The following is a 72,089-nucleotide window of genomic DNA, read 5'->3' as shown; positions in this document are numbered from 1 at the left end:
CCTCCTGGCTCTCTCTGTCTCCCTCCCTCCTACTCCCCTGTTCCTGCTGTGCTGGGTGTCCCTCCTCTCCCTGCTTCCCCTCCTGGCTCTCTCTGTCTCCCTCCCTCCTACTCCCCTGTTCCTGCTGTGCTGGGTGTCCCTCCTCTCCCTGCTCCCCCTCCTGGCTCTCTCTGTCTCCCTCCCTCCTCCTCCCCTGTTCCTGCTGTGCTGGGTGTCCCTCCTCTCCCTGCTCCCCCTCCTGGCTCTCTCTCTGTCTCCCTCCCTCCTCCTCCCCTGTTCCTGCTGTGCTGGGTGTCCCTCCTCTCCCTGCTCCCCCTCCTGGCTCTCTCTCTGTCTCCCTCCCTCCTCCTCCCCTGTTCCTGCTGTGCTGGGTGTCCCTCCTCTCTCTAAGCCCTCTCCTGGCTCTCTCTGTCTCCCCCTGTCCCTTCTGTCCCTATTCCTGGTCCCTATGTCCCCCTCTGGGTACTCACCTCGGCTGCACTCCTCTGCGGGGTGTGAGCTCCTCTCCACGGCTCTTCACACAGGATCTGGCTGCAGTTCCTGGAACCGTCCAGCAGATGGCGCCTGGTGCTGCTGCAAGGCTGAGCAGTGCTGAAAATGAAATTAACTCTGTCCTGTCTGGATCATCTTCATTTTCCTTTGCCGCGGGAGGTTCCTCGGGCATCGGCTGGTGAGTTCACTAATGTTTCTTCTTTTCAGTCCGGGGGTTCCTCGCTGGGGGTTTCTGTCAGGGCTTGGGGTTTTTTCTTGATCGGCCAAAAAATCAATAAATAAATAAATTAAAAAGAATAAATAAATTATAAAAAATATATATATATAAATAAATAAATGAAAGAAATGTAAAAAAAAAATCAATAAATAAATAAAGGGAGCAGGGTGCGTAAGCAGGTAGGGTCCCCCCCCCCCCCTGTGGTCCCAGGCGCTGCAGCCACAGGGGTTTTTGATTGTTTCTAGGGTCACGGGGTTACCCTCTCCCGGAGTGGGTAGGCATGCTGGCACACCTGCTACGGCGTCGGGTGCCACAGCACCTGCTGTTGCTGGGGGGTCCCTAGCATTATGTGACCCCCCAGGTGTTGCTGCCATTTCGTGTGAGTCCGCCTATGTATTGGTCAGGGCCCTTGGGCTTGCACCTTCAACAGGAGACTCGTGAAAAACTTTGGAGGGGAGACTTTGTTGAGATTTTTCCCTCCTTCCCATGGAGGAGGCTCCTCCTTTCATGGAAAAGGACGGGTAGGAATAAAAAAAAAAAAAAAAAAAAAAGACAAGGAGACATACCAGTACCGAAAGATCCCTAAAACTTGCGCGATTTGGATTTGCGCGTTTGCAATCCTGGCCAGTGTAATTGGGGAAAGGGCTCCGCAGAAGTGCTCCGCATTATTTTGCTACCTAGATACCATTTGGACCGCTTGTCGTACCTATGGCGGTCTGGGGTGGTGGAAATATAACTAGCAGTTCCGTCAACGGTTGGCGGTGCGCACCTCAATTTCGTGGGAACAGATTGACATTGGCCTCTTGCTCTCCACTGTGACCTGCCCGGCCACACAGCAGGGTGGGTTCTCGTCCTTTCTCAGGGGGGTGATGGGGAGGGTCCTCCTCCTCACCGGCCGCGAATCAGAGGCCGGGCTGTTGTTGAAATTCCACGACAGTCACTGCAAATGGGGGGCATCTTACCGTTTCCAGCACGAATGTTCCACTTGTGGGGGAGCCCATCCCGCCTCCCACTGCTTCAAGCGGGGTAAAGTTGGCGAGATAGGGGATTTGGGGTCAGAGGGCGATGGCGCTAGGGGTCATGAGCGCGATACGCCCTTGGCTCACCAGTTTATAGGAATCGTCGGGCGGCTGGCATCCTACTGGATGGGTTGAGCATGGGTTTTGGACACATACCGTCTGATTCGCCATTTATCGTACCCCCGGGTCGGGGGGGGGGGGGTTTGGTAATTGACGACATCTCTTGGGAACTCTGCCGGGTATCTTATGCATCCTTTGACGTGGCAGTTGACATGTTCAGGACCCTGGCTGATGTGGATTCGGCCTTCCGTCTACTGTCTGTGCACCCGGAATGTCACCATCTTCTGGGCTGTGTTTTGTAGGCATGTATTACATGGATATGTGCCTCCCTGTGGGTAGTTCCATATTCTGTTGTTACTTTGCATGCTTCAGCATGTTCTTGGACTGGGTGGTGAGGGAGGAGACTGGGATAGACTCCTTGCTACACTACCTCGCTGATTTCATTTGTGTGGGTCCCGCCAATTCGACAGCCTGTGCGCTGCTGCGACGGGTTCTGGGTGAGGTGTTCCATTAGTTTGGGATCCCGTTGGCACACAGCGAGACGGTGGGCCCGGTCACTTGTCTCAGCTTTCTGGGCATTGAGATTGACCCTTTGGCGGGGGACTGCCGCTTGCCTTTGAATGTGATTCAAGGCTGGCGACGCGAGGGGGCCTTGGCCATTGGGCGGCACGAGATTCAGCTGCACTGCCTGCAGTCGCACCTGGGTGAGCTGAATTTTGCCTGTCGGATCATGCCCGTGGGGCGGGTCTTTAACCGGCGTCTGGCTGCTGCGACAGCTGGGTTCTCCGGGCCTCACCATTTCATTCGACTCAGTCGGCCGCTGCGGGAGATTTTGTCGGTTTGGGACTCCTTCTTAGCTGCATATAATGGCCGGTCCTCCTGGCAAAGGCCCGAGGTTTTCCAACCTCCACCTATTTATGGACGCGGCTGGCGCGGTGGGGGTTTGGGGCCATTCTGGGCTCACAAAGAATGTGGCCTTTTTGGAGCGTTTCCCCATTTTGGTGGTGGGGAGGTCTGGCGGTCACATTTTAAGGATCTAAGGGTAGTGTTTCAATGTGACAATTTAGGGGTTGTTCAAGCCATTACTCGGCTCACAGCCTCCTTCCCTCCAGTGGTTCACTTGCTTAAGGGGCAATCGCCTCACAGGCGGATCTGGAGGGGACGCCTTGCCGGTGGACTCATGGTCGCTCAGTCTGGCAGAGTGACAGGATGGGTCCGTGGATCAGTTTCCACGGCCACCTGGACGTTATGCTCCTGGGGGCCGTGCCTGTTGGGGTATTGGTGATTCCTAGTAGGCCATGCGGTGGTGGGGTATTGTTTGCCACCATTCGGCGCCCTGCGGGTCATATCACTATAAGTATTTGACAATCCAGGTTGGATGTTTTTCGGGAAGGGTATGGCGGTTCGGCTGTTGCACTTTTCCTTTGTAGAGAACTGTGAGCTGCGCCCAGTATGCACGGGCCCTCTTTTGGGTTATGCGGATGGGATTTTTTCTTTCCCCTTCCCAATTTTTGGGGCCTTTCGCTCAAATCTGATGGTTCTGGGGATTGTCGGCAAGGAATCTTGTGGCATTCCTTTCGGTTTAGCGCTGCCTTGGAGGCTTTTAGGATGGGTATGTCACACTCGTGGCGCAAAGAACCGGGAGGGGGTATGGTGAGATGTCTCGGTGAAGTAATGCTGGTTTTGTGGAATTTGTTCAATCCTTGGGGGGGTTCGGGTTAAATTCTCAGCGGCGGTGGCTCATCCATTCATTCCTTTGAGGTAGATAATTAAGTACCGCTTCCTTGGGTATGAGTAACAATTCCCAGGGTGCACTTGGGAAACAGATAATATCTGGATGTCCTTTTCCTGGTGAAATGTGTTCGGCTCCTCCCGGAGCAGGTTCAGCTGTCCCACCTGTCCCTAATGTTCGGGTTATCCACCTGGCGGGAATTGAGCTTGGGACGATACCAAGGTGGTGTTTGGCGTCTGCCCCTAAAAGGTTATTGGTGCGTGTTTTAGTTGTTTCGTGATGCGTGGTGTTGGGTTCACTGTATGACCCTGTGTGTAAAGTTATATATGTTAAGTTATGGTTATTTATGTTTAACGTTTTGGTTTCAGAAAAGAAGAGAGATTATGGTTATAGAGATTATTATAATAAGTTCTGGATGTGTTATGCAGGACTTGTCGTATGTTATAACAACAGCAGTAAAAAAAAAAATTATAATAAATAATAATAATATGGAAAAAAAATAAATAAATAAAAAAAAAATAAAAAAAATAAGGTAATTTCCCGTATCTTTTGGCAGCGGGCCCATTATCAGTGCATGGTACGCTGCCGTATGAAGCAAAATTGGAGGGCCTTTCGAGGTGTTGAAGGTAAGGGGATTTTGGTTTGCCACAGGGTGTTTTCGCGCATGTGGCAGCTACTGTGTTTCTGGGTGGTGAAGGTCGGGCTAGACCTTTTTTTTTTTTCGTCATGTCATGCAGGAAGTGGTGGAACAGGCCTGGTTGGTTTTGGTGGGGCTCCCCGCTGATTTTAGGTTTAAAACAGCGGGGTTTGTGGCGGGGAGCGTGTCCTTGCCAACAGGGTTGGGGACCAGATGGAATGTCAGGAGATGGACATGGTGGGTCTCAACCTCCCCTGCTCTGTAAGGTAAACTTTTAAGTTACCGAATAGGACGTGCCCACCGAGCAAAAAGCCGGCTGGTGGTAGAGCATTTAAGATGATGGGAATTTTTGGTTTGGACGAGGGGGGAGGCGAGACACCAGTGGGTAAAGTTTTGGTGCATAGGCACCTGGTTAAGTTCGTTGGCAAGGACGGTTATTTAAGTTGGAGGCTGTAGGGCAATAAGTGTAATTTATATGTTAATTATGGTATGTATATGTATATATTTATATGTTTATTTATATTTGAATTAAAGAAAAAGAATAAAGTTCGGATGAATCCTACAGTTGTAAGTTTAATAAATGCTGTGGCCTGTTTCATCCAATATTCGTTGTTTGTCATTATTGGGGGGAGAATTGGGTTAGTCTCCTTACGCTTAGTCGCACCACATTCCCCGCTACGTACATACATGTGTCAGAGCGTTAAAATGCTCCAAACTGTGGAGCTTACAGGAGGAATACTCTGCACCCAGCAGAGGTGCATGTTAGAGCCTCCCCGGTCCCATCTCATTGTGCTAATCTCCACACTAGCCATGTATAGATAAAGCGAGGCTTGTACTGACCCTGTATAGGTCAGCATGGGAGATCTTTTTATCTCCTCTGTCAGCCTTGGCCTATGGGATGGCAAGCAAAAATAAATAAATAAGGAAAGAACATTTCAAAGCAGTTAAATCAGATAAACCAGAGGCAAGATATATAAGATATAAGAAAGCCAATAATAAATGCAAAACGGCGATTAGATTAGCTAAACTATAACATGTGAAAGTGATAGCCAACGAGAGCAAAAGCAACCTACAAAAATGTAAGTATATAAATTCTTTTTTTTTTTGCATTGAATACTTTTTTATTGGATTTTCAAACGACGTTCACAATGTATGCATATATGTGCACATAACAATGAAAAATTAATCCACAAACATGGGTTTACTTGGGGAGGTTTAGAAAACATGTTTCATAAGTAAAAAGCACTTCCACATGCCATGACTAGAGTCCACATGTTCCAGCACTAGAAAATGATAAAAACTTGAAAACAAAAACTAAACAAAGAACACAGCAATACACACAAATTGTAATACACATACATGTAAAGTGTACATATGCCAGAGTTTACCTTTGGAGTATATCGTGTTATTGAACCAACAAGAAAGACATTATTTAGTAGGGAATCTAACTGGAGTTGATAATTCCCCGAAGGAGATATTTACTATATGCCACTTTGCCCATGAGATATGGACGAAAACATAATTGGTGTCTGCCATTCTGTGGAACATTTCTTCGTACATATTTGAATTACTCAGCCTCTCTAATACCATAGAAATTGATGGTATTCTTCTACTGCCCAGCTACACTACATTTCAGCAGCCATCAATACATGAATGGTGTCCATTAAAACCCTGTAGCACACTGCCATTGGTTTAAGAACCCTCCCCTTCCCCAAACACAACGTACCAAAGTCGCTAGGTTTCCTATAAACAATGTGTTCTGTGCTGTGTTTGGACAGTATGTGTTTGACTCTCAGATACGTAAATATTTATTTATTTGGTATGTTGTAGTGAACACAAGTCTGCACATGTTGTCAAGCAGTCGAGCAATTCTTGTAATCCCGGCATTTACCCATGAGAGTAATGAAAGATCTGTTGTGTAGTAGTGTAAAGAGTGTTTAGTTGTAGATAGTGGGTCGATGTTAGTGGGTTGGACGTAATGGGGTATCCATATTAGTTTTATTATTGAATGGGTTCCACTTATAGAATTTTCTAGTTTATAATTACACATATTATGAGGAGTGACAATTTGAGCAAGAACTGCTGCAACATAATACTTGATTGTTCCCATGGCATAACAGAGAAAGATCTGGTGCATATGTAGAATTTTTTTCTCATCTATATCCCTGTGATCAGTACACTGTGCTCCGTGTGAGGATGGTAGGGGGCAGGAAGTGACATCACACCCCTGCTCTCCTCTCCTCTCCCACGGATCACGGGTGGATAGTGAAAACTGGAGCCTGGCACAGCAGTTCCCTCCCATCCCCCAGGTGCTGCTTGAGGAAAAAAAACCTGAAACTGGTGCATGTAAGCAGGCTGGGGAGAAAAGGAGAGAGAAACATGTGTGATTAAAGGATTAGACACAGGGTGCTGTGTTTTTGTAGAGATTTCAAATTCACCACTTACTCATACACTCTGACACAGGTCTCAAATACACCTCTCATTCACACACACAGACACAGGTCTCAAATACACCTCTCATTCACACACACAGACACAGGTCTCAAATACACCTCTCATTCACACACACAGACACAGGTCTCAAATACACCTCTCATTCACACACACAGACACAGGTCTCAAATACACCTCTCATTCACACACACAGACACAGGTCTCAAATACACCTCTCATTCATCATTCACACACACAGACACAGGTCTCAAATACACCTCTCATTCACACACACAGACACAGGTCTCAAATACACCTCTCATTCACACACACAGACACCGGTCTCAAATACACCTCTCATTCACACACACACAGACACAGGTCTCAAATACACCTCTCATTCACACACACACAGACACCGTTTTCAAATACACTTCTCATTTACACATACACACTGACACAGGTTTCAAATACAGTGCCTTGCACAAGTATTCACACCCCCCTCCACCCCCTCCCCCTTCCTTGGCACTTTTCGTGTTTTGTTCCCTCACAGCCTGGAATTAACATGGATTGTTTGAGGATTTGCATCATTTAATTTACATGCCCACAACTTTGAATATTTTTTTTTTTTAATTTTATTGTGAAGCAAACAACAATTAGGACAAAATAACAGAAAAAGTCAATGTGCATAACTATTCACCCCCCTAAAGTCAATACTTTGTAGAGCCCCCCTTTGCGGCAATCATAGCTCCAAGTTGCTTTGGATAAGTCTCTATGAGCTTGACACAACTTACCACTGGTATTTTTGCCCATTCCTCCTTGCAAAACTGCTCCAGCTCCTTCAAGTTGGATCGTTTTCACTTGTGAACAGGAATCTTCTTTTTTTTCTATTGGATTGAGGTCTGGGCTTTGACTAGACCATTCAAAACATATTTACATGTTTCACCTTAAAGGACTCAAATGCTGCTTAAGCAGTGTACATAGGCGTGCGCAACCTATTGTATAAGGGTGTGCACCCTAAAGCAGAAACACACACGCCCCCGTATATATACACACACACATACTGCTGTTTGTGTGTGTGAGGATGCTGTGTGTAGGTGCTGTGTGTGTGTGAAGGCGCTGTGTGTGTGGGCACACTGTGTGTGTGAAGGCGCTGTGTGTGTCTAAGGGTGCTGTGTGTGTAAGGGTGCTGTGTGTGTGCTCTGTATGTGTAAGGGTGATGTGTGTGTGTGTGCCACAGGGGGCTAGAGTTCACTCTCGCAGGATCTGAGCGTTGCCGCGGGAGATGAACCCGGCGGTGCTGCTGGCAAGAGCTCCCGGGTCCTCTCCTGCCTCCCTCACTGTCTGTGAGCTGATGAGGGAGATCTTTGATCTCCCTTACCGGCCCACGGAGGGAGGCACATAGCGCGTGCCGCGGGGATTAGGGTGTGCCTAGGCTAAGGGTGCTGTGTGTGTGTAAGGGTGCTGTGTGTGTGCTCTGTATGTGTAAGGGTGATGTATGTGTGTGTGTGCTGTTTGTGTGTAATGTGTGGGGTGGGGGCATCGTTTAGTTGATATCCCCCCTCCCTTCTTACCTTATGTAGGGAGGGGGATCCTTGTTGCTGCTGCCATCCCTAGTGGTCCAGTGGAGAGTGAACTCTAGCCCCACAGGGGGCTAGAGTTCACTCTCGCGGGATCTGAGCGTTGCCGCGGGAGAGGAACCCGGCGGTGCTGCTGGCAAGAGCTCCCGGGTCCTCTCCTGCCTCCCTCACTGTCTGTGAGCTGATGAGGGAGATCTTTGATCTCCCTTACCGGCCCACGGAGGGAGGCACATAGCGCGTGCCGCGGGGATTAGGGTGTGCCTAGGCACACCCGGCACACAGCGTGCGCACGCCTATTTCAGTGCGTATTTTGGAGTCATTGTCATGCTGGAAGGTGCCTCAGTCAAATCTCGCACAGAGTGGTGCAGGTTTTGCTCAAGAATATCTCTGTATTTAGCACCAGCTGCTGAAAAACATCCCCACAGCATGATGCTGCCACCACCATGCCACCACCATGTTTCACTGTGGGGATGGTGTTCTTTGGGTGATGTGTTGGGTTGCCTTTTCTGTGATGGCCGAAAAGTTACATTTTAGTCTCATCAGACCAGAGCGCCTTCCTCCATACATTTTGGGAGTTTCCCACATGCCTTTTCGCAAACTCAAAACGTGCCAATTTGTTTTTTGCTGAAAGTAATGGCTTTCTTCTGGCCACTCTGCCATAAAGCCCAGATCTGTGGAGCATACGGCTTATTATCGTCTTTTGTACAGATACTCCAGTCTCTGCTGTGGAACTCTGCAGCTCCTCCAGGGTTACCTTAGGTCTCTGTGCTGCCTCTCTGATCAATGCCCTCCTTGCCCGGTCCGTGAGTTTTGGTGGGCGGCTGTCTCTTGGCAGGTTTGCTGTTGTGACATATTCTTCCATTTGGTTATGATAGATTTGATGATGCTCCTGGGGATCATCAAATATTTGGATATTTTTTTTTAGAACCTATCCCTGACTTGTACTTCTCAACAACATTGTCCCTTACTTGTTTAGAGAGTTCCTTGGTCTTCATGGCAGGGCAGTGTTTGGTTAGTGGTGCCTCTTGCTTAGGTGTTGCAGCCTCTGGGACCTGTCAAAAAAGGTGTGTATATGTAATGACAGATCATGTGACACTTAGATTGCACACAGGTGGACATCATTTCACTAATTATGTGACTTCTGAAGGTAATTGGTTGCACCAGAGCTTTTTTTTTCCAATTCACAATTTTTATTGAATTTCAAGTTATAGGGTACAGAAGAGAAGGGGATAGGGTTCAAAAAATTTTGCACAACGTTATTAACATACGGTACATGTTTATGGGGGGGGGGTTACAGAAGAGGTCACACTGCAAAAATGAAGCTTCACAATGCATAATCAACAATTTCACATTTCAGTACGTGATGTATGCGGTCGTTCCATGTTGTGTTGGGGCTTGTCAGTCGTTCGTGTGGGGCATGTCAGGTTTAGTCCCAACCGGTTATTCAGGGGTTCACATAGATATATTGTAGGTTACGGTCAGGGGCCCTGGAGGTACAACTTTTAACACTTGGAGGAGAGTTGACTTTCGGTCGATAACGTGTTTGTTTCGAACGGTCTCTGTTTACCCTTGTAGGTCTACCCACGGTTTCCATGTATCTCGAAAACGTTGCGCAACTGCGCTATCTGTCATAGTCATGCTTTCATAAATATAGTATTGTTGTAGTTTGTCCCAGAGTTGGGATTTGGATGGGCAATTTTGTGATTTCCAGTTAGTGGCTAACAGGTTTCTGGCGGCCATAATGACAAGGACACTCACTTGTTTTTGCGCTCTAGTGAGCTTGGTAGGGAGTAAGAGTAATAGATATGTTTGTTGGTTTTCTGGTAAGGTCGGTATGGCTAATTTGCGGAGTGTGTTTCGGACCTCTGTCCATAATGGTTGGATCTTCGGGCAGGACCACCATATGTGTAACATTGTCCCTATTTCCCGTGAGCATCTCCAACATAAAGGAGAGACTGTGGGATATGATTTGTGAAGTTTTTGTGGGGTCATGTACCATCTATAGGCTAGTTTTCTATGTGCCTCTATATGTGTGTAACATTTTGTTAGTTTGGATAGGTTATTAAGGGCCTGTAGCCAGTCAGCATCTGAAAGTCTGACGGAGCAATCTTCTTCCGATCTCGTTTTGCATAGTTGGGTTTGGTGTTTTTGTGTATTGGCCCACATTCCGTAGCATAGGGATATAGCTTTCGGTTTACTCGGTGTAGTCAAACATCTGTGTAGAATGGCGGACGCTGGGATAAGTGTGTCTGAGGACCCTGTATGTTGCAATTGTACGTGTGACATTGTTATTCCTTTTAGTCTTAGGTAGGTGTACATTTCCCTGTTCGGTAATTTCCACTTGGTTTGCAAGTCTGAGTATGGTATGACTTTTTTGTTGTCTATGAGTTGGCGGACGTGTGTGACCCCTGCTGAGATCCAATTTCCCATTGGTAGATCTGGGGTCGTGGCCTTTAGGGCTGTCAGGGGAGCATGGGCATGGAAAACGGTTTTGCAATTTAGGGTTTCCATGAATTTATCCCACGTAGTTATCGTATATGTCCTGGTGGGGAGCAAGCGAAGATTAGAGGGTCTAAGGTGTTTGGGAGTCCACATTATATCAATTAAGTTATGTTCCAGTATTTGTGTCCTTTCCATGTCTACCCACTGTTATTCCCCCGCCGGGGAGTGTAAGTGTATGCCTGTCGCTAGTGCTGTAGCTTTGTAGTAGTTGGTGAGATTCGGGAGGCCCGTACCACCTTTAGTGATGTGTGCGTATAGTGTCATGCTGGGGACCCTGGGTTTCTTATTGCCCCAGATAAACGAGTTGCATGTTGTTTGAAGCGTTTTTAGTATGGAGACTGAGATTTTAAGTGGCAGCATTCGGAAGATGTACAGTAGTTTGGGCAGGATTGACATTTTATACTCATTGATTTTCCCTAGCCAGGACAGGTGGGTATGTGACCATTTTGATAGTTCTGATTTACATTGTTGCGGTAATGTTAGGTAGTTGTGTTTTATTATTGCATCAATAGACGCCCCTATTTTCACCCCCAGGTACGTGAGGGAGTTGGATCTCCAGTCAAATTGGTACTGGGTTTTCATGCGTTGTAGCGCCTCCCGTGGTGTGCGTATTGGTAGGGCTTGGGTCTTGTCTTGATTGAGTTTATAGTGAGAAACCTGACCAAAGTCATCGAGAGTTTGCATAAGGTGTGGGAGGGATTGTTCTGGACTGCTTAATGAAACAAGAATGTCATCCGTGAATAGCGACAACTTATATTCCTTGTCTTGGATTGTGGTGCCCTTAATCTGCGGATTTGTGCGTATTTTCAGTGCTAATGGTTCTAGTGACAGAATATATAGCAGGGGGGATAAGGGGCATCCCTGGCGGGTCCCATTTGTGATTGTGAATTTTTCTGAGTTTAACCCTCCATTCGATACTTTGGCTGCTGGGCTACTGTAAAGGGCACCTATTCCCTTGATGGTTTCGGCTGGGAAGCCATATATCGCCAATACCTGTGACATGTATGACCAGTTGAGGCGATCGAAGGCCTTCTCCGCATCTAGTGCTAGGAGAAGGCCCTGGGTCGCGTGTCCCTCCATGGCGGACAGAATTGTGAGAATCTTACGGGTGTTATCCGAGCCCTGGCGGCCCCGGACAAATCCCGACTGATCATTATGCACTAGCTGGCTAAGGAGCGGAGCTAACCTATTGCTCAGTATCTTAGCGTATAGCTTGGCATCCCCATTTAGTAACGATATGGGCCTGAAATTCTTGCATACTGTGGGCGGCTTCCCAGGTTTGGGTAGTGTGGAGATGTGTGCTAGAAGCACTTCGTTCGGTAGGGCTCCCTTATTTGCACATTGGTGGTATAGAGCGAGTAAGTGGGGAGAAAGGATTTGCATGAATGTCTTGTAATACTTGTTGGAAAGGCCGTCCGGTCCTGGGGCCTTGTTGGAGGGAAGGTTTGTTATCGCTTGTGTGATGTCGTCTAGCGTAATAGGCTGTTTTAGGGAGTGTATTGCGGTCTGTGATAAGGAGGGCAGGTGAAGGCCGAAGAGGAATCTATCTATGTCATCAGTGTCAGGAACGTAGGTAGTCCGGTCCTCTTTAAGGTTGTACAATGAGTGGTAATATTTCACAATTTTCCGAGGGTCAATGATTTTCTGACCATCGCTCCCTTTGAGGTAGGCAATCCTGGAGGCGTTCATTTTTTGTTTAAGCTGTGCTGCCAATGTGGCTCCAGCTTTGTTTCCTGCCATGAAAAATTTATGTTTTGATTTGCACTAGAGCTTTTAATGGGCTTCATAACAAAGGGTGTGAATACATACACACATGACAATGTTCTGTTTTCTATTTCTAAAAAATAGTTTTATGTACATATTTTTCTCATTTCACTTCACCAACTTAGACTATTGTGTTCTTATCCATCACATAAAATTCAGATCAATAAAACATTGAACTTAAGGCTGTAATGTAACAAAATAGGTAAAAAGTCAAAGGGGGTGAATACCATTGCAAGGCACTTTACACCTTTCGTTCTCACACACACACACTGACACAGGTTTCAAATACACCTCTCATTTACACAAACACACACTCTGACACAGATTTTAGATGCATCCCTTATACACATGCTTAAACTCTGCACACATAAAAATACACTCCTGCATTCACACTAAGGGGCTAAGAAAGAAGTAGCTTTTTAATGTGTGTGCATTATATTTTATAAAACACACCTTTTTCATAGGGGTGTATCCAACAGAAGACAAAAACAACCAATCATAGTCATTCAGTGCAAACAGTATAATTATTCAGATACCATTACGTGTTACAGGCAATCTACTGCACATGTCTTGCACGTCTTCTCTAAACTATGCGGAGGTCAGTTTCTCTGTGTCAGCTTGCCCTGAGAAAGAGACAAGGGAGTACCGATTGCAGCCAAGAGAGAAAATTCTTGCCTTTAACCCCTGCAGACGTGGAAAGACTTAACTAAGGCAATAAGTGATGTACATGACAGTCTTTGATTTAGGAACCCAATTAAAATATTCAGGTGCTTAGAGAAAATGTTATGTTTTCCAGGGGAAGGATAGTGAAAACTAGTGTCAGGCTCTCATACATAGTATGTTTAAAGAATGTGAGTTAACCCTTTATTTACCTGTATCTATAACAAGTCCCCTTTTCTCTGGTACTGCAGGTGAGTTAGGCAAGGTATCTCCAGATGTACTTATAACACCTATGGGCCTTTAATTAGCGCTTCACCTCTATTCCCTTTGCCCCCCTCCCACCACAAACCATCGACGAAGACCTGTCCAGGTATTTGTAGATACAGGAAAATATATGTTGTGTGAGGGGCAAATAAAGCTGTAAAAGAAATAAAAAAAAGGGGGGGAATAAGTTGGTTGTGGTGTGCCGGAACGGACGTCGTGGTAGGCCTGTAATAAAAGAGGGCAAAAAGGATACCTGTTTAAAAGCAATCAACAACCTTAAATAGCCTAGCTGTATGGTAACAGCTGAGCTAGTAATTAGGTGCCTGGCGCTTTGAACGGCACTCTAAAATTGTGCAAGTAGAAGGAAGGAATATAAAACATGTAGGCCATCTAGCGTAGACTAAGTGTGAGGTAGAGAAGGTAATCAATAGACTGCATGAATAGGTAAGATTTCCTGAGACAATGCTGCAAGATGAAGTGGTGACTGTGGGAAATATGTGGGACCACGTGAAACTGTATAGCGGCTTGACAACTAGACTACATAGTTACCTAGCTGAAAAAGACTAGCGTCTCCCAATTCTGGCCTACCTCACATCTGTGATTAAACGGTTGATCCAAAAGAAGGCAAAAAAACAATTTGATGCGCTTTCCAATTTGCAACAAGCTAGGGAAAAATTCCTTCTTGACCCCAGAATGGCAGTCCGATTTATCCTTGGATCAAGCAGATATCGCCCTACATTGAAAGTTGATGCCCGGTCGTGATGACAAGTATTAAATAGGTCTGATAGTGATTGAAATAACTTGGATGTTGATGGGAAATCTGGAGATTGAAAATTCACAGAACCTGAACCCTTGAGTAGGGTAATAAACTGGTATGATGACATGAAACTGTGTGTGACTAGAAACCTGTACAACATGTGAAGTTGTAGACTGGATAGGTATAGATGATGCAAGTAAGAGGTGGCAAAAGAAGCGAAAGTCAATTGCAGACAACATATCAACAGAGACAGTAAATATTATATGTGAGACAGGAGCCTCGAAGGGGAAGAAGGTCCGAACACATGCACTGCGAGTGCTAGAAAGACGAGAGCCAGACGTGAAAGATGGCAACCATGAGCTTACAAGGCTGGCAGCCCGCGAACAAGCCCAGAAATGCTGGGAATGGTAACAGGTGCGGGAGAGGCCGTAGGCAGGGCCACGTTAGAAAGCAAAAAGGAGGCACAGAACTGATCGTACGAAAGAGGTGCGGGAAGATCGATTCGGAACAAAGCCAAAGCGGCAGATAACAGTTACCCCAAACTGCCACCCAACACTGACCTATAGTCGACAGCAGCGTCACCCGAGTAGGTGGACAGACACTGAGAGAACAGCTGACCGGAAGGCTGCCGTGGGGGGGGAATAAGCCGACTCATGAGAACTGCAGCGAAGCGAGGAAGCGCCCAGGACCTGAAAAGAAGGTAGGCGTAGCCGAAACTCCACAGGGTGATGAGAACCAGACCCAGCCAGAGAGCCCGGGTGTAAAAAATACCACGCCTAGCAGCGGAGACCTGTTAGAAAAAGAGACGAAGAAACCGCGCATAAGCGACCCAAACATGCCCGTGAGCGTGAAAGAGTGTATGTTTGCGTGCTGGCATACTAGCTAATGCCAAAAGGCGAAACAATAAAAAACTAGGTTTGGTGACAGGTGAGGCCATGCTAGATGCCAAGCGGCGTGAGAGGCTCTATCTATGAGTTGGCGCGAGGGGAGAACATGGCCACTGAACGTTGTGGCGGGGTGTTGGCCTCTCGGTGACTTGTAGCATAAGATAGAATGGGAGTGACAGGTGAGGCCCTCCCTATGCCACGATGCGAGGCGACTAACTATGATTTGGCCCGAGGGGGCGTAGTACCTACCAGTATGAGGATGGGTGTTGGCCTCGCGGGACCACTAACCTAAGGCGAAGAAGCCAGGGGGAAATTACAAACTAGTGGACATCTAGGACCCTGACAGCCAGCCACAGCTAACTAAGAGGGGAGGGAAGGCAGTGTGAGAGAGGACGGATGTGCTGAAATGAGTATCAAAACCGTGAGAGTGAATGAGGAAAGAAACGCAGTGCCGACCGTAACCGAAATCAGAGTAAGCACGACAGAGTCCTGGCGGACAGGCTGAAAGGAGCAAGCTCGGCAGTAGGTAACAGAAACTGTGGTGGTGTAAACCCCATGGGGGTCACGAGACCCAGTGCGAGTGTGTGTGTGGGTGAGCGCTGGCATACTAGCTAAGCCAAAAAGGCGAAACAATTAAACTAGGTTTGGTGACAGGTGAGGCTCTGCTAGATGCCAAGCGGCGTGAGAGGCTCTATCTATGCATTGGCGTGAGGGGATAGCGTGGCCACTGAACGTTGTGGCGAGGTTTCGACCTCTCAGTGACAGTTAAACATAAGATAGAGTGGGAGTGACAGGTGAGGCCCTCTCTATGCCACAGTGCGAGGTGACTAACTGTGAGTACCTCCGAGTGCGAGGATGGGTGTTGGCCTCGCGGGACCACTAACCTAGGCAAAGAAGCCAGGGGAATTACAGCTAGTGGACACCTAGGACCCTGACAGCCAGGAACAGCTAACTAAGAGGGGAGGGCAAAGAGTGAGAGAGGGGACGTACTGTGTGAAAGAAAAGAAGAGGGGGCGGGGAACGAGGAAGAAACGTAGGGGCAACCGCAGCTGGAGGGCAGAGTGAGCTTGTTGGAGTCCAGGTGTACAGGCTGATATGGAAGCACGCATGGGAAAAACAGGGGAAAAGAAAGCGCATGTGTGTGTGTACAGCCCACGGGGCTCATAAGGGCCAGATCGTGCCTGGTAACAGTAGCACGGGTATAGCGGGCAGACGTGGTCCAGCCAAGCCACGAAAAATGAAAGAAAAACCCAGGTCAAACCCTGCGGCGGGACCGCAACCTCACGAAAACCGGAACTAGGTAGCTTAAGACTGTGTATTGACGCAGCAGGAAAGGAAACTCGAAACGAGACACCCCTGTCCATTTTTTTTATTTTTAATAAAGAATACAATGACACGCGCCATCTAACAGAGCTTATCCTCAGGGACATGAAGAAGAGTGGAACGTACATGAAATGGCATGTGGCCGTGCTGTAACCTGGCTCTACCAACCCAAGTTAGGTGCAGTCATTGATTCGCCCTATGCCAACGGCCAACGATATAGCAATTGGGGAAGTTGCCATTCAGAGGCACCCTAGATCAGTACCGTCCGAGGTTCTAGGTACACCCTGCGCCCCCAAAATTTACTGCACGTAGAAACCTACATGTAAAGTCACCCAGCTAAATGGCCCTGGAGGTGTACTACATGTCTAGTAGGTGTAAGGGTAAGCTCTACTAGGGAACTGTGCTGCCTGGGAGCAGTGATGTGTATAATGGGATAATAAACGTGCAGAGCCAGTGTCTCAGAACCCCCCCCCCCCCCCCCTCCCTTTTAATCCCTGTTCCCTGGCCTTGTTAAGACCGAAAGAGACTCGCCCGCCTGATAGTAAGACAATAAAGACTCACACCAGATGCACATAAAAGCAACATACATGCAATTAGAAGAAGCAGCACAGATATCTGCATAAATTGCAAGCATGTCTGCTCTTCCCAAGGTAAACTCTGGCTCTTGCATTAAGAGAGTGTTGTTACGACACTCACCGCCAAATAGATGAAGCCGCCGTTTAGTAAATAATCCCCGGTATTTATGCAGGTCTCCACAAGGTGGACACTCCCCTAGGGGACCTTGTGGAAGACTGTAAAACATATTGGACAGTAGCCAATCGCAGTGGCTTCAACATAAGCCCTTCCCATCTTACCCATAAATCCTTCTTCTCTATCCCGGAGATAATTGGGAAGAAACCTAATTATCTCCCAGGATAGAGACAATCGCCATTTTAAAATACAATAAGAAAATTACAGTAAAATACATAAATGAAGAAATACCAAATAAATATGGTTTGTGCAACGTATCCCCAGATAGCCTGGATCTGAGTGCATATTTCTACCGAATAGTGCTCAGATCCGATGTACCTAGTTCAATCGCCATGGAGTCAAAGTCTGTCACAAGTCCTTCGGTATACGAATGACTCCATGGGACGGCTATCTGGTTAAAGTCCATACGAATGTTAGAAACTCCCAAACTGACCGGTGTTCATACGCCTTGACGAAATAGAAGGCGGGCGGCAACTTCCAGCGGTGTTCGGTAGATAAAGTGTCCGTTTTTAGTTCCATAGGATTTGCACCGAACACCGCTGATCTTCCTCGTGTCCCAAAATGGCCGCCGCCTTGTGGTCGGCATACGAACGACGACCACCCATACGAATGGAATGGAGAGGTGTCTGCGGTTAACCAAAATGTTCTAATTGGGGCCAAGAGGTTAACCAGCAGCACACTCCTCTCCTGGGTGGCCATCTGTTCGGTAGTTTCAATCAGTATTCCAGCATCACACGAACAGGGGCATACGGACAGGAAATCCAGCGAAAATAAAGGCAAACAGACGAACCAGCAATACTAGTCTATACAGATGGATCTGTCACAAGTGTGCTGGGAATAGCATAGTTGAAAGCAGGTAATTATTCACATACACTGTTTTAGCACACACTGCTTCCAGCAACTTCAAGCCCTAAGTGAGAAAAGGGGAGTTGAGCAGTTACGTCTGAGATAAAACAGTATATGGAAAAAAGAAAAAAAAAACACTACCGACATTTCATCACCTCCATATCGGCAGTGCCCAGAGATATTTTGCCAGCCTAAAATCTGATTTAAGGACTCTTCATATATAGACGAGCTATGCATAAGCTATAACTTACCCAGAACTGCCCCCGACACACACTTGCGCGGCCACATGGATGTGCGACCGTTGGTGAGTGCAGATACGAAACTTGCGACAGCGCTGCCGGCAGCGAGGGGGCTGACAGCCAAGAACGCCTGAAATAGAGGCGCGGCAAGCCGAGCCGTCAGCGGAGGCAAGCAGCGCCGCAGCAGAGCCGCCTCCCCCCCCAAGAGACCCAAGAAAACTTGCAAAAATGGAGACCCGAGGCTTGGAGCGCCAGAGCAGAGCCCAGGAGGACCGCGGACCAACGACCAGCAGGGAAATGGCAGGCCAGGACAAGGAAGCCACGAGGGACAAGAAAGGAGAGGAATGACGACCCGACATGCGAATCGCCAAAAACGAACGGGACTGAGGAAGGTGAGGAGGAGGTTTAAGTAGGTTAACATGCCCCTCCCACAACTGCAGGCCAAGCCTTCACATTTATTAAATCCACATCTCAGTATGCAATGTTAATGCATATATGTATAGCTCTGTATGTGTAGGGGAATATTCCCTAAGCATTGCATAGGTAAAACAGTTCATTTCAGATCATACACCCTTAGATTCACACATGAACATTCCATACAAATGCATTCCTGCTTTTACAAACATCTGCTTTACTCATTCATGGAACAATGCATTTACACATTTACGCTACATGCAAATCTGCATTGTATACTCTCTGGCACTACATAAATTATACTGTAGGATAGACATGTGCACCAGTGAAATTTTCGTTTCGTATGAATGATTTCCAACTAAATAAAAATGTAATTTTGTCAATCCTGAATTTCATCCGCAAACCATTCGTTTTCAAATGAAATTTGTTAAAAAATATTTGTTTTCATCCATTAGGACAAAAACAGCACTGCTGCGCATGCACCCCACCCCCCCCCAAAAAAAAGCAAGGAGGGAGCTGGCCGCGTTACCAACTTTTAATAAATAACTATTCCCACCCACCTCCCCCCACTCCGCATTAAAACCTATGGGGGTCACTATGACCCCCATATTAATAAAAGGGAGATTAAATCCTCACGCATGCCCCTACTCGTGGCATGCTGTGAGTAGGGGCATGTCGCATAAACAGCAAGCAGACAGTGGTTGCCCGCTGTCATTTAACACTAAATATAAATCAGTATGAAGTCACTCTGATCCACATAGTGATAAAAGTGTGGTTAAATCCTCCCGTATGTCCTTACTCGCGGCATGCCGTGAGTAGGGGCATATCACCTAAACAAATGTAAAAGTACTAGTGTCTGGGCAGCTGTTGCTGCCCAGTCACTAGTGCAATGAGGCGGGACCTGGCACAGGTTAAGTTCTGCCACATGCCCTTACCTGTGCCAGGTCCTCCTGTGTATTAGGGGCATGTTCCCTAAACAGCGAGCAGCCAGTGGCTGATCGCTGTCATTTAAAACTGGATGTAAAAATCTGTATCTTATACAGAAGTGATAGAGAGCTATGGTAAGAGTATGTGTAACCAAAAGTTATTGCAAAAACAATAACAATGTTGCAATATGAAAAAGTAGCTATTTAGATCTAAATAGCTACTTTTTACAATACTCTTACAGTATGCTTTAAACTTCTATACAAGATACATTTATATCCAGTTTTAAAGGATAGTGAGTAGGGGCATGTCGCCTAAACAGCGAGCAGCAACTACTAGTGACTGGGTAGCTATTGCTATTGCTGCCCAGTCACTAGTGCAATAACGGGGGACCTGGCCCAAGTCCCACTGCCCCCCCATGGTGGGGACCACAAATAACTAAAATGTCCCCCCTTGAACCCACCCGTAACTTGCGGGTGGGGACTATTAATTTTCTCCCCTCCTGATCCCCACCCATGAGGGGAGAGTGGAAGTCCTAAATAAATAAATAATGGGGGGGACCTAATGTCCCCCCCAGTTCCCCACTCATGAGCGGCAGGTGGGGACCCTAAATAAATAAATAATGGGGGGACCTAATGTCGTCCCCCCAGGTCCTCACCCATGAGCGGCGAGTGAGAACCCTAATTAAATAAATAATGAGGGGGGGGGGGACCTGATGTCCCCACTCATGAGCAGCAGGTGGGGACCTTAATTCTTTAAAGGGGGGGGGGGGCTAATGTTTCATAGCTTGGTCCTCACCTATGAGCGGCGGGTGGGGACCCTAAATAAATAAATAATGGGGGGGGGGACCTGATGTCCCGACCCATGAGCGGTGGGTGGGAATCCTAAATAAATAAATAATGGGGGGAACTAATGTCCCCCCCAGGTCCCCACTCATGAGCAGCAGGTGGGGACCTTAATTCTTTAAAGGGGGGGGGGGGCTAATGTCCCCCCTGGTCCTCACCTATGAGCGGCGGGTGGGGACCCTAAATAAATAAATAATGGGGGGTCCCCACCCATGAGCGGCGAGTGAGGACCCTAATTCAATAAATAATGGGCGAATCTAATGTCCACCCCAGGTCCTCACCCATTAGCGGCAGCTGTTGAACTTCATTATTGAAAGAGGTGACCGAATGTCCCCCATGGCCCCACCCATGAGTGACGGATGTGGACCCTAAATAAATAAATAATGGGGGAGGGGACCCAATGTTCCTAATGGGTGGAGTGGGCTAATGGGTGGGGACCCTAATAAATTAAAGGGGAATCTAATGTCCCTCCGGTCCCCACCCATGAGCGGCAGGTGGGGACACTAAATAAATAAATAATAGGGGGGGCCTTATGTCCCCACCCAGGACCAGTGGGTGGGGACCACATATAATAAAGTGACTAGGGGTCCCCAAGCCCCTAGTTAGTGCCCCCACCGATAAAAATACCCTACCTACTCCCCTCACCCTAATAATAGACAGGGGGCAATAAACTTACTCTGTAAAATAAAATGTCATACTTACTATCAGATGTCTTCTTTTCTTTTCTTTCTTCAGCCCCCAAAAAGGGTAAATAAAAATCCATAATACGCAACTGTAAAAAAAAAAAAAAAATCCAGACGGTAAAAAAATAACCCATCTTCACCCATGGAGGACATGGCACAGAATGAGCTCCACATGATGGGGAAAGGCTTATAAAGCCTTGCCCCACCCTGCAATTAGGCTCAGAGGGCCCTGATTGGTTAGTTTAAGCCAACCAATCAGAGTGCTCTGACAGGTAAATGAAGAGCCTGACAGGTAATTCTCTACATTTACCTGTAACAGCACTCTGATTAGTTGGTTTGAAATCCAACCAATCAGAGTGCACTGTGTCATTTTACACAGAGTGGGGAATGTGATGAAGTGCCCTTCGCCACTTTGTCCTGGAGAGGCCTTCTTGTCTGCAACTATGGCCCCTGGGAGATTGTACCCTCTTAAACCAGGATTTGGTTTCTTTATAAGACTTTTACTGGGTGTAATGCAATTATTTATAGTGTGTACTGTGAAATGTATTGCCTGCTCTCCTGTACTGCTGAGGTTTGCTACCAATTAGGTGGATTTGGCTATGGAGCTTGTCTAGTGCCCTCTGTTGGTAGCAACAGCAATATGCACTACCTGAATAGCAAGACTGGTTAATTTGCATATTCAGGTAGATTTGCATATCGCTAATTATGCATGCAGGAGAGACATTTTGTGTAAATTATGGTCTTCCCCACCCATTTATAAATATGTAATTATGTTATAATGAGTCACTGTATGTTGCCTGCTATGATTTGACTGTTTGTAATTTTATTGAGTTTTAACAGCAATGTTAATGTAATGACCATATGGGCCAGTCCCAAGTAAAATAAAGTTTAAGTCAGTTCTTCTTGACCCTCAACATGTAGTTTTTTCTTGTGATTGGAGGGGACAGCTATACTCACACTGGGGATTGCTATGCTCTGCATACTCCCTTGAGCCTTAATCACTTAGCTCTTTTAAGAGCTGTTCCTGTTACGCTCTCCTTGGAGGTCCTGGATGCTGGAGATTCATACAGGATGGAAGGAAGAGGTCTTTCCCACACAGTCCTGGAGGACAGAAGCTGATCCAGGGTGGAAGAAAGACTCCAGTCAAGCTATGGCGTTTGCGGAGTTTGCAGTGGTTGTGGTGTCCGGTGCGGTGCTCGTGGTCCTCGGCGCAAGCTAGGAAGCATCCATCAATGGAGGGTACTCGGTCGGAGTACAGGGAGCTCCGTTACAGGGAAGTTATTTTCAATTTCACCCATGCTGTGTAATTTGACGCATAACTCTTGGATTGATTGCTTTCTTTTTATAAAGCCTTCCCCCGCCCTAAAATTAGGCTTAGAGCACTGTGATTGGTTGATTTAAGCCAACCAATCAGAGTGCTCTGACAGGTAATTAAAGAGACTGGCAGGTAAGTCTCGACATTTACCTGTCACATCACTCTCATTGGTTGGCTTGCAATCCAACTATTCAGAGTCCTCTGTGTGGGAAAGTTCTTTGAAATTTTCCCATGCTGTGTAATTTGACTCATAATTCTCTGATTGGTTGCTTTCTTTTTTTTACCCGCATAGGTTAGGAGGGAGGGGGTTTGAATTAATATTTATTACAAGGAAGTAGCTGATTGATCTGTCGGCTCCTTCTTTGGTTTTTTTTTCCATGCATGCACACTGTTATTTCTCTGTGCTGTGGGGGTTAATTCCCCTGCAGTACGGAGTCTATTAAACTTAGTAAATGAAAAGGTAATGCAAAACGAATATGAAAAAACCTGAATTTTCGGACAAAATCGTATTCGGACAAAAAAAGAATGCACGTGTCTACTGAAGGATTTACACATATCAACATTAGACACACACATATACTACTACTTTGACACAGCATGATAATATAACGTTATGAAAGACACAGACACAGGGTTATTGATTAAATTAAGAATTGCAAGAAATTCAAAGTCAATTTAAACTAGAATTACTAAATAATCAAAATTAACAACTAAACTGACCTGGAGAATTTTCCCAATACAACTATTTAGGTCTATATTTTACAATGCACTTTTCCCAGCAATTTTATGGCAAGACAGGAGGCTTCATATTTGCTTTACCTTCTTTACTAAACCTCCAGCAGCAAATAAATAGTTAACATAACTTTTTAGAAACAACCAATCAAAACAAAGAACAGTATAATAAAACTCTCAGGCAGACCCCCCCCCCCCCCCCCCCCCCCACACTTCCTCTTTCTTTGCTGCTGCCTCCAGGTGAGCACTTCCCAACTCAGAGAGTGTGTCTGCTCTGGGTTATTGTATTAATTCTTGAATTGTTATTTCATGTATTTGTATTGTTTCATGTGTAGCTGTTGGGGCTGTCTCCTTTGTGTGTGCCCTTTGGTTTTATGGTTGGGATCTAGGCTCTTGGGATTTTGAAGGCAATTTTTTCCCCTGAGGACCCACTGCCAGCCCTTGCGCTGACTGTGTCGCCCTCCTGGGCTTCCGTGCACCCCTCATTGCCCCTCTCCCTATCCATGATCATCTCTTGCGGATCCCTGCCACATTCCTGCGTTTCCTCCATTGGCTCTGGCCTACACGGCCATCTTTATGGAGCTGTGTGTGTTCCCGCTCTTAAGGGCAGCCTGGACCTCCAGTTTCTATCCCCCTTGCCTTCCCTGTGTGCTGGCTGTGCACCCTTCCATTGATGTTTCTTATTACAGGTTTATTGGACTCCTGGACACCAGATGGAGTTAGGCCTCTGTCCTGTTATATAGGGGGTGACCCCCCCCCCCAATACCAATATATTAATAGGGCACTGCCCTGCCTATTGACCTTTATTGGGTCCTGCTTTTGTGTCTGTGACACTCCTCTGGGTTGGGTGACCCCCCTCCCGCTGACTCCTCTGCTGGACCTACAATGTCCTGTTATATTCATACTGAGGGTGACCCCCTCCCCTGCTGGCCTTTACTGCATGATATGCTTGTGCTTGTTGGGTGACCCCCTATTGAACGCTGGGTGACCATATGCTGCCCACCCCCCCAGGCATCACACTGACAGTGCCTTACTTCTATTGCAGTGACACAGTCATGGCTGATAAATAAGATTTTCACGCCCCAGAAGATCTCCAGTCCTGGCTCTGTGCTGCCATAGCGGACTCATTGCCCAAACCTCTTGCTGCCTTCCATGGTGACATGCCACCTGCCCCCCCTTTTGACTGTAATCTAATAGCAGTCAGTGTCCTTCAAGTGGGTGTCAGGCCTTCAGCGTGTACTCTGCCAACCTCTGCCAGTGCACATTGCCACTCATATCTGGTGTCACAAAGGCTTGCATTTAAACACAAAAAAAGTTTTTGACTGTAAGCTAATAGCAGTCAGTGTCCTTCAAGCGGGTGTCAGGCCTTCAGCGTGTACTCTGCCAAACTCTGCCAGTGCACATTGCCACTCATATCTGGTGTCACAATAGCTTGCATTTAAAAACAAAAAACTTTTTCACTGTAATCTAATAGCATTCAGTGTCCTTCAAGCGGGTGTCAGGCCTTCAGCGTGTACTCTGCAAACCTCTGCCAGTGCACTTTGCCACTCATATCTGGTGTCACAATAGCATGCATTTAAAAACAAAATATTTTTTCACTGTTATAGATTGAATAGAAGTTAGTTGTCTTCAAGCTGGTGTCAGGCCTTCAGCGTGTACTCTGCCAACCTCTGCCAGTGCACTTTGCCACTCATATCTGGTGTAACAATAGCTTGCATTTAAAAACAAAACAGTTTTTCACTGTAATCTAATAGCATTCAGTGTCCTTCAAGCGGGTGTCAGGCCTTCAGCGTGTACTCTGCCAACCTCTGCCAGTGCACTTTGCCACTCATATCTGGTGTAACAATAGCTTGCATTTAAAAACAAAAACAGTTTTTCACTGTAATCTAATAGCATTCAGTGTCCTTCAAGCGGGTGTCAGGCCTTCAGCGTGTACTCTGCCAACCTCTGCCAGTGCACTTTGCCACTCATATCTGGTGTCACAATAGCGTGCATTTAAAAAGACAATATTTTTTTCACTGTTATAGATTGAATAGCAGTTAGTTGTCTTCAAGCGGGTATCAGGCCTTCAGCGTGTACTCTGCCAACCTCTGCCACTGCACATTGCCACTTATATCTGGTGTCACAATAGCTTGCATTTAAAAACAAAAACAGTTTTTCACTGTAATCTAATAGCATTCAGTGTCCTTCAAGCGGGTGTCAGGCCTTCAGCGTGTACTCTGCCAACCTCTGCCAGTGCACTTTGCCACTCATATCTGGTGTAACAATAGCTTGCATTTAAAAACAAAAACAGTTTTTCACTGTAATCTAATAGCATTCAGTGTCCTTCAAGCGGGTGACAGGCCTTCAGCGTGTTCTCTGCCAACCTCTGCCAGTGCACATTGCCACTTATATCTGGTGTCACAATAGCTTGCATTTAAAAACAAAAAAAGATTTTGACTGTAATCTAATAGCATTCAGTGTCCTTTAAGCGGGTGTCAGGCCTTCAGCGTGTACTCTGCCAACCTCTGCCAGTGCACTTTGCCACTCAAATCTGGTGTCACAATAGCTTGCATTTAAAAACAAAAAAAGTTTCTGACTGTAATCTAATAGCAGTCAGTGTCCTTCAAGCGGGTGTCAGACCTTCAGCGTGTACTCTGCCAACCTCTGCCAGTGCACTATGCCACTCATATCTGGTGTCACAATAGCATGCATTTAAAAACAAAATATTTTTTTCACTGTTATAGATTGAATAGAAGTTAGATGTCTTCAAGCGGGTGTCAGGCCTTCAGCGTGTACTCTGCCAACCTCTGCCAGTGCACATTGCCACTCATATCTGGTGTCACAATAGAGGCCACGTACCCTGAACTTGAAAAGTTCTGAGGACATAGTTGACTGGCTAACACAGGACACCAAATTTTCTACAGCTTCCGCTCGGAACCTTGACGCACAATCCTCCTCCAGCTTAGCTTCGTTCACCTCTCAAGTTACCACTCACCCACCTGCCGCCACCACCAACACTAGCACCACAGCCACTTCACTTTTTCTGTCAGAGGAGTTATTTACACATCCGTTTGAAGAAATGAGTGATGCGCAACCATTATTGCCAGAGGATGTAGATAACAGGGATATGTCTCAGTCAGGCAGCATTACACACATGGACTTACGGTGTGATTATGATGATGATGTTGTACCCGCTGCTGCTTCCTTTGCTGAGTTGTCAGATACAAGTGAAGCGGTTGATGATGATGATGCATCCTTGGATGTCACGTGGGTGCCCGCTCGTCAAGAAGAAGAACAGGGCGAAAGTTCAGATGGGGAGACAGAGAGGAGGAGGAGGAGGAGACGAGTTGGAAGCAGGGGGAGGTCGTCGCAAGGAGCTAGTGGCACAGTCAGACAGCATGCATCGGCATCCGGGGTCAGCCCGACAGCACGCCAATCAACGCATGCTGGTGCCACCACCAGAATGCCGTCATTGCAGAGCTCAGCAGAGGGGAATTTGTTTGGGGTGTCTGCCTCTGACAACAGCGATGCCATTTGCAACCTGTGCCAAAAGGAACTGAGTCGTGGGAAGGCCAACACCCACCTAGGTACAACTGCTTTGCGTAGGCACATGATCGCACATAACAAACGCCTATGGGATCAACACATGAGTACAAGCAGCACAAAAAATCAAAGCCATCCTCATCCTGGTCCATCATCTTCAGCCACGTCAACCACTGCTGTCCTCCCTGCCCCCTCTCAACCATCCGCCACTCCGTCTCTCGCCTTCAGCAGTTCCCGTTCATCTGTCCACAGTTAGGTGTCTGTCAAGGACATGTTTGAGCGTGAGAAGCCAATGTCAGAAAGTCACCCCCTTGCCTGGCATCTGACAGCTGGCTTGTCTGAACAATTAGCCCGCCAGCTTTTACCATACAAGCTGGTGGAGTCTGAGGCTTTCGAAAAAATTTTAGCTATTGGGACACCGCAGTGGAAGGTACCCGGATGAAATTTATTTTCACAAAAGGCAATCCCCAACCTGTACTCGATTGTGCAAAAGGAAGTAATGGCATGTCTGGCACACAGTGTTGGGGCACGGGTCCATCTGACCACTGATACCTGGTCTACAAAGCATGGTCAGGGCAGGTATATCACCTACACTGCGCATTGGGTAAACCTGCTGACGGCTGACAAGCATGGAATGCGTGGCTCTGCAGAGGAGTTGGTGATACCGCCACGACTTGCAGGCAGGCCTGCTGCCACCTCCTCTACTCCTCCTACTCCATCCTCTTCCATAACCTCCTCGGCTGAGTCCTCTTCTGCTGCTGCGTCTTGCTCTGCATCAACAGCACCCCCCCAGCTCCCCAGGTACTATTCCACATCCCGGATACGGCAGTGTCACGCCGTCTTGGGTTTGACTTGCTTGAAAGCAGAGAGTCACACCGGACCAGCACTCTTGTCCGTCCTGAATGCACAGGTTGAAAAGGGGCTGACTCCGCACCAACTGGAGATCGGCAAAGTGGTTTGTGACAATGGAACAAATTTGTTGGCGGCATTGAAGTTGGGCAAGTTGACATATGTGCCGTGCATGGCACATGTGTGTAATCTGATCGTACAACACTTTGTGCATAAGTACACAGGCTTACAGGATGTCCTGAAGCAGGCCAGGAAGGTATGTGGCCATTTCAGGTGTTCCTACACGGCCATGGCGCACTTTGCAGATATCCAGCGGCGAAACAACATGCCAGTGAGGCGCTTGATTTGCGACAGCCCAACACGTTGGAATTCAACACTTCTAATGTTCGACCGCCTGCTCCAACAAGAAAAAGCCGTTAATGAATCTTTGTATGACCGGGGTGCTAGGACAGCCTCTGGGGAGCTGGCAATTTTTTTGCCACGTTACTGGACGCTCATGCGCAATGCCTGTAGGGTCAGAGGAGGAATGTGACTTTGAGGAGGAGGAAGAAGACCAACCACAACAGGCATCCCAGGGTGCTCGTTGTCACCTATCTGGTACCCGTGGTGTTGTACGTGGCTGGGGGGAAGAACATCCCTTCATTGAGATCACTGAGGAGGAGGAACGGGAAATGAGTAGCTCGGCATCCAACCTTGTGTAAATGGGGTCTTGCCTGTTGAGGGACCCTCGTATAAAAAGTCTGAAGGAGAACGACCTGTACTGGGTGTCCACGCTACTAGACCCCCGGTATAAGCAGAAAGTGCGCTGAAATTTTACCAAATTACAAGTCGGAAAGGATGCAGCATTTGCAAAATATATTAAAAAGTATGCTTTACACAGCGTATAAGGGTGATCTCACAGCACAACGGGAATCGAACAGGGGAAGAGGTGAAAGTCATCCTCCTCCTCTCACGACCACGCCGGCAAGGACAGGACGCTTTACAGTGTTGTTGATGGAGGACATGCAGAGCTTTTTAAGTCCTACGCATCGCCACAGCCCTTCGGGATCCACCCTCAGAGAACGATCCGACCGTCAGGTAGCAGACTACCTCGCCTTAACTGCAGATATCGACACTCTGAGGATCGATGAACCGCCTTCACTACTGGGTGTGCAGGCTTGACCTGTGGCCTGAGCTATCCCAATTTGCAATAGAACTTCTGGCCTGCATGAGAAGAGAAGTCGCCTAGGTCAAAAAAGTCTAGATTACCTCACCTTTATTAAGATGAATGAGGGATGGATCCCGAAGGGACTGACAGTGGGCGATACATTCGACTAAAAAAGGCCTGATGAGATGAGCTGCCTTGGGCTAAAAATGGTACACACGCTGCTGTATTTTAGCTCTGAATGCCGGTTGACTTGCGTGACTTATCCGCCACTAACTAGGGTTCAAGCCGCAATGTTTTAGGGCACTTTCTGCCTGGGAAACAAACATCATTTTTCATGGCCGCTGCTACAGCAGCTGCTGCAACAATACCTAATTTTTCAGGCATGTGTACATGCCTAATTTTTCTGGCCTCTGGTGCTGCACTGTGGCTTCAAAAAACAAACCAAAAAAAAGGCACATAAAAGGCAGGTCCCCCCGGATAGCACATGCCCAACTAATCGTACCCAAACTACGGGGGGGATTGGCACTGCCGGACTTCGAGAAATATCACCACGCGGCACACCTCACGAGGATCATCAGTTGGATGGTAGCAAGTGGCTCGAAACAGTGGACCCAACTAGAATCAGACACGACCAACTGCGATCTCAGGACACTACCGTGGATCCCAAAAGCCACATACAAACACAAGCACATCACCAACCCATTTGTGGCAGCCACCATGCAAGTCTGGCACAAACAGGGCACGAAACAGTACCTGACGACAGACCCCGGCCCACTCCTCCCCTTGAGAGGCAACCCAGACTTCCCGGCAGGAGACATGGGCACAACTCCGCACCCACTAGGACACAAGCCAATCATCCGCATAAAAGACATCCTCCGAAACCCCTTCGACATCCGACCACTACATGAACTATTCCCGGACAAACCACATACCTTCGCACACACACTCCAGAGAGCGCAAATGACACAATACGCCCGATCCATCCCCCAGAAACCATACCTCCTGAGGGAACCAACCACATTCGAACACCTCTGTTTGCAAGACCAAGAACCACCCCGAGCCATATCACAGATATACCAGACCCTAATCACGAGCAGATACCTACTGGCACCCCCATGCATCAGACAATGGGAGGAGGACCTAGACGAGCCCATGACAGAGGCAGACTGGGACACGGCCATCACCTTGATACAAAAGACACCGGGCTCAGCACGTCTACAGGAAAATTCCTACAAGATCCTCACTCGGTGGTACCTGACACCATCAATGCTCCACGCAAGGAACCCAGAGGTGCCAGACACCTGCTGGAGATGCGAGGAGGCAGTAGGCACATTCAAGCACATTTGGTGGTCGTGCCCCAAGATCCGTCCATACTGGGAGACGATTGGGAAGACTATACACGAAGTAACGGATGAATTAATACCAGAGACCCCAGCTGCCTTCCTCCTACACAAAACCACCATGCCAACACCGGCATACGTCAGATCCATCATCCCCAGACTGCTCAACGCGGCCAAGGCAACCATCCCCATCTACTGGAAACAAACAGCTACGCCCCCACTGAAACGATGGGTAGCAGAAGTGGAAGCGACGCGAACATTCGAAGACGTGAAAGCCGTCACCCCGCGACAAAGAGACCAATACACACAACGCTGGTTCTACTGGCTACGCCACACCACGTCCGACCCCTTCCAAAGCCGCCTTGCGGCAGACACCCCCGAGAGGAACGAGCAAGAAAGCGGCAGGCCAGAGCGGGGAGCCGAGGGATCTGGGGGCTGAGCAAAACGGGGCGGCAACGGGGGACTGGATAACAGGCCACCAACCCGCAACCCCCTCACATACCCTCTCGGGACACCGCCACACACACATACACTCGAAAAACAACCTCAGACACAAAAGATAGCCACATAACCAGGCGATGAGAAAGGAGACACATAATACGACAATGACCAACCACATGCTGAGGAGGCACAAGCAAGACATACCAGCCACACACAACACAGATACCTGAGAATACACCGAGGGGCTACAGCGGCCAATAATAGACAGAACAAGACGAAACAACGCAACACACATAACCCACATTACCGCCTAGAACACAGGAGGCACGGGCCACATAACCGAACCCACCAGAAAGTTGGGATGCACACGAGATAACAAACCAGACGCCCGAAACACGCCAAGCAAATATACCACACATCTGAACAACACTGAACCACACACAGCCCTAAGAACGTGTTAAGCACGCGCGGCGCTGACAGACTCTACTATAGATACCAGGAATACACACCTCACTCACCGAACAACACCCACACACAACTCAAACCAAACACAGCACACAAACTAAGATCACTATTAAGGATGCAATAGACATACCCAAACAACCTCTGCGCAGGCACCAAAAGTCATCATTGCAGCTAGGTGAAAGGAACCTCGGCGCAGGCAAAAAAAACGCTATGATAGATGTATTGAGAAACACGCATCTGCGCAGGCAACTAAACGCGATGTTAGCTGCAGGGTATGAAACGCCCCCGCGCAGACGACTGACTGCTTCGAGTAATACAACGAGGAACACACTTTCACACAGGCGACCGACTGCAATGTGCACATGCAGCCGTAAACCACATCCACGACATGACACGGATGATAATACGTGCAACACAATTACATGAGTCACAAATAACCATCCACGGGATAGCCATGCGAAATGTTAAAAGCATAGCACTTTCACTATCCACCTAGGTAACGCACCTACATGGCACAAGCCTTTACATACTCCTTAAGGTACCACTACATCTTCACAAGGGCCAATTTAGAACCACCCTATACAGTTGTATGCAATACACAACTAATGTTTTTCTTCTAGACAAGTATGTTGAAATGTTAATTCAGAATACTGTGGTTAAATGTTAGATTAAAGCCTAGACATAGTTTATGTACGATAAAAATGACCTGATTGATTCGCCTCTGCGCAGGCGATAATTTACAACTGTAATTTTATACTGATGCTTAAGCCTCTGCGCAGGCGACTGTTCGCTTTCATGAAACTCTGTTTGAAGTAAGAAAACTTGACATGATACCAATAAATATATTTAAAACAAAAAAAGGCACATAACAGGGATTAAACTGATAGGAATAGTACTACTTAACACACCACTCCTATCTGGTGGCACATTAGATTGCACGTGCAGTGCCCCAAATTTGAGGGAGGATTTAGCGGAGTAGTAGTATTATCCACGGTATCTCCGCTGGTAGACAGGATGAAGCAGGTAAAATGTAGGTAAAATGCAGGTAGCATAGTTACAATCCTTTTCTCCCAAGAACTAGACGACACATAGCTTAGAGGTTTAAACACACTGGGCTCTCACCAGGCTGACTCACACTCTTTATTATCACAGCTTCCTTTAAGCACACTCCTCCTTAGGGGGGTCTGCATTCCACACCATACACTTCCCTTAGTCCCAGGCAGGAGGGTGTTGGTTTACAGATAGCCATCTGCCGCCTTAGGAGATACCAAGCAGTACACAGGAATACACTTTACATCATATTACTTTCAGGGGGGGTTACACTTTAAGTGGCTGGTTTGGCCACAGATAGGAATAGCAATGCAGTAATAGCAATATATATACAAGGACATTCTGTAAGTGGCTAGGTTGCCACAATGCTCCCCCAGAACCAAGCCGGCATACATCTGATCCCAACGGATCGGCTTGGGGATGTCCGGAAGAGTACTAACAGATCACTGTTCAAGGTCTGTTTGTATGGGTAACCCATCAGCATTGCCATTTTGCTTCCCAGGGCGATAGTGAATTGTAAAGTCAAAAGGCTGTAGCGCCAAACTCCAGCACAACAGCCTGGCATTGTCTCCTGACACCTTGTCCAGCAACACCAACGGGTGGTGATCTGTGAGTAAGGTAAACGGTTGTCCATACAAGTGTGGTGTATCACCAAATTAATATATATATATATATATATATATATATATATATAAAACAAGGTTCGTCTACATTAAAAGGTATTTATTTAGAAGACAACAACACAATACTATAAATGTATCACAAACACACAGCCCAGACCCACGGAGCAACAACCCTTTTAAATCTATCTATCTATATAGTAATCCCCTTTCCCACACGTTTGATCTCACTCACGGTTAGGCCTTCACATCTAGTAATGGCTCACTGCTGCAAGTTCGACATCACATCCACCAAGGAAGAAAAGGAAGCAACAGAGTGTAACATGGTTCACCATGCTAGCACATGGCGTCTGCCCACGTCTGCTCTGCAGCACAGCCAAGAAGGAACAGAGAGGAATGAGGATGGGGGGGAGTGGTTATCTCTTTCCTGAAAGGTATTGAATTACCCAATTACCCTATCAAAGGGTAAAGCTTATCCCCCTGTAAGAAAGATCTACATGAAATTGGTCACATGACCCCTGGTCACCATTTTAGTTTAATGACAGAATGTCAGCACATTCCCTCACTTTTTCTTCTCTTATGTTGAGCACATTTAAAAATAATAATATATCCCTCTTATCTATCTAAACTATGAGATCTCAAGTAGGAAAGGGGAGCACAGGAATTAGTGTGAGTGAGATGAGTAAGGTAAAAGAAAACAGTCAAATAGGGGTTGCATCACCCCACAACAAGTAAGGTTGCAGCTTTTTGAGGGCCCACACCACTGCCAGGCACTCCTTTTCAATGGCAGTGTATCTACTTCCCAGGGCAAAAGTTTCCAGCTTAGATAAGCCCCGGGTTGCTCGCCGCCATCTGCTCCGACTTGGCTCAGTACGGCACCAAATCCAAACATAGAAGCGTCTGTATGGACGAGAAAGCATTTAGTTGGATCAGGAGCAGAAAGTACAGGTGATTTAATGAGCGCCGTTGTGAGCTGTTGGAAGTCCTGTTCACACTCTTGGGCCCATACTACTATCTTGGGGAGGTTTCTACATGTTAGATCCATGAGAGGTTTAGCTAGGGTGTTTAGCTACGAATTTCCTGTAGTACCCTGCGGTGCCCAGGAATGCGAGGACCTGGGTTTTAGTGTGGGGGGTTGGCCACTTGGCGACTGCCTCTATTTTAGCTGGTTCTGGTTTCTGTAGCCCGCTCCTGACTCTGTGCCCTAAGTATTGAACTTCTGCCATTCCTATATGGCATTCCTAATCCGGTCTAGTATGGCTCCTATGTGTGCACAGATCTGTTGTGGTGAGCTACTGGCCTCTGGCCATTTTGTCTAGGAGCTCGTCTATCCAGGGCATAGGGTAGGCATCTGAGGTTGTTTTAGCATTTAGCCTCCGGTAGTCCACACAGAAACGGGGTCATGCCGTCCCGTTTCAGTACTAGTACTACCGGGGAGGCCCAGGGGCTGTCAGAGTGTTCTATCACCCCTAACTGCAGCATTTCCTCAATTTCTTTCCGCATATTTTCTTTAACTGCTTCGGGTATGCGATAGGCGGTTTGGCGAAGGGGGGTCTGGTCTAGGGTTTCAACTTTGTGAGTGGTTAACGGAGTGTACCCAGGTAGGTTGGAAAACGTGGCCCCCTTGTCCTGGATTAGTCTTTGGACCTGGGTTTGCTCCTGGGGGTCTAACCATTCTCCTAACTGTACTTCTCCCAGGTCTCCGATCTGGCCCTCTTGGTCTAGGAGATCTGGGAGTGGCAAATTATCATAATCTTCAGTGGCAGGTGCACAGATCGCGGTTACCTCTTCCGTGCACTCGTGGTATGGCTTGAGCATGTTTACATGGAGCATGCGCTTGCCTCCCGTGCCTGTGACCGGACCGATCACAAAGGTGATATCACAAACCTGCTCTACCACCTTGTATGGGCCCTGCCAGGAAGCCTGCAGCTTGTCCTTGTGGACGGTGTCAATCCATATCTGCCAAGTGACCCTATGTAGGGAGAACAGTCCCTATTCTGCTCTGTGTCAGTGTGTATCAGGTTCCCTGAGGACAGGTGTCAATCCATATCTTCCAAGTGACTCTATGTAGGGGGAACAGTCCCTATTCTGCTCTGTGTCAGTGTGTATCAGGGATCCTTAGGATAGGTGTCAATCCATATCTGCCAAGTGACCCTATGTAGGGGGAACAGTCCCTATTCTGCTCTGTGTCAGTATGTATCAGGGTCTCTGAGGACAGGTGTCAATCCTTATGTCAAGGTGTCAATATGTCATATGTCAGGTGTCAATCCATATCCATTGTGATTTAGGAATGTTAGGTGATTTATGCTCTTTATGGATTAAAACCAGACTCTGCATCAACTGTGAAATTTTCCATGGGAGTTTTGCCATTGATCCCCCTCCGGCATGCCACAGTCCAGGTGTTAGTCCCCTTGAAAAAAAATGTCCATCACTATTGTGGCCAGAAAGAGTCCCTGTGGGTTTTAAAATTTGCCTGCCCATTGAAGTCTATGGCGGTTCGCCCGGTTCGCCAGTTCGCGAACGTTTTGAGGAAGTTCGCGTTCGACATTCGCGAACCGAAAATTTAATGTTCTCGACATCACTACTCAACATGCTTAAGATTTTACTTTAACTCATTGTTGACATACAAACATACCCCACCACCCTTCTTGTTTTTCCTATCCTTCCTAAATAACATGTACACATTTATTTATTTATTTATTTAATTATTTATTTATAAAATATTTTACCAGGAAAGATACATTGAGATTTCTCTCGTTTTCAAGTATGTCCTGGGTCCACAAATCATTGCATTGTTCAGGAGGGTACAATTAAATACAAAAACAATATTAAAACACAATAAATACAAAATTTAACATAGAACAGGTAGGAAATATATAATCAACCATGACAGGTGCATTCTGTTTTGAGGTATGTAGAGAGGGATCTCTTAAATGACTTTAGGCTTAGGGAACATTTTAAATTGTGCGGGAGGTCGTTCAACAATTGCGGTGCTCTGTAGGAGAAGGAGGATCGGGCTGCTTTATTTTTGTATTGTGGTAGACTAAGTAAAGTGTTGGTACTGGATCGGAGCTTATTTGAAGTGGGAACAGCTGGGGAAAGCATTTTGTTCAGGTAGGGAGTTTCCCAGAAAAGCTCTTAAACACAAGGCTGGAAAGATAAAGTGTGCGTCTGGATTCCACCGACAGCCAGTTTAGTTCTTTTAGCATGTCACAATGGTGAGTCCTGTAATTACATTGTAGCACAAATCGGCAGAACAAGTTATACAATGTGTTGAGTTTATTACTGTGGGAGATGCATATACTACATCCCCATAATCAATGATTGGCATCAGCATTTGCTGTACAATCTGTTCCTTTACTGTAGGGCTTAGATTTGTTTCTGTACAGGGCACCTAGTTTGGGATAAAGTTTAGATGCAAGCTTTTCTATGTGCAGGCCAAAAGATAGATTGGGGTCTAATATCATGCCCAAGTATTTGAAAGAGTGGAATGCGGTCAGTGTACCATTTGAATTTGTTTTGATGGATAGGTGGGAATTGGATAATTTGAGTAATTTAGGTACTGTTCCAAAGATCATTGTGACAGTTTTGTCAGTGTTCAGGAAGAGTTTGTTTTTTGCGATCCACTTTTCTATCTCTGTAAACTGGTCTTGGAGCACAGCCTCAAGTTGCGGTAGATTGGATTTGCTCGCATAGATTACTGTGTCATCTGCGTACATGTGTACATTTGAGGATTTGCAGACATTAGGCAGATCATTTATAAATAATGTAAATAGTAGGGGGACGAGAATGGAACCTTGGGGAACACCACACGTGACTGGCAGAGGGAGGGAGTCGCTGTCAGAAATGGACACATATTGCGAGCAATCCGATACATACGATTGAAACCAGGTTAGTGAACGATCACCAATACCTGAGTTTTTGAGTTTATTCAGTAGAATGTCGTGGTCTACTGTGTCAAAGGCCTTAGCAAAATCAAAGCAAATAGCTCCAGTTAGAGCTCCTTGTTCCATGCCAGTTTGGATTTCATTGCAAACTATTAAGAGGGCAGTTGTAGTGGAGTGATTCTGGCGAAAGCCCGATTGATCAGGGGTCAGATAGTTTAATTGTTGGTAGTACTCACATAGTTGCGTATGGACACATTTTTCTGAGATTTTTGACAATACCGGGGGCAATGATATTGGGCGATAGTTAGAAACCAAAGTAGTGTCACCACTTTTATGGATATGCACTACTCTCGCAGTCTTCCAAAGTTTGGGTATGTATCCAGACACCAAGGATTCGTTAATTAGAGTTGCGACGGGTTTAGCAATTGCCGGCGTACTGAGCTTCAACAGCATTGCTTGGATTTGATCAGTTCTGGACTGGTTTTTCATTTTTATATTATTAAGATGTTTTTTAATGACACTGTGACGAAGTACCCTTCGCTACTTGTGCCTGGAGAGGACTAATTACCAGCCTCTTGCCATATGACTATGGTCACTGGGAGATTTTGCCAGTTAGAAATACCATTTGGACTTATTGGTGTTTTAAAAGACTGTTCTGGCCCTTTAAATGGTACTGGCACAGTTCTGCAACTTCCAATAACTGTCATATTTTAAAACACTGTCTGTTTTTAATGTAATTTTGTTTTCCTCTGAGGAGGAGTTATTTTGCTGCATGAGTGCTGATTTCATAAAGAGTTGCTGTTCAACCTTCATCATGTGTCGTCTGGTATTTGGTCCAGGGTGGAAAAGGCCCTAAGTGATCCCAGTCAAGCCTCGGCATCTGGGTCTGAAGTGTTTCAGGGTCCCTGATAGCTACAAGGAAGCAGACTTGGCGGAGGTACTCGGTTGGAGTACTGGAGCTCCGTTACAATTGGTGGCAAGCGACGGGATTCAAACCTCACAGCAGACCGTTGTTCGGCAGTTACAGCCATTTGGGAAATTTGGTATTTCATATGGAACCGAAAGGAAAGGGTATGTGAATATACCCGAACGGATAGTGAATGGGGACAGACTATACCAACTTGAAATGGGCCACGCTAAAAGAACTATTGGAAGCAAGGGGAAGTATTGCCAGCAATAAAACCAAAGCTACCCTTATTGCTGAACTCATGGAGGGGGACCGGGCAGCTGCTGCAGCACCTCTTATGGACAGCACACAGAATGAGTTTGGAAGAGAACTCCAAAGCAGACTGGCCTTTTTCCCAGGTACGCCTCCCATAGAAACCTTGGAAAGGATTATGGCAGATAATGGAAAAGCAGCGGGCAGACCGGAGGTCCAGAGAGGGGTCCCTAACCACACCACACATAGTACCGGGGAAGCCTAAAATCCCGTACCATGCTTTTAAAACTATGTGGAGACCGAAGACATCGATGGCTACTTGCATGACTTTGAGAGGTTATGCCAATTACATGAGATCAACGCCGCCGACCAGGTACCCCTGTTGGTGGGTAAGCTAGCGGGCCGGGCAGCAGAAGCCTACCTACAGACGAGGATAGCAGAGACTACCAGAAAGTAAAGCAGGCCATCCTGACCAGGTATGCCATCACCCCAGAGGCGTACCGTCAACAGTTTCGGGAATTGCGCAAACAGGTCCGAGATTCACACACGGAGTGGGCACACCGTCTGACCAGGGCTGCCAAGGGATGGATACAAGCAGCTCGAGCCACTACCGTGGAAGACATGCTGCAACTGCTGTTATTAGAACAGTTCTTTCAAGGACTAAACCCAGACGCCGAGGCTTGACTGGGATCACTTAGGGCCTTTTCCACCCTGGACCAAATACCAGACGACACATGATGAAGGTTGAACAGCAACTCTTTATGAAATCAGCACTCATGCAGCAAAATAACTCCTCCTCAGAGGAAAACAAAATGACATAAAAACAGACAGTGTTTTAAAATATGACAGTTATTGGAAGTTGCAGAACTGTGCCAGTACCATTTAAAGGGCCAGAACAGTCTTTTAAAACACCAATAAGTCCAAATGGTATTTCTAACTGGCAAAATCTCCCAGTGACCATAGTCATATGGCAAGAGGCTGGTAATTAGTCCTCTCCAGGCACAAGTAGCGAAGGGCACTTCGTCACAGACACTAACAGGTACAGGTCTAAAAATAAACTTATCTATATTGGGCCTTTGCAAATTTAGTGTGACCTGATCCACATTTGTAGTTTCAGGATACGTGTCATTTATTAGCTTGGCAATCAGGGCAGTAGAGCATCCAACAAAATAATTGTTAACGGCATTTGCTACATTTAAGGAAAGTTTCAGGGTTTGGTTACCCACTTTGACAGTGGAGGGTTGGCAGTGGATTGGAGGAGTTTGTAGTTTACTTATGACTTTCCAAACGTTTCTAGGGTTTGAGATGTTATTGTTCAGTTTTTCATAGAAATATTGGGCCTTGGCCAATTTTGTCTGTTTTGTGCATATATTTTGCCATTGTCTATATGCACAGTGATCATTCATAGAGTCAGTACGCTTAAACTTTGACCACAAAGAATCCCGAAACTGGTACATTTGGATGAGGTCAACTGTGATCCAGTTCATATGTGCTCCTTTTACCCTCACCTTACGCAGCGGGGCATGCAAATTCCAAATTTGTAGGAGTTCAGACTGAAAGAATTCAACAGCACAGTCTAGATCTGGGGTAATGTTTAATCTGTGCCATGGGAGGTTCTTGATGTCATTTAGAAAGGATTCAAGATTCAATTTTTTGAAGGACATAGTTATTTTAACCTTGGGAGAGGATTTAATAGCCTTTATTTTGCGCACGCAGTACACTAAACAGTGATCACTGAAAGAGTTTGGGAGAACACCGGCCTCCTGGATTCTATCAGGAGAAGTGGAGAGAATCCAATCTAGCAGGGTATGGTTATGGCTTTTAAAGTTTATGCGAGTTGGGGAGGAGATTAATTGAGTTAGCTGCAAAGTCTTAAACAGCGTGCAAGAACTATGATTTTTTAGGATTCAGCCAATCAATATTAAAATCTCCAAAGACCAACAGTTCACTTTTTGGGTTTTGAGCTATGGTTTCACTAAGGAGATGGGCTACGTCAGAAAGGGAGTGCACAGGGGAGCTAGGTGTGTGGTAGATTCCTGCAATAATGATTGATTTGCTGCACGGGATCTGAATTGTGCCAGAAAGGAAATCAAAGGTGGCAGGAGGACTAAGGTGGTAAACTTTATGGAATTGTCAACATAAATAACAATGCCTCCTCCTCTCTTTGCTCTGTCATTTCTAAAACATGAATACCCCTGTATTGCAATGGCAGTGCCTGGTATTTTAGTTGTTAGCCATGATTCTGAGAGCACAATGATTTTTGGTTTGTAATGGGAACACCAGGCTTGCAGTGCATCCAGTTTAGGGAGTAAACTACAGATGTTGCAGTGCACAAAAGAGAGGCCTTTTTTAGTGGGGAGATTAGGACTAGAATTAGCTGGGGGACCAGGGTTAGACTCCACATCATTTGCAAGGGCAAGTAACATAAGGAGTAGGAATTTGGACATCATTTTTGTTTGGCCATATAGTGAATAGGATACTTTATAATTTTGTGAGATGGGAGTAGAAGGGCTATTTTTTATAACTCTCCAACAGCACTCAGCAGATACGTTAAAGGAACAGAGCATGCCATAGTGTATGATAATTTGTGTTCCAGTTTGAGGTGTGTGCTTATGCTGGTAGTGGTGTGAACAAAATTGGATAGAGAAAATGGTTATTAAGAATAACAGTATGGTTATATTTGGATTCATGTTAGTAGTATGAGGTGTGTAGTTGAAAATGAAACAGAAATCGCAAAAAACAAAAATTAAATAGAAGTATATAGTTTTGGTGTGTGATATATCTATTTGTTGTGAAAGAGGATATGTGTTCTATAGGGTTAAGAGATTGGAAGGGTGTGCTGATCAGTGTTTGCACCTGTTATTTCAGTAGATTGAAAGTTGTGTGGGAGACTATCTATAAATTAGTAAATGACCATGGGGTGGGAGGGGAATCAGTCTTCCAGAAGGCTACCTGTTTCAAATAGCCATGGAACAGATGATGGAGCTCTGAGTTCTATGCTGGACTGGGTATGTTTAAAAATCAGACTGTTTCAAATGGCCATGGAACAGCTGATGGAGCTCAGTTTTTAATGCTGGACTGGGTATGTTTAAAAATCAGACTGTGGGAAAGAGATGTATATTAGATGGACATTTGATTTAAGGTCATTTAAGGAAAAACAAAAGCTAAGATTGAGAATTACAGAGATAAGACAGAGGTATTTAAATAGGAAAATAAATCCATTAAACAAGGAACAGGAGAGATATATGGGCCTGAGCTGGTTAAACTAACTTGTAACATGATGGACAAAGACAAAGGTGATAAAATACTTTGCATGATTAGCACAGGCTATAGTTACAAAGTCACGAAAATGTATGCATTGAAAATAATAAAACCAAAGAATAGTCACTAAATATAAAAACACATACAACAAAATTAACAGGGTATGTAGAAATATAATGAAATGTCAGTCTTCCAGTAGGCTACCTGTTTCAAATGGCCATGGAACAGCTGATGGAGCTCGGAGTTTTATGCTTGGCTGGGTATTTTTAAAAATCAGAATTTTAAGTTAACTGTCCAGTCATGTGTCTAATACCACCATGTTTCTGTTATGCCTATTGTATCATATTGTTTAGTATATGCTATTGCTTCTAGTTCCCCCATCTTGTTATATAGGCTCCTTGCATTAGTAAGCATATGTTTAATATTATCATGAGTCATATGTACTTTTTGTAAATTTGTATTAATACCTGGATGACGACCCCTTCATGAAAGCTGATCAATCTGATGCCAGCACCATTAAGGTATGAGATTACAACATACAAGAATGGGCACAGAGATGTTTCTGCTTTATCAGAAACACAAACGTAGCCCTCTCCTCTGAGAGGTGCAAAGCTACTCTGCATAGACGGAACGTTGATGGACTTGGGCACCAAAGAGCTAGGACCCCAGGCACAGGCTTAACTGTACTGTGAAGTCTTCCTAAAGGAGCTTAACAAACATGTTAATGTCTTCATCTCGCTCACTATGGCGCACACCTCAATGCAGAAGGTCTTTCGGGGCAACCCCATGACTGTTTTTTTGGCAGGGCTGGCCGACAAAGGTGTTCTTCACAACCGTTTTACCTGGAAGTGGGCTACAGACAGCCTTTCTTATACTTTAGAGGCTTGGATAGTGGACGTGGATCATGTTGACGCTTTTCCTCAGGTAAGCAGCCAACTAAATCATTCCACTACATGTCTCCGTACCACCGTCCATGTCTCTTTATTTTTTTCAGAATTGGACAGACATCTCCTCAGACACATGGGTGCTCCAAGACGGTTCGGGGTTATATCATTGATCTCGTCAATTTCCCCCACCCGTAAGGTCCACCCCGATCAACTGCTCCACGGACGATTCACGGCTCATCGACACCGAACTTCAGGAACTCCACACCAAGGGTGCGGCTCAACTTGTTTGGGAACATGGAGGATTTTTCAGCAACATGTTCCTACTAAAGAAGAAAATCTGGGATTTCCACCCTATTATTAACTTCTGGGAGTTTAACGTGGTATACTGTCATTTCAGGGCATCCATCTTTTGATGGTGATTGGTTCATGTTGTCAGGTTCGGGACAGGGATCCAACACGCAGAATACAAACAGGAGCTAGGTACGTATACCGGACCTTAGAATGGCCGGACTAACGTAAGGAGAAAGCAAAGAATGGTCAGAGACAAGCCGAGGTCGAGGGAACGAGAGAACAGGTAAGCGAGAGACGAGCCGAGGTCAAAGGACACGAGAGGTAAGCAGGAACGAAAATACAAGCCGAGTCAGAACCAAAAAGACAAACAGTAATAAGAGCAATGAGTGACCAGACAAGCTAGAACCACGACAGGGCAATGAACCATTACACACATCCCTATTTTATACCTTGGCTCTTTAATTGATGACTCCGCCCCTGACGAGTCCTGATTCGTTGTTCGGGATTAGATTGACAGGTCGGGACGTGATTGCCGTCATGACGTCGGCTCCTGAGCGCCGCGTCATAAAAGGAGGCGGAGCTATCGCGGCCGGCGTGTAAACGGCCAGGAGAGCTGTGAGGATCGGGTGAGTCAGCCCCCCTGAGAGGACAGCTGTCTGAAAATCTAACCTCCTCCGAGGTAGAGACTTCAGGTACCCTGACACATGTGGTTGAATCTCAAAGACGCATACCTCTCTGTTCCTATTCACCCTTCCTGCCGTCAGTTCGTCCAATTTATGTGGCTCGTCCAACCTTGCCTCCCTTTCGGCCTCAGCTCAGCTCCATCAGGTTTCACCAAGCTTCTGATGCCTGTGGTTACTTATCTTCAAGCAAGAGGGGTTTGTTGCATTGTCTACCTGGACGACCTACTACTATTCTGTTCTAATAGCTCCAGACTGAATCTACACACACAATAAACTGTAGAACTACTGGAATCACTGGCTTTCATTGTAAACCATCAAAAAATCTGTGACTCCCTCCCAAACAATCCAATTTCTGTGTTTCAAGATCGACTCCACGTCAGGCACCCTATGACTGCCGGCATCAAATATCTCAGCAATCCACAAGGAACTACGCAAGGTCATTCACTGATAATCCATCCCTTTTCACAGGCTTGCTCACATAGTGGGTCTCCTGTCTGCATCCATCCAGGCCAATTTTCCTGGTCTGCTATACAACAGGGCGATGCAACGCCTCAAGGCCTTGTTCTTTCGTCAGAACCCTACTAACAACCAACTAGTACCAGTGACAGACAAGGTATGAGAAGAACTACAATGGTGGCTGTAGAGCATGCAGGCCTGGAATGGTCGGGCTATCTTTGGTGACAAACCAAATTTTGTTCTGTAGTCAGACGCCAGCCTCTGGGGATGGGGCACAACGAGTGAATGAGTATCTACCCAGAAACTCTCCATGCACATCAATTGCCTCAATCTACTGGCAGGATCCTTCACCATCTGCAACCTAGTGAGGGAGAAGTCCAACTGTTGCACTCTCCTCTGGATGGACATTGTATCGGCAGTCCGCTATGTCAACCGTCTGGGCAGAGCCCAATCCCATCTCTTGTCAGAAATCATGAAGGAGATCTTCAACTTCTGTCTAACTCGCAACATCTCCCTCAGGGTTGAATGCTTACCAGGCAAGACAAATCTCACAACAGACTGGTTCTCCTGCCATTGGTGGGATGGCAGTGACTCACTGCTGGACCCCCAGATATTTAACACCCTCTCGGACCTGAGAGGCCCATTCTAATTGGATCTGTTTGCATCATGAAACAACAACCAGACTCTGGACTTCTTAAGCTGGCTCCCAGATCTGGAGAGCAAGTTGGTGGACACCTTCCTCTAGACTTGGCCAGTCAACGGAGCCTATGTTTTTTCGCCATTTGCTATGATAGCAAGGACCATCCACTACCTGCAAATCCAGCAGTGTCACTGCTACTCATCATTCCCCAATGGTAGAGTCAACCGTGGTTCCCAGACCTACTGACATTGTCCTGCCCTCTCCTCCTACCATTTTATCCGACTCTACTGATGGATCTGTAGGGGAAACCTCACCCGTTGCTCTTGGACTCTTGCTGGGGTACCTGGAAGATCAGTGAACTATCACAGGCTGCTAGAGACCTCCTCTGGGATTCTTGGGCCCCAGGGACGAGAAACTGCTACCTCTCTGCTTGGACCTCCTGGTTCGCTTGGTGCATGGAACGGAACATTGATCTGTTTACTGCCCCTGTATCATCCATTCTGAACTTTCTATCTTCCCTCTTTTTCTCAGATTAATGTTGTGCGTTCTATGATTTCGGTGGCTCATGTCCTGACTCAGAGGGTCCCGGTGGGTAAAGATCCACTGGTATGTTGGTTACTGATGGGCATTCGCCTTCAACGACCTCTGGTTCCTAGATATTCGCAGTTTTGGGACATTGACGTTGTCCTACATTTTTACAGGATTGACTTCCTAATAACAGACTCTCACTATGCAAACCTTTGGCCAAGTTCACGGTTTTACTTTGCCTTGTCTCCTTCCATAGGGTTTTGGATGTATGGGCGTTTGATGTCAACACTTTTTCTTGGTCTCCCTGGATGGGATCACTTTTTGGGTTTCCCATCACACTAAATTGGATTTGACATTGGTCTTCTGTCCCTTTTTCATCCCTGACCCTCAGTTGTGTGTCATTTTAGCCTTTACGTCGTTATGTGGAAGTTTCTTCCACATTGCGATCCTCTGCCTCCGGGCAACTACTACACTCGCCAGATGGATCCGCTGGATATTGTGATTGGCGGGTGTGGATGGCTTATTTGGAGCACATTCTGTTCGGGGTGCGGTGGCCTCATCGGCTTTTTTGGCGGGGCCTCACTGTCGGATATCTTACGAGCTGCAGGCTGGTCTTGTGAGACCACGTTTCAGACTTTCGATTTCCGTCCCAGATCTAATGCAGCTTTTCTCTTCTTTCTTAGCATTGAAAGTGCAAAATATGAAGTCTCTTGTGATGTAGTAAATTTGAAGATTATGCTAGCTTTAGTGTACTAATAATCTTTATTTTGGTAATTATAGGAAGCAAGTATTTTCCCACCCATGTTCCCTCCCCTTTACTTATGGGACAACATGAGGTTTTTTCCTTCTGGTTTCTTAATAGACCTTTGTTTCCTCTGTCCTAGTTACATGTTTTCTTACTATAACCTTCTTTTTCTGTAACTTTATTTTTTCCGTTGTCAATTTCCCTGTTAATGTTATTACGGTTTATACGTTTTCATGTAGATAATGTGTATATTGGTATTTATCTCTTGGTTTAGTTTGGGATGCATATATTTATAAGTATTTATATTAGTATATATTTTAACATCGTCATTTAAGTTAAGGGTTGCTTCTTTGTTTTTACCGTCTTCGGACTAGTGTCTAACCTATTTAACTTTCTCTTTTCAGTTTAATTCATTCCTGGACTCCTTTTTCATTCTCCGCCCTGGTTTCTTTGGATTATCGTCCTTTTGGTGGTTGATTCAAGATGTTTCCTGTTATTGTTATGGACTTTATTTGTCTGTGATGCCGCTTTTGGTAAGAGTAGGAGCTTAAGTCACTCTGAATGTTATGCTCTCTACTTCAATTTGATTGGTTCTTGTGTATGGGTTATCTGCTGTGGAGTTAGTAAAGAGCGTTTTTGTAAAATTCTCCCCTCCTGTCATTCCTAAAATCAAGATTATTAGTACACTAAAGCCACCATAATCTTCAATTGTTTGCAAGGTATATATTGTTTTTTTCACTTATGTTTTACCTTAGCCATCGTATGGCTCATGTTTATGGCAGATTCCAGCTTCTAAATGTACACAGTATTCCTCCTCAATGTTATAAGGTATTTCAAGTTGGACCCTTAGTTGTCACCCAGTGAATGCTGTCACCTAAGTCTCTCTGTTCATTACTATTTCATGTCACAGGTAAGTGACCCTTCATTGCCTCTATGTTTATCATGACAGGTTAGTTCAATCAAACAAGGTACCACCCGGCCTTATCACTCATATTGGGGTACGCACGAAAACGACATGTTTTCTCGCTTATACAACTATATTCATGGGCAGAGAGACTTGGCTCTTTATGCTTGACCCATGCATGGTCCACTCTACGTATACATTCAGCATTTTTTTCTTCAATTATGATACTTGCTCATTTAAGCTCTTTGTTTACATATCTCTGGCTAAATATTAGTACATCATATTACCGACACATTTGCTATGACTTCATACCTAGAGCTTGCTTTTTGCAACCTTAAACTTAATTATTAGGAATGTGCATGGGCAAAAAATTTGGTTTGGTTCAGCACTTCCGAAATTCGGGACTTCGGGAATTAGCAATTCTGCTCTTCCGTTCGGTTTGGCACTTCCTAAATTCGGAAATTTTAAAATTCTGTAACCCTACACCTAACACTAACCCTAACCCTACACCATTAACCCTAACTCTACCTCTAACCTTACCCCTAATGCTACCCCTAATCACAATCTTACCCCTAACCCTACCGCTAATTATTTAGGGTTTAAAGGGTAATCCAGACGTGGACCACTTGCTCACGGTGCCTAGGGAGATATCAGCTATGCCTCACTGATGATGTCTAACAAGGCTGAAACGATCGTCTGTGGTTGCTGTGTCTCTCGTGCAGAAGGAACTTGCTGGCGTTTTGGATCTGGACTGCCCGTATGGGTGGGACCAGTCTGATATGTTTCAGAGATGTTCTCTCTGTAATGGCACAAGATGAGCAAAAACCAGCTTGAGAACTGAGCGGGGACCCACCGCAGGGCAGGCTATTTTAGCTGCTGCCTGTTCTCAGTATTCTCTTGCGACTCATTTTCTTGCTAACCCTACCCCTACTAAGGTTAGTGGTAGGTTTAGTAGTAGGGTTAGAGGTAGTGTTAGAGATAGGTTGGGTTAGGGTTAGATTCCTGTCATTCCCCTAATTTTACCTCCCTCTCCTGTTTTGCCACGTTTCATAAATCCGAAGCACTTCGGAACTTCTGAAATTCGTGACTTCCGGAATTTGGTTCTGTTCAGCACTTCTGAAATTTGACATTTTGGAAATTCGGAAACTCTGCACTTTGGCAATTCAGACATTCGGAAGCATCCAAATGTCCGAATTGCCGAAATTCGGCCGAATTTATATTCGGACCGAAACGAATTGCACATGTCTATTAATTATCACACAAACCATAAAAAGAAAAAATTCTCATTCATGCGATATGTCAGAACATTAATCAAGAAGACTAGGCCTTAAACCTTCCATTATTCTGGTCACTCTTTAGGGGCAGCATCTATGGCTTCAAGCAGTGTTATACCAGTACACATTAAAATATTAGGTCACTGGAAGTCCTCAGCATATTCACGGTACATTTCACAACCAATATATGAACTCTGTCAAGCCTTATTAAAATAGCCTTATATATATTTTTGTATGTATGTTGATTGCATTAAATATTTTACCGTATCTCTCCTTTTTGCCCTCTTTATTTTACAGGCCTATCAGCATCGTCGGTTCTGCCACACCACAACCGACTTTTTCCAATTGCGTATTACACTATTCCTATATTTCTCTCTATCACTCCATACGGCCTTTGTGCCCCGAACACAATTATTACAGCTTTGCATGGAATTGTGGGAGGGGCTTATTTTCCTTTTTAAAGGGACGCCTCACCTTCCTCTGTACCATTCCTGTTCTAACAATCTGCATGTCCCCTCCCTTAACTCCCTCTATTTACTCCTATCTACCTCTCTTTATACCTAAAGAGCGCACCCTCTTTATTTTACAGGCCTTCCAGCATCGTCGGTTCCAGCACACCACAACCGACTTTTTCCATTCTGTATCACAATATTCCTATATTTCTCTCTATCACTCTATACGGCCTTTGTGCCCTGAACACAAATTTTATATATATTTGATTAATTTGGTTGAATAAAGCAATTGGTTTTAAAGCAAAACAAATGGTTCTGATGATGTATGTATTTCTTCTTTTCAAACAAATTTCAGTGAGTTGATCACTCATTCGGCTACCAGGACACTATTATATATGTAAGCAGTGGTTTTATTAAGTGGAGCAGGATAATTGGTGAAGCAATAGTGTTTTAGTGAATAACCCTATAATAGTTTTATTGGGATTTTCACATGATATGAATTATATTATGATAGTCAATGATGGCTTATCCATTGCCAATGTCTCTCGGTGCAGATTATATAGCTGTATGTGTAATTTAACTTAGCTCGATTCTATGAGTGTAACTAATCAATGAAATCTATGATTTATATAGGATATTCACATATTATTGACTAGATACTGTATCATCAACAAGACATTTCTCTTTCTTCTCAAAAATAGAAATACATTTGCACCTTTATATCGGAGTGTCAAGGGAACATTTTCTTTTCTTGAGTATTGTATGTGTTATGATTTGATAATGCAAATATAATATGACATTAACTTTTAAAATATTTCATTTGGTTGAAAAAAGAAAACATTACTTTTATGTTTCTGTAGTTTTCCATTTATGTAATTAGTTATGATTTTATTCATAATGCACCTAGATCAGCTATGGAACGACTAACAACCAGCTTAGTGACAGATCACTTTATCCATACTTCTTCCGGACGGGCCTGGATGATAGGATTTATCATGCAGCTATTGTAAAACTGCTAAAATATTTTGGGTGGAACTGGGTTGGAATAATCACATCAGACGATGAAAGTGGAGAGAGGGAACTCCGAGAGCTCAGCCAAGAGCTCACCAGTCACGGGATCTGCATTGAGTATACTATAACAATGCCTGATAAAGATGATAAAGGGATATTCACAGGCATGGATATTATCGAAAAATCAACCTCTCAGGTTCTAATAGCATGTGGATCATGCAATAGGTTTTGTGCTCTTTTGTTGATTGAATCATTATCACATTTGCAAAATATAACTCTATTATTTAAAATGACATGGCAGTTCCCTTTTTTGTTCGTTGAACTTATACCGTTATTCGAAGGCAGTTTGCAATTTGTTCCCATAATAAATTACATTCCCGAGATGGAGTCATATATGAATAATGCTAACCTACTGAATCACAAAAATGATCCATTACTAGAGGGCATACTGATAACTACGCTGAAATGTAACCTTCTGAACCATGAGAAGAGCCACATATATGACTTCATTTACGGAGCAAGATTAAAGAATTGCACAGGAAATGAAGGTCTAAATGAAGTAATAGAAGTTAATCATGATCCACAGCCTTATTATGTGTTTAATGCGGTGTATTTCATGACTCATTCCTTGCACATTATGCATGTCAATCATAAAATGAATACAGACAAATTTAAATACAAACACAAGGTAAATATTTAACGTATGTTGTATCTAGTTAGTAGACATACTTTTTATATTATATAGATAATATAACAAGAATGCATTTTGGACTATTCTTTCATTGCCCCAGTCTAAATGGTGTGACAAAATTTACTTAAAGGGACACTCCAGGCACCCAGACCACTTCTGCCCATTGGAGTGGTCTGGGTGCCAACTTCCAATACTCTTAACCCTGCAAGTATAATTAGTGCGTTTTTTTTATAAACTGCAATAATTACCTTGCAGGGTTAACTCCACCTCTAGTGGCTGTCTACTGGACAGCCACTAGAGGGCATTTCCGAGTTCCTAGCACAGGAAACCTGTGCTATAGAGTCGCTTGACGTCCTCACGCTGTGTGAGGACCTCCAGCGTCTCTCATTTCCCCATAGGAAAGCATTGAAATGCATTTTCAATGCTTTCCTATGGGGAGCGCTAATGCGCATGCCGCGCATGCGCATTAGGTCTCCCCGGCCGGTGGGTGGGATCAGTCTCGCCCACCGGCCGACGCAGTCAGAAGGAGGAGCAGCGCGGAGGAGGAAGCTGCAACCGGGGATTGGGGGGTGGGAGGGAGAGGGAACCTGCAGTGCCGGGAAAACTGATTGTTTCCCTGGCACTGGAGTTTCCCCTTAAACCTATATTATATCATGAAGAGCATCTCCCCTTATCTTACACCACATATGTAATTATATATACAGGGGATTATCTCCAATACATAAAAGGGGGAAAAAAAAGAACACACTATAGTGCAGATATGAATTATAAACAAATCATACATCCCTAGGTGGTCATAGAAACATAGATCAATAGAATGTGACCATTTGGTCCATCTTATCTGCCCAATTTTCTAAATACTCTCATTAGTCTCTGGCCTTAACTTATAGGTGGGATAGCTGTTACAACATGCCTTTTGTAACTGTCTCTTTAAGTGTCAAATTGCCCTGCTTCCCTGTATTTTGGAGAAGCCTTATTGCCAGCCTCTTTCCTCATGGCTACGGCCCTAGTGTGTATGGCCCTTTAAGAACAGTCTGTGAGCATATTGGGTCTTATGGACTTTTATGGGACTGGTGCTGGCCTTTTAAGCACATTTTTGGGACATAGGGAAAATTGGGACAATGCCCCTTTAAGACGGTGTCCCCAGACTTGTTTGGGACACTGCCCCTTTAAGCCTGTGTCCCCAGACTTGCTTAAAGTACTTTATTAATGGCTTCTTTACACTTGGTTCAGTAAATGGGGCTTACTAAACCAAGTACCACACAGGAGGACCACCCAGAAGTATAAGCGTGCAGGCAATTTACCTCCCAGGCTGGGAGCCTGCTGTAGGTAAATTGTTGACCGCTGGGTGCCGTTCATGCATTCGAATGGGACTTAGTCATTTTTCTGCCTGAAATAGACTGACCGCACAGCCCAAATCTATGGAACTGTTTTGGGCATGAAAATGTGCTTGCGGTCGGTCAGAAAGGACTTCCGGCTAACTTTTGAATTACTGGAGGGATTTGTATGATTTTTGAGAGTGTTTATGTTTAAAGTATGCTGATTAATAATATGTAGTTTTATGGAGATTGGATGTGTAGTTTTAAAGTTACAGTGTATGTATTAAAAGTATATTTTTCCTGCCTGTGATAATTACATTAACCCATTGTGTTCAGTAATTATATCACAGGCAGAGGGGAGGATGTTATTGTATATTACGTGTGTTATTGGTTGTTCTGCAAAACCTTGTGGGTGGTACTGTATCTGTAAAACCTGCATAAAAGAATGCCCTTTGGTGCCAATTAAAGAGAACTACTTGACCATCTAACTTGCAGCCTCGACTCGTGTTTGTAGGAGACAGCTATAATCACTACAGGGATTGCTATGCTCTACATACTCCCTTAGCTACTGAGATCTTGTAAGAGCTCTTGTTCCTGATTCGGCTTCGCTATACTTAAGGAAGAGGTTCACCCACTGGAACCTGGAGCCTGGTCATAGGTCCAGGGTGGAGAGCAGACGGCGAGATCCCAGCCCAGCAGCGACAGTTCATGGAGTCTGCAGTAGTTATAGTGTCTACAGTGCTGATGGTTCTTTAGTGAGCGCTAAGAGCATCCTTACTACGATCCAACTTCCAGCCAGCCTGGAGGCAACCGTAACAAAAGCCTCCAGACTATTCCAGGCACGCTTAAACTCATTCACTGTGTAAACCTTTACCACTTCAGCTGGAAAGCTATTCCATGCATCCACTACCCTCTCAGTAAAGTAATACTTCCTCATATTATTTTTAAACATTTGACCCTCTAATTTAGGACTATGTCTTCTTGTTGTGGTAGTTTTTCTTCTTTTAAATATAGTTTCCTCCTTTACTGTGTTGATTCCCTTTATGTATTTAAATATTTCTATCATATCCCCCCAGCCTCGTCTTTCCTCCAAGCTATATACACTATATAACCTTTCCTGGTAAGTTTTATCCTGCAATCCATGAACCAGTTTAGTAGCCCTTCTCTGAACTCTCTCTAAGGTATCAATATCCTTCTGGAGATACGGTCTCCAGTACTGCGTACAATACTCCAAGTGAGGTCTCACCAGTGTTCTGTACGATGGCATGAGCACTTCCCTCTTTCTACTGCTTACCTCTCTCTGTACAACCAAGCATTCTTCTAACATTTCCTGCTAAGGTGATTTGAGGTGATTTGAGCACACAAAAATATTTTGTTTACCTTACAATCAAGATGTAAGTTATATTCTGCCCTTGGGTTTTTATGTTTTGCACTTATCCACATTAAATGTCAGCTGCCACAACTGTGACCATTTTTCTAGCTTACCTAAATCATTTAACATTTGGTTTATCCCTCCTGGAACATCAACCTTCTTACATATCTAAGTAATATCAGCAAAACGACATACCTTACCATCAAGACCTTCTGCAATATCACTAATACAAATATTAAAGAGAATATTAATATTAATATTAAAGAGAATGGGTCCAAATACAGATACCTGAGGTACCTCACTGGTAACAGGACCATGCTTCAAATATACTCCATTGACGTTATGTGCTTTGACTGTCACTCAGCCACTGTCTAATCCATTTAACAAATGTTAAATTTTATTTTATGTTAAATTTTATTTTAAATGTAACATTTATCAGATCTCTCTCCTCTTGTCTTGTGCCTTCCTTAACACATATCTTTGACTGCTCTCTCTCTTCTGGTGTTGTCCCTGCTGCCGTTAAACATGCTACTGTAGTACCCAGGGCCGGCCTTAGGGGTATGCGAGCTGTGCGGCCGCACAGGGCGCCATGGAGCAGGGGGCGCCGTGGATTTAAAAAAAAAAAAACATTTTTTTTTTAAATTTGCAATTTGCAGCGGGGGCGGAGCTTACCGTGCGGCGGGGGCGGAGCTAAAAGCGCCGGAAAACTGCTGCAGGGGAAGCAGGAAGGAGTCCCTGCTTCCCCACCAAACAGTCACCAGGAGCTGCACTGCCTCCACGATGAACTCCACAGGTAACTGTGGGATTGTCAGGTGAGTGTGACTCTCTGCCTGTGTTTATTACTGTCTGTGTGTGTATGACTGTCTGCCTGTGTGTGTCTGTGTGTATGACTGTCTGCCTGTGTGTGTGTGTCTGTGTATGACTGTCTGCCTGTGTGTGTCTGTGTGTGTGTGTATGACTGTCTGCCTCTGTGTGTGTCTGTGTGTATGACTGTCTGCCTCTGTGTGTGTCTGTGTGTATTACTGTCTGTGTCTGTGTGTATGACTGACTGTCTGCCTGTGTGTGTCTGTGTGTGTGAGACTGTCTGCCTGTGTGTGTGAGACTGTCTGCCTGTGTGTGTGAGACTGTCTGCCTGTGTGTGTGAGACTGTCTGCCTGTGTGTGTGTGTGTGTATGACTGTCTGCCTGTGTGTGTGTGTGTGTGTGTGTGTGTGTATGACTGTCTGCCTGTGTGTGTGTGTGTGTGTGTGTGTGTGTGTGACTGTCTGCCTGTGTGTGTGTGTGTGTGTGTGTGTGACTGTCTGCCTGTGTGTGTGTGTGTGACTGTCTGCCACTGTGTGTCTGTGTGTATTACTGTCTGTGTCTGTGTGTATGACTGACTGTCTGCCTGTGTGTGTGTGTCTGTGTGTGTGAGACTGTCTGCCTGTGTGTGTGTGTGTGTGTGTGTCTGTGTGTGTGAGACTGTCTGCCTGTGTGTGTGTGTGTGTGTGTGTCTGTGTGTGTGAGACTGTCTGCCTGTGTGTGTGTGTGTGTGTGTGTGTGTGTGTGTATGACTGTCTGCCTGTGTGTGTGTGTGTGTGTGTATGACTGTCTGCCTGTGTGTGTGTGTGTGTGTGACTGTCTGCCACTGTGTGTCTGTGTGTATTACTGTCTGCCTCTGTGTGTGTGTCTGTGTGTATGACTGTCTGCCTCTGTGTGTATGACTGCCTGCCTCTGTGTGTATGACTGTCTACCTCTGTGTGTGTGATTGTGTGTATGACTGCCTCTGTGTGTATGGCTGTCTGCCTCTGTGTGTCTGTGTGTATGGCTGTCTGCCTGTGTGTGTCTGTGTGTATGACTGGAAATGAAACAACGGGGGGGAAGGGCTGCGCTAAAAAGTAGTAAAATACAGTGTAAACCAGACCGGATGGTCACAATCTGATAATAATGGAAAACGTAAGTCTCTTACACCAGGTAAAGAAATTGTCTTATGGAAAAATATATATATCTTTGAGGAGAGTCTTTGCAGATAAAAAAAGAGTATACAATGAAAAAGTAGTAGTAAAAATGGTAAAAATGAATAAAAAATTGATGAATAAAAAATAGTCTCACTGATATAGCTTGGTGGGATATCTGTACAGTCCTCAGGAGTTGATCCGTCCGGGGAGTAGGATGATCCGTATATGTGGAGACAAAATAGGAGACACGACAAACTGCCAATAGTGAAGAATTGCGGCTCCAAGGGTAAAATGAGAAAATAATATGATAATACACTCACATTTGTATGAGCTTTGGACCAGCTCTGGACTTATAGGCGTTGCAGCGGTATGATCCCCGCTACCAGGATATACTGGAGAAGACGTCTGGCGATCCAACCTTGGTACTCCGGAATGTATAGAAAACAACAATAGTGCTCTCAGTAGGTAGGGTATGTGAAGTAACAGTAAATGAAATATACTTACAAATATAGAGCAGGAAATACTGCTCTATTAATAGGGCGCTGGTGGAATAATCCCCACCTGGGATTTCTTTGGATCAGGATCCGAGTATGAGAGGTAAAAATAGTAGTGATAGAATAATATAATAATATTAAATAATAATATATATATAAAAAAATATAGAAAATATATATATATATATATAAAAAGAAAGAAAAAAATAAAAAATAAAATAAATAAAATATAAAACTGCCAGGAATAATAAAATAGTATATCAAATAAAGTAGGAGTTGGTCCTATAAAGAAGGTAACCAAAATCACTTTAATATTAAAATACACAATTTAAAACCATTAACGCGTTTCACCTAAACAGGCTTTTTCATATTACCATTTTGAAAAAGCCTGTTTAGGTGAAACGCGTTAATGGTTTTAAATTGTGTATTTTAATATTAAAGTGATTTTGGTTACCTTCTTTATAGGACCAACTCCTACTTTATTTGATATACTATTTTATTATTCCTGGCAGTTTTATATTTTATTTATTTTATTTTTTATTTTTTTCTTTCTTTTTATATATATATATATATTTTCTATATTTTTTTATATATATATTATTATTTAATATTATTATATTATTCTATCACTACTATTTTTACCTCTCATACTCGGATCCTGATCCAAAGAAATCCCAGGTGGGGATTATTCCACCAGCGCCCTATTAATAGAGCAGTATTTCCTGCTCTATATTTGTAAGTATATTTCATTTACTGTTACTTCACATACCCTACCTACTGAGAGCACTATTGTTGTTTTCTATACATTCCGGAGTACCAAGGTTGGATCGCCAGACGTCTTCTCCAGTATATCCTGGTAGCGGGGATCATACCGCTGCAACGCCTATAAGTCCAGAGCTGGTCCAAAGCTCATACAAATGTGAGTGTATTATCATATTATTTTCTCATTTTACCCTTGGAGCCGCAATTCTTCACTATTGGCAGTTTGTCGTGTCTCCTATTTTGTCTCCACATATACGGATCATCCTACTCCCCGGACGGATCAACTCCTGAGGACTGTACAGATATCCCACCAAGCTATATCAGTGAGACTATTTTTTATTCATCAATTTTTTATTCATTTTTACCATTTTTACTACTACTTTTTCATTGTATACTCTTTTTTTTATCTGCAAAGACTCTCCTCAAAGATATATATATTTTTCCATAAGACAATTTCTTTACCTGGTGTAAGAGACTTACGTTTTCCATTATTATCAGATTGTGACCATCCGGTCTGGTTTACACTGTATTTTACTACTTTTTAGCGCAGCCCTTCCCCCCCGTTGTTTCATTTCCAGTTTGTTTTTAGGGTTTTGTGGGATTCCCTAATTAGGGTTGCAGCTTTTACTGTTATTGAGCGCAGACTCTTCTCTTTGTTTTTCTGTGTGTATGACTGTCTGCGTGTTTGTCTGTGTGTATGACTGTCTGCGTTTGTGTGTGTATGACTGTGTGTGTCTGTGTGTATGACTGTGTGTGTCTGTGTGTATTACTGTCTGCCTCTGTGTGTGTCTGTGTGTATTACTGTCTGTGTCTGTGTGTATGACTGACTGTCTGCCTGTGTGTGTCTGTGTGTGTGTGTGTGTGAGACTGTCTGCCTTTGTGTGTCTGTGTGTGTGTGTATGACTGTCTGCCTGTGTGTGTGGATGTCTTCCTGTGTGTGTGTGTATGGCCGTCTGACTCTGTGTGTGTGTGTGTGTGTGTGTGTGTGTGTGTGTCACATACAACCAATACACGCATATCACACACTGTTAATACACCCATTACAAATATCACACATAGCATACATATCACACACAGTCATCACACCTACTATCACATACACAGACAACACAAACATTACAGCATACATGGATGACGGGGGGGAGGGGGGGGCGCTGTGAAGATTTTTCGCACAGGGCGTCAAAATGCCTAAGGCCGGCCCTGGTAGTACCCATCTTAAAAAAAAAAAAAACATATCTTGACCCGTTCTCCCCTTCTAACTATCGTCCAATATCCCTGCTCCCTTTTTCCTCAAAGCTTCTGGAAAGACTTGTCTTTACCCGTCTGGCTTGTTTCCTCAATTCCAACTCTCCCCTTAACCCTCTACAGTCTGGCTTCCGCCCCCTCCACTCTTTTGAGACTGCTCTTATTAAAGTCACTAACAACCTAATCATAGCTAAATCCAAAGGGCACTGCTCCATACTAATTCTTCTTAACCTCTCCTTTGACCTTGTTGACCATGTTCTCCTTCTCCAAACTGTTTAATCACTCAGAGCCCAGTATGGCTGATAATGGTAGGAGTCATAGTGTGGAAAAGGACAATCAGGGTCTGGTGCAGGGTAACCATACACAGGGTTTGTGCAGCCACATATCAGGGCCCTGATGCAGCTTTTGCGGATCCCAGGTGCTAGTTGTTATGCAGAACTCCCAGGATCTGGATAGGGAGGCTCTGCTGCAGATATGTATGCAGTACTAGAAACAAGGCAAGACTAGAGCAGTCACCAAACAAGATAACAGGATGACAAGACAAGAACCCAGACCCAGAGCAGGACAGAAAGCAGAACGCAGAACATGTACTCAAGACATGAGGGAAACAAGAACAGGACATGGGCAGGGCAGGACAGGACTGTACATGAACTGGGAATGCAAGACAAAGTAAAACAAGTCAAGATATACAAGGCAAAGCAAGAGGAGAAATAACTAAGTACTATATATGCAATAAACATTGGAGATTTAGACCTACATAAATGGCCATGATGCAGCCCACAACTGTGCCAAAGTACTCCAACTTCAGTGGGTCCTTGTAGCGGAGAGCTAGTCCTAGCAGGGACAATTCTCCGCTGGTTACTCCAAGATGTACTCAGGAACAAGTAAATTACCCCCAGGGAACAGCAAAATAATCCAAGATTCTCCCAACACCGCCACTGCAACTGGACGACACTCAGATCTGGGGGTATAACTCATTTTAATGGAGCCACAGCTGGCCTTTTATGAGAATTTGCATGCAAGGGGTTTCCAGGTACATATTCCTGGGGCATTCCCCACTGGACCTGAGAGTAGACAGGGCAAAATACATAAGATAATTACATTACCTCTCAGGTCCAGGACATGTAAAATGTTTAACACCCCAAAATATGCATTTCCCCACAAGGTACCCCCTCAAGTACTATATCCCCAGATAGCTTGGGTGTGAGCACCCAATATATCCAAAAAATGCTCAGATACCACAAACTTAGCTGAAATGCCACCGGGTTATAGTTTAGACCGACCGCACAAGAGTCGCCTGCTCAAAACAGTTCCATAGGCTGTGCGGTCGGTCTCTTTCGGGAGTACGAAAAACATAGGAAATAACATAGCAATCTGTTTGTGTGTCCATTCACATGAATATCTGGTTTGGGAGGTTGCTCCCCATGAATGCCGCTCTATTCATATGATTTATCATGAAAATAACCGAAGGTGGAAGTCCCAGCGGTTTTCGCACCATTGAGTGTCCAATTTTAGTTACACACACTCGACAACCAAACACCGTTGTCTCTGTCCGTGTTCCAAGATGGCCTCCACCACATATGAATAGCGAACACACAGCCGACCGCTTGTAGTTGCGGTTTGTGGAGGTGTGAATGGTGTTATGGGTGGTCTGCCATTCAGTAGTTTATTCAGTTGTCAACCAGAAACGTGGGAACAACTTAGGGAATGTAATTGAACGAACGGCCAGGCAAAACAGGAAAAAACGTATGCTTCAAGGAGAGGGGAGCATGTCCCACACATGGACTGCAAGTCCCAAACATAGGGGACAACAGGGAGGGGGAAAATGGGCACGGACAACCCGGAGCAGGTATAAGCGTACTGTAGCAAGGTCCATTCTGCTACATTCATAACTGCCTAGTAATGCATGACTAAAAGTACAATAATAAAACACACAGTACTTACCTGCAAGGAAATGAGCAGAGGAATGAGACCACTGCTAGCAGGAACACACTGAAACAAAAAGGATAAATGGCAAAGAAACAGGTTTGGCAACAAAAAACAAACATTTAAAGGAATCCAGGAGACTGAGAATTCCAGAAACGGAATAAATGAATAAACCCATAAAACCCAGCACAAAGAAAGCCAGACATAGAATAGAGAACCAGAAAAAACAAGAAAAACTAGAATTGTAAAAAGAGTACTGGATATCAGAACCTATAACCAGAAATAATCAACATACAGAAACAGGATGTGACATGAACAATTCTAGACCCTCCTATATCTCTTCACTGATCCGCAGGTATGCCCCTTCTCGTTTTTTCCGTTCTGCCCATAACCTTTTCCTGTCCACTGCTTGCACACACACAGCCAACTCACGCTTGCAGGACTTATAGCGGGTGGCTCCTTTCCTTTTTAACAGCCTGTCTACCACCATCAGGCTCTCCCCTAGTCTTCAATCATTTAAAAAGTGCCTCAAAACCCATCTCTTTAGGAAAGCTTATGGAAGCCCTGTGTAACCTCTTCCTCACATACCTATCTCTTGCTCTCTCCTAAAGGGCAGCACTCTATTCTCTCTTCCAGCTCTGACTGCTACCTCCTGCCCTGTAGTGTTTTATGCCCCACCTGCATAAGCTTGTTTGAGCAGGGCCCTCTTCAACCTATTGTCCCTGTAACTTTTTGTAATTGTCTCACTTATGGAATATGTTAGCGCTATATCTTGGGAAATCCCAGGCCAGAAGAAGTTTTGGGAGAGCCGGTATCTAGTTCTGCTCACCACTAAATGCTCGGATAGTGGGATGTCATGTGCTATCTGCAGCAGCTCCTGTCGGTACCTCTGGGGTACCACTAACTGTCTAGTGGGGATCGGTTTGGACCTGGCCACTATCCTCTCAGTCTCTCTGTACAGCAGCCACACATATCTTTCCCCCTCTAACCCTGCTCTGTCTGCACCTTTAATAGAGTGTGTTCACCTGCAGTGGGTTCCTCCTATAAGTTGGTAGTATTCCTGCCATTTTTATCCATATAACATGTTTCCTTGTATAAGATGCCCCCATGTATAAAACAACCTCTATTTTTTTAACCCAAAATTAAGTCCAGTTTGGCTGAACAGGATCCCCCACCGGTCCCGGACCCCCTCACACTCCAGTAGGCCGCTCCCCGAGGTCCAGACACTGCTGTTGGTGTCTATGATGCCCCCTGTCTGATTTACCCTATGGGGGATGTCCTACAAGGCCTCACCATGCGGCGTCTATCAATAGCCCAGCGCCGTGGGGTCTTGGCGTGGTGCAAAGTGATGCGAGGAAGCATGCGCTTGCGCAAAATCTCTCATACCTGTGCACACAATCCATCAAATTCACAGAGAAGGGCCTTCTTTGCTTCTAGTATGTCAGCAGGTTACCGAGGTGTACAACCAGGACTGGATTAACATAGGGGCTGATGGAGCTGTAGCTCCAGGCCCAGGCCCAGGCCCATGGAATAGGCCCATTTAAAAAAAAAAAAAATATATATATATATATATATATATATATATTTTTTTTTTTTTTTTTTTTACACACTCTTAGGTTTGCCACCTGACTGGTATTTTACCGGCACAGCTGGTATTTGAGGCTGCCTGGTCGTGCCGGTATTGCAGTAATTCTGGCAATACAATATTTTTCTCAGTATAAACAGAGATTGCTCTGCAATACCAGCACCAGCCAGTAGGTGTCACTGTGTGTGGAGAGAGGCAGGGATAGGAAGTTACAGCATATCCCTCCCTGCCTCTCTCTACTCACTGATCCGCGGGGGAGCAGCTACACAGCACAGAAAGTCCAGACAGCAGCTCCCAGCCTGCAGAGACAGCCTACAGCTCAGGGAAGTGAGGAATGAGGGGAAAGGCAGCAGGGAGACACGGGGACACTGAGACACTAGGGGACACATGGGGACACTGAGACACTAGGAGACCTGGAGACATTGAGACACTTGGGGACACTGGGAAACATGGGAACACTGAGACACTAGGGGACACTGAGACACCTGGAGACATTGAGACACTTGGGGACACTGGGAAACATGGGAACACTGAGACACTAAGGGACACTGTGAGACATGGGGACGCTGAGACACATGGCGACGCTGTGAGACATAGAGGACATTGGGAGACACATTGGGACACAGAGACACTAGGAGCACAGTGTCTCCATGTCTTTCATGTCTCCCAGCTAGTGTCTCAGTGTCCCCATGGCTCCAAGTGTCCCCATGTCTCCCAGTGTCTCCTAGTCCCCCAGTGTCCCCATGTCTCTGTGTCTCTAGTGTCCCCATGTCTCCCAGTGTCCCCAAATGTATGTGCCCCCATGTCTCCCAGCCAGTGTCTTTAGTGTCTCAGTGTCCCCATGTCTCCCAGTGTCTGTGTCACCATGTCTTTTAGTGTCCCCATGTCTCCCAGTGTCCCCAAATGTCTGTGTCCCCATGTCTCCCAGTGTCCCCATGTCTATGTCCACAAGTGCCCCCATGTCTCCCAGTGTCCCAAGTCTCTCCCAGTGTCCCCTAGTCTCCCAGTGCCTGTGTTCCCATGTCTCTCATTGTCCCTAGTGTCTTAGTGTCCCCAGATGTCTCAGTGTCCCCATGTCTCCCAATGGTTGTGTCCCTGTGTTTCTGTGTCCCCATTTCTCCCAGTGTTCCCAAATGTCTCAGTGTCTCTATGTCTCCCAGTGTCCCCATGTCTGTGTCCACAAGTACCAACATGTCTCCCAGTGTCGCCAATTGTCTCAGTGCCCCCATGTCTCCCAGTGTCCCCAAGTGTCTCAGTGTTCCTCGGTCTCTCATTGTCCCCATGTCTCACTGTGTTGCCATGTCTCTCAATGTCCCATAGTATCCTAGTGACACAAGACACACTGAGGCATGGGGACACTGGGAGAAATGGGGACACTGACAATGTGATACATAGGGCCACTGATGCCAGGCTGGCCTTTCCCTTTTTAGGCATGTTCGCCCCTTTTGGCAGTTCTGGTCACGTGATTCGTGTCAGTGGCCCACCCTTTTACACCGCCCATTTACTTCCATCTACTTAACTGCTGTTAGGGTGTATGGATTTACTTGAAAGATGAAAGCATAAATTAGAGAGAGATTAGCATAGAGGATGTGTGTACTTATAGCTCCATCCTTTGAGTTTCCCTCCAACACCATCTCCATCAGATACATGATGCTTGAGAGGTTTTAGTGATCTTAAAACAATCCCCCCCCCCCCCCCCCCCAAGGTTTTTTACATTTTTTTAATTTTTTTAAGATTTTAAATAAAATAGAGATGAAGTGGATTTTTAATTTAGAAACCTTTTCTCCTTATGGTCTTAATATAGATTTTGAGGTGTACAATTTTATTTAGATGCCTGTGTATATATGTGCAATATATTTATATAGGACACACAGTGCAATATGTGATATGGATATGGTTTATTTTTAACATTTTTAATATCTCTGATTTTTTTTAATTTCTCTCATTTTTATATCTCTCATTTTTAATATCTCCCCTTTTCTTCCCTCTCTTCCCTTCATTTGTATTTGTATTTTTATGCATTTTTATAGTTCTATATATTGTTAATGGAAAATATGTGGATTTGATGTAAATATTCTTATTGAGTATTTATTTGTATTCCTGTCCCATAAATGAGTATGTGTAATAACATCTGAGTACTAAGTTCCCCTATTACTTGCTATATTCAATGCTGGCATAAGAACAAACTGTAATACTGGCATTAGCAGCAGTGAAACGCATGGAACTCACTGCTGGAACGCATGACCGAAAGTGGAACGCAAAAACATGGCCACTGGAACGCAAAAACCCAGAAACCGGAAGTGAAACCAGAAGTGACGTCATGCAACATTAGGATATGGATAGCAAGTTAAACAAGAGCTTGGGGGGACTGTAATAGGTTAATTAGAGTAGGGGGGGGGGGCATTATTTCACCAGTTTAGGTGCCAAAAGGCATTTAAAATAGAGAATGTGTACTATAGCACCCATGCACCTGAGGAAGACGCAGAATTAGCGTTGAAACGTTGTGCTGTTTTATCTTTTGATGGATGACACTCCAGCAACTTCAATGTAAGATGTTAACACTTTTTATGGAAATAAATGTTATGGTTTTTACTGACTGGTGTTATCTCCTTTGAAACTTTCTTTGAGGAACAAATCTCCTATCCATTTGGATCTGCACACTTTGTTTAAAGCGTTATTACCTGAGCCAGTTCTGATACAACAGGCTCTAATAAATTTGAGTTGGACCACACAGAGACTTCTCCAATTCTACTCACTATTCAATACAGTGTTGCACTATGAGTTTGTCCTCTTTATTTTACATTATATAGGAAAACCTGTACTTCTATCTCCAATATTGGAGTAGGAAATATTTTCAGTCCAGGTATACCTATATGTATCTCTTCTACACATAATGGTGTCAAAAAGCACTGGGAATTAGAGCAATAATAATATTTTACTTTGCCCTGAACAATTTATTCTTGTATCTTGACAAGGTGTGATGGATATGTTTTCTGGTACAACCCAAAATAGATTTCTCCTTGATATTACTGCTCTATGCAACAAGGAGAGTTTTTCATGCAAAGCCCTGATGGACTCAGGTGCTACAGGAAACTTTATTGACATGCAATTTGTCAGTAAACACTTCCTATACATCAAGGAGAGATCATCACCCCTGGCCGTCGAGACCATTGATGGGAGACCTCTCTCTCAACCTCTAATTACCCACAAAACTTTGCTTATTACTATTACTATAGGAGTGTTACATAAAGAAATCATGACATTTCAGATAATTGCTTCCCTTTCTTGTCCTATTATATTAAGATTCCCATGGCTTGTTAAGCACAATCCTCATATTGACTGGGTGATGCATGTTACCCATTACTAAAAGAGTGGGCATTGTTACTTTACCTACTCCCCTTATCTCAGAACTGTTTGACAGACTCCAGGCGCTAAGATATTTACCAAACTCGACATTAGTAGTGCTTACAATTTGGTAAGAATTAAAGAGGGACATGAATGGAGAACTGCATTTAATACTAGAAGTGATCACTATGAGTATCTTATCACACCCTTTGGCCTATGGAATGCTCCGGCTGTATTATTATTAAGTGTTCTTGCATAGCAAGACCACTTAATGTTATCTCACATATATATTATTATTATTATTATTATTATAGCCAAATTTGCCACCCAAACTCCTCCCACAGTTTTTACACTACATAGACAGTAATATACCGAAAGATGCGGATTGTTCCCGATCAGATTACTATTACTTTGTGGAACGTTTCGCCGAATGGTTCACGGAATATCGTCGTTCTTGTGGCAAAATTGGTCCCATAGGAATGAATGGTAAAAATGTTCAAAACTAGAGTTGGAGCTGGCAAAAGCTGAAAAATCAGGACATGATTTCTAAACTGCCACCACTCCCTCATTTTCAGGCCCACCTACACAAATCGTATATCAAAATGTTCAGCTATCCCTGCTGCCACTAAAAATGTCCACGGTTAAGCCATAGTCCTGATAGTTTTCACAATATGACCATTCCTTTGCAACTCACGCCGTCCATTGACATTCATTGAAACTCCACTATAGCCAGCCCAAATTTGAAGGGCAATTTCTAAACTGCCACTGTGCCTTATTTTTAATACTCCAGAGACATACTATGAATCAAAACGTAGGCCTGGGTCTTGTGATTCTCACAATATAAAACTCTTCGCTGTAGGATGTATAGTTTTTAAAATACGGCCGTTTGAAGATGGCAACCGCCAAAATACTCTGACCTGTGCCAGGCTGCAGCAGCAAGTGATGTCATAGACAGGGCCTTTTGTACACTTGCTAATGTTTTTATAAATGTATGTTTTTTTTTTTTGTTTTTTTGTTTTTTACAGTTTATATGGTACAAAGACAGTATATACAATTTACATTTTCAGCATTGTACAGAGTTGTGACTGAACATATACAGCTGATAGTAGATTTCGTGATATTTATATCCCATATTCTTGTGGTATATTTCAGGTCCATAGTACCTCATGTCATTCTTATGGTCAGTATTGGGAGTTTCAACTCTGTCAGGTTTGTTGTTTTCCCACTGTCAGTTTGTACCAATTTTATATTGTATAGTCGTAACTTAGGATAAATGGTTAGGCTGGGAAGGGTTGGCGAGGAGGGGAGGAGGGGGGAAACTTGGAAGGGGGGGTCTGTTGTTCCCATTGGTTTAGCCTTGTCTCTGTTGTTGTTGTTGGGCGAAATTTAGAGTGTCATGGTTTGTCTCTCACTGCCCATGCTTTGGCCTCCGGCCTGGAGGGTCTTGTAGTCATCCCATAATTCCCACGCTTCCACCCAGAATCTTTTGGGGGTTTGAAAAGCCCTAGTTTTGCATTCGTAAATGCGTGTCAGGTCTAGGTGTTCCATACAGGTTTCTATGAGAGGTGCCTCCTTCTTAAGCCATGCCTTGGCGATAGCTGAAATAATGGTTACTGTTACATGGAAGATAAGATATCTATGTGTTTTGGATATTTCCAGTGGGAAGTGCTGTAATAGGAAAATTTCTGGTGAGAGTGGGATCTTTATGCCCCCAACCTTTTGTATGAGTGCTTTAGCGGAATCCCAGAGTTTTGCGATATCTGGGCAGCTCCACCACATGTGCCAAACGTCTCCCACGGCATGCCCACATCTCCAGCATGCCCCCGAATGTTTAGGGTCTATGACCTTCATTTTGGCTGGAACTATGTGCCATCTATATAGCATTTTTTTTTAAATTTCCGTGTGAGCGGTACATAGAGAGAGTTGTCTATTGGCCGTAAAGATCCTCTTCCACTCTACGTCCGGTAACTGCCTACCTATATCTTGCTCCCATTTCCTTATAAAGGTCAATTTGCGCAACTCTATATGTGGTTGATAACTATGGTAGATTCTGGACATTATACCCACGGATGTCTTCGTGGTTTGGCATAATAGTTCTATCTCCCGTATTTTGTCAATTGGTAGTGAAGCATGTTTGGTCGTTGTATGTTTTGAAATCCATGAGATTATTTGTCTATATGCAAATTCCGCGTTGTTTGGTAGATTGAAGTCCTGTCTTAGTTTTGGATAGGGAGTGGGGTCCCCTTCTTTTATTATTTGATGGGTGAATTTTAGCCCCTTGTCATGCCACCCTTTGATGTTGATATGTGGAATTAATAATTCAAAGGATCTGAGCAACATGAATGGGAGTATCCCATCATTTGGGTTAGCAATTTTCATGTATTTGTCCCATTCTTTCAGTGTTAGAGATGTCGTAGGGCACATATGTGGGAATTTTCGCCTGAATCGTTTGTTTATCCCTGCTATAGTGGCGATTTCAAAACCCTCGGTATGAGCCGCTTCTATTTGTACCCATTGTGGAGGTGAGGAATGGGACCGAAAGGCTGTCACTAGGGGGGTAATGAGTGCCGCCCTGTAATAATACTCTATGTTCGGGATACCCATACCTCCTTTCTGTTGGGGTTGATATAACGTGGATGCTGCCACTCTAGGTCGCTTATTGGCCCAGATGAACTTGCCAAGGACACTTTGGATTTCTTTTAGATAAGTGGCTGGAAGAGGCATGGGGATGGTTCTAAACAGGTATTGCAGTTTGGGTAGTATCAGCATTTTTACTGCGGCTATTCTACCTGTCCATGATACATATTTATTTTTCCAGTTCATTATTTGGTGTTTAATCGTGTGGAACAGAGGGAGATGGTTGGCCTTAAATATTTTCTGTGTGAGTTTCGGAAACTTTATTCCAAGGAATGTTAAGTGGTCTTGCCTCCACTCAAAGTGAAATGAGTGTTGAAGGTTTTTTTCTAAGTCAGCTGAAGTGTGGAAGCACATGGCTTGGGTCTTTGTAACGTTCAATTTATAGTACGAACATGCGCTATAAGTTCCTAATAATTTGTGGAAGGCTGGCATTGACACCATTGGGTTGGTTAGTGATAGCATTATGTCATCTGCGAATGCAGTAATTTTATATTCCTCATCTCCTTTTGAGATACCTGTTATTTGTTTATCTTCCCTTATTGCTTGTAATAACGGTTCCAACGCCAGGATATATAGAATTGGGGATAGCGGACAGCCTTGTCGCGTGCCGTTTGTTATCTGGAATGGCTGTGACGCAAATCCGCCGTTTGTTACTCTAGCTGAGGGTACGGAGTATAGTGCTGATATTAGATTGAGCAATTTATTCGGGAATTGGAATTTGTTCAGTACTGCCTTGAGGAAGTCCCAGTGCAACCTGTCAAACGCTTTTTCTGCGTCTAGTGACAGGTGCACACAAGGACCCCTCTTTTGTTGTGGTATGTTTTAATGTAACTGTGAAGCACTTTGGGCAACAATGTTGCAATTAAATGTGCTATATAAATAAATAATAACAGTTACTCCGCCCACTCCAGTTGTAGACTACTGGTGGAGGCAAGTACTCTTCACACAATTTCCCCAGAAATTGTAGCTTTTCTAGTTATTATTATTATTGTTATTATTTATATAGCACCATCAAATTCCGCAGCACTTTACAATGGGTGGACGAACAGACATGTAGTTGTAACCAGACAAGTTGGACACATAGGAACAGAGGGGTTGAGGGCCCTGCTTAATGAGCTTACATGCTAGAGGGAGTGGGGTAAAGTGACACAAACAGGTAAGGATAGTATTAGACTAGTAACAATAACTCCTGACTGATTCCTCTTTTGCAACTAACAGTTTAATTGATACGCTTTTATGAAAAAGTGGGTTTTTAATGATTTTTTGAAGGAGTGGAGACTGGGTGAGCATCTAACGGAGAAGGCAAGCGCGTTCCACAGGAACGGTGCAGCTCTCGAGAAGTCTTGAAGGCGAGCATCAGAGGTGGGAGTACAGACAGAAGATAGACGTAAGTCTTCAGCAGTTCGTAAGGGCCTAGACGGGACATACTTGTGTATTAGGGAGGATAGAAAATATTAAATATGGCGTATACTGCGCCCAAGTTTCATACGTACATACACCTCTGCGAGGGAAAGTTGGTAAAATACCTCGGAGTAATAAAACAGAGAAAAATGATAGTGCAATACAGTATATAACAGTGTGAATATTTGTGCTGGGTAACTGTAAGAAAAACACTCACATACGGTATAGCAGACGGTATAATCCCCGTCTAAGGATACAGGATGGTAAAGATGGCACTGGTCCTCCAAATGCACAATGGGAATACAAGAGAAAAACGCTCTGATAGTGTAGTAAGTACTATAAAATCAGGATAGTAGGATAAAGTAATGTACTTACAATTTGTAGAGCAAGACCTGCTCTAGTTATCACAGCATGGGTGGTACTATCCCCACCTAAGGATATGATGGCACCAGGTAGTTAGCAGGACATCCAAAGTAAATAGATTAAAATAATAAAAGATAGATGTCTAAATGTAATAAAATAGACTATTTATTGTAAAATATAACACATAAAAATATAGATACAAATGTCCAAAAGAGGGGGGTGTACCACTTGACGCGTTTCGCCTCTCCAGAGGCTTTATCAAAAGTGTGTATTAGGGAGGATAGCAAGGTGGGAGCAGCATTATGTAGAGATTTGAAAGCAAGAACCAGAATTTTAAATTGAACCCTATATCTTACAGGAAGCCATTATAGGGACTAACAGAAGGGTGAGGCGTGGGAGGTGTGGGCATTCAGGAAGATGAGCCTCGCCACCACATTCATTATGGACTGTAACGGTGCAAGTTGGGAGCACATAAGATCACTGAGAAGAGGATTACAGTAGTCAATGCGAGAAAGGACAGTGGAATAGACCAGCACCTTAGTCGCATCTGGCGTTAAGTAGGGTCAGATGCGCGCAATGGTTTTGAGATGGAAACGACAGGATTTGACGATAGACTGAACTTGAGGCATGAAGGAGAGGTCGGAGTCAAAGAGAACACCTAGGCAGCGAGCCTACGTGGTGGAGCTGAAGGTAGCATCATTGACTTGGAGGGACACAGACACAGGAGTAACAACACTTGAGGGAGGAAAGACCAGAATTTCAGTTTTGGTCAAGTTTAGTTTAAGGAAGTGGGCAGCCATCCAGTTAAAAATAGCAGAGAGGCAGTCAGAGACACTAGTCAAGAGGGACGGGGAGAGATCAGGAGAGGACAGGTAGATTTGCGTATCATCTGCATAGAAATGATATTGGAGCTAATGAGTTTACCAAGGAAGGCAGTATAGATGGAGAACAGTAGGAGACCAAGGACTGAACCTCGAGGGACACCAACAGAGATGAGTTGGGGAGAAGAAGCAGAGCCAAAGAAAGAAACAATGAAAGAGCACTGAGAGAGGTAGGAGGAGCACCAGGAATGTAGTGGGTGCAAATTAACATAGAACAGCAGAGAGATGAAATTAGGGGAAATATTGTAAGGGGAAGAAGAAAGATGAGAGATCTCTTCCCTGCATGTAGAGATCTTGTCAGTGAAGTGAGTTGCAAAGTTTGAGGCAGTCAAGTTAGTAAGTGGAGGAGGAACAATAGGGCGAAGAAGAGAGTTAAATGTGTGAAATAGTCGTTTGGGTTCACGGGAGAGTGTGGTTATGAGGGTATTGAAGTAATTTACTTTTGCAGAGGAAAGAGCCAAGCTGTAGGATCTCAGCATACATTTATAGTGGAGAAAGGCAGACGCACAGTGAGACTCTCTCCAACAGCGTTCAGCAGTTCTGGAGCATGTTTGGAGGTATCGAGTCAGCTTTGTGTGCCAAGGTTGTTGTTGGGGGTGCCTGCAGCATCTAAATGTAAAAGGTGCCATGATGTCTAGTTGAGATGAGAGGGTGGTATTGTAGAAGGATGTTGCAGAACTAGGACAGGTGAGGTTTGAGATAGGTAAAAGAAGAGTTTGGAGATTAGTGGAGAAATGCTGTAGGTGAAGACATTGGAGGTTTCTGTGAGATTGATGTTCAGACGGTGGTGTCAATTGGGTCTTAGGTATGCCAATGTCAAAAGTGAGCAGATGGTGGTCAGATAGAGGAAAAGGAATATAGGAGAGATTAGAGGCAGTACAGAGGTTGGTGAAGGCAAGATCAAGAGTGTTTCGCGTTGTATGGGTTGCTAAATTGGACCATTGTGTAAGGCCAAAGGAGGAGGTTACAGAGAGCAGACAAGATGCATCAGTGCAGTTGGGGTTGTTGATTAGGATATTGAAATCCCCAAGTATAAGGGAAGGAGTGCTAGATGAGATGAAGTGGGGAAGCCAGGAAGAAAAGTGTTTAATGAACAGTCTAGGATTTACACTGATTTACACTGGGAGCTGACAGAAGAGCTGCACGGACGGCGCAGAGGAGGAGAAGAGAGCTGACAAGAGCTGCAGGAAAGGTAAGTACAGCTCTGACAGCCCCCTTCTCCCCCCACTGAACTGCCAATGCTGGACCACCAGGGAAGGAGCCCCCCTCCCTGCCATAAATCAAGCAGGGAGGGGGGACGAAAAAAAAATGAATAATAATAAAATAAAAAAGTTAATTAAATTAAATAATAAGAAATAATAAATAAATAAAAATTAAAATATATTTAAAAAAAAAAAAAAAAAATTGCCCACCCCCCACCAAGGCTCTTCAACACACACACACACACACACACACTGCATTCATACACACACTGCATTCATACACACACTGCATTCATACACACTGCACTCATACACACTGCACTCATACACACACTGCACTCATACACACACTGCACTCATACACACACTGCACTCATACACACACTGCACTCATACATACTGCACTCATACACACTGCACTCATACACACTGCACTCATACACACTGCATTCATACACACACTGCATTCATACCCACTGCACTCATACACACTGCACTCATACACACTGCACTCATACACACTGCATTCATACACACTGCATTCATACACACACTGCACTACTACACACACTGCACTACTACACACACTGCACTACTACACACACGCTGCACTCATATACACACACTGTAAATAAATATTCAATTAATATATTTTTTTAGGATCTAATTTTATTTAGAAATTTACCAGTAGCCGCTGCATTTCCCACCCTAGTCTTATACTCGAGTCAATACGTTTTCCCAGTTTTTTGGGGTAAAATTAGGGGCCTCGGCTTATATTCGGGTCGGCTTATACTCGAGTATATACGGTAATTAAATGTTCTCAGAGACTACATTTATAATTTTGTATTAGTTTATCTGGATGATATTCTCATTTACTCCCCCAATCTCCAGACCCATCATAATCATGTGAATCAGGTATTGCAAACTTTGCTTAAAAATTGACTTTATTGCAAACTTGAGAAAAGCATAATTGACCAGACAGAGGTACAGTTTTTGGGATATAATATTTCGGCCTCTGGTTTTCAGATGGACCCTCACAAACTAGAAGCCGTTCTACACTGGCCATTGCCTAATGGGTTAAAAGCCATTCAAAGGTTCATTGGGTTTGCTAATTACTATAGGAGATTCATCAAAGGTTTCTCTACTGTTATAGCACCCATCACCAATATGACGCAAAAGGGGGTTGACTGTAAGATATAGTCTAAAGCAGCTAAATAAGCTTTTGAGCTACTTAAGAAATTATTTGCTTCTGCTTACATATTGGCCCACCTTGACACTAACAAACACTTCATACTAGAGGTAGACGTCTCTGAGACAGGGGTCGGGGCTGTCCTTTCTCAGAGGGAGGGTCAGGATACCCCTTTTCATCCTTGTGGGTTCTTTTCTTTTCTTCTAGAAAGTTGTGACCAGCAGAATGTAACTACGATGTTGGTAACAGGGAATTGTTAGCCATTATCCTGGCTCTGAAAGAATAGCAACATCTTTTAGAGGGTTCCAAGGAACCTCTTCTGATCATAACTGATCACAAAAACTTGGCATACATTGGAAATGATAAAAGGCTGTCTTCTAGACAAGCTAGATGGTCATTGTTCTTGTCATGCTTTAACTTTCTCATCACATACAGACCTGGTCCTAAGAACATTAAGGCGGGTGCCCTATCTAGGCAATTTGACCTAGAGGCGGAACAAGAAAAAGAAACCTCTGCCTTAATACCACCTGAATGTATCATTGCCTCTACGGTCCTTTCCTTGTCTTCTCCTCTTCTTTGTGCTATAATGGCAGCTCAGACTCAGGCACTTAGTGATAATCCTCAAGATAGATAGTTTATTCCGTTACTAGAAAGAGAGGAGGTACTAAGAGTGTTTCATGATAATGTGACAGCTGGTCAACTGTGTCCGCTGTCTCTAGGTAATTTTGGTGGCCATCTCTTAGAAAGGACTTTAGGGAGTATGTGGAGGCATGTGCTATTTGTGTGGTTTCTAAGGTTCCCCAACTACCTTGTGGGCTATTACAACCGTTTCTCACATAATTCCATGCAGATGCCATAGAGAAGATTGCATTGGGAGATCTTAAATATCAGTCTTACTCGACCATGCTCGGGATAATCAATAATGGTTTTAATGGCATCATCAATCTTTGAGTACTGGAATGAGATTTCACCTGAGAAAATTAACTAATTTAGACTGGGATTAGTGCTGGCATGTGGTGCCGAGAAGATGATCAATCTCTCTTTATTATTG

Source organism: Pelobates fuscus, chromosome 6, assembly GCF_036172605.1.
Source record: "Pelobates fuscus isolate aPelFus1 chromosome 6, aPelFus1.pri, whole genome shotgun sequence".
NCBI lineage: Eukaryota > Metazoa > Chordata > Amphibia > Anura > Pelobatidae > Pelobates > Pelobates fuscus.
This window is presented reverse-complemented; position numbering follows the sequence as displayed.